Source organism: Anarhichas minor, unplaced genomic scaffold (genome assembly GCF_050575085.1).
Source record: "Anarhichas minor isolate MPS153535 unplaced genomic scaffold, ASM5057508v1 ptg000025l, whole genome shotgun sequence".
NCBI lineage: Eukaryota > Metazoa > Chordata > Actinopteri > Perciformes > Anarhichadidae > Anarhichas > Anarhichas minor.
Window position 1 is genome coordinate 4,028,005 of NW_027466471.1, and position 72,089 is coordinate 4,100,093.

The 72,089-nt window shown below is 40.5% G+C and overlaps 2 protein-coding genes across 5 annotated transcripts; both read left to right on the plus strand.

The window, feature by feature from the left end:
- Positions 1-32,422: 32,422 nt before the first annotated feature.
- zfr (zinc finger RNA binding protein) lies at positions 32,423-56,271 on the plus strand. Of its 4 annotated transcripts, none has more exons than XM_076098941.1 (20): positions 32,423-32,691; positions 33,433-33,516; positions 38,568-38,847; positions 41,278-41,416; positions 41,528-41,740; positions 42,286-42,563; positions 42,817-43,026; positions 43,643-43,937; positions 45,099-45,280; positions 45,369-45,488; positions 46,500-46,645; positions 46,957-47,122; positions 47,616-47,824; positions 48,026-48,176; positions 48,811-48,952; positions 50,964-51,061; positions 51,968-52,063; positions 53,013-53,124; positions 54,836-54,933; positions 55,181-56,271. In XM_076098941.1, exons 2-20 carry the CDS (start codon positions 33,464-33,466, stop codon positions 55,355-55,357), a joined length of 3,165 nt encoding a protein of 1,054 aa, XP_075955056.1. In that variant the 5' UTR covers positions 32,423-32,691; positions 33,433-33,463; the 3' UTR covers positions 55,358-56,271. The 4 variants fall into 4 exon arrangements, 3 of the variants coding, with proteins under 3 accessions (XP_075955056.1, XP_075955057.1, XP_075955055.1); XM_076098940.1 differs by lacking the exon at positions 32,423-32,691 and adding an exon at positions 32,725-33,258 and having other exon boundaries at positions 33,435-33,516; XR_012956089.1 differs by lacking the exons at positions 32,423-32,691; positions 50,964-51,061; positions 54,836-54,933; positions 55,181-56,271 and adding an exon at positions 32,724-33,258 and having other exon boundaries at positions 33,435-33,516; positions 53,013-53,055.
- Positions 56,272-58,379: 2,108 nt separating this feature from the next.
- Positions 58,380-63,408, plus strand: LOC142957264 (uncharacterized). The gene is made up of 2 exons (XM_076098943.1): positions 58,380-58,803; positions 61,912-63,408. The coding sequence occupies exons 1-2, from the start codon at positions 58,632-58,634 to the stop codon at positions 62,904-62,906; spliced, it is 1,167 nt and encodes a 388-aa protein (XP_075955058.1). The 5' UTR covers positions 58,380-58,631; the 3' UTR covers positions 62,907-63,408.
- The last annotated feature ends 8,681 nt before the right edge of the window (positions 63,409-72,089 follow it).

Here is a 72,089-nt window from a genome sequence, read left to right on the forward strand (position 1 = left end):
TAAAAAATGAAAATGCATCTCTAGGCAGTAAAGTGCTGAAAGCTGCAGATATTCATGGAAATGACATGAAACTGTGAAATCACCTGTCCTGAGCCACTTTTCTGAAGAAAATCTTTGAAACTATGTTTACTTTCACAAAATCAAACTGTTGGCCTCCTCTCTGCCTGAAACGTCGTTTAAGACCATAAAAAAATGAAAATGCATCTCTAGGCAGTAAAGTGCCGAAAGCTGCAGATATTCATGGCAATGACATGAAACTGTGAAATCACCTGTCCTGAGCCACTTTTCTGAAGAAAATCTTTGAAACTATGTTTACTTTCACAAAATCAACTTTTGGCCTCCTCTCTGCCTGAAACGTCGTTTAAGACCATAAAAAAATGAAAATGCATCTCTAGGCAGTAAAGTGCCGAAAGCTGCAGATATTCATGGAAATGACATGAAACTGTGAAATCTCCTGTCCTGAGCCACTTTTCTGAAGAAAATCTTTAAAACTATGTTTACTTTCACAAAATCAACTTTTGGCCTCCTCTCTGCCTGAAACGTAGTTTAAGACAATAAAATGCTGAGAATTTACCCTAAACCAGAAAAGGTGATTAAAAATTAGGTTCTAATGAAAACATCATGAAACTGTGAAATCAACTGTCCAGAGCCACTTCTTTGAAGGATATCTTTGAAACTATGTTTACTTTCACAAAATCAACTTTTTCGAAGAAAATCTTTGAATCTTACTTTCACAAAATCCACTTATTTGAAGAAAATCTTTGAAACTATGTTACCTTCACAAAATCCACTTTTGGCCTCTTCCAAGCCTGAAATATCTTTTGAGAGCATAAAAGGCTGAGAATGTACCTTAAACCAGTAAAGGTGTTTAAAAAGCAGGTTCTAATGAAAACATCATGAAACTGTGAAATCAGCTGTCCTGAGCCACTTTTCTGAAGAAAATCTTTAAAACTATGGTTACTTTCACAAAATCAACTTTTGGCCTCCTCTCTGCCTGAAACGTCTTTTAAGACCATAAAAAAATGAAAATGCATCTCTAGGCAGTAAAGTGCTGAAAGCTGCAGATATTCATGGAAATGACATGACACTGTGAAATCACCTGTCCTGAGCCACTTTTCTGAAGAAAATCTTTGAAACTATGTTTACTTTCACAAAATCAACTTTTTCGAAGAAAATCTTTGAGTCTTACTTTCACAAAATCCACTTTTTCGAAGAAATTCTTTCAAACTATGTTACTTTCACAAAATCCACTTTTGGCCTCTTCCAGCCTGAAACGTCTTTTAAGAGCATAAGAAGGTTGAGAATGTACCTTAAACCAGTAAAGGTGTGTAAGCATCAGATTCTCATGAAAACATCATGAAACTGTGAAATCAGATGTCCTGCGCCAACTGTTTTGAAGGATATCTTTGAAACTATGTTTACTTTCACAAAATCCACTTTTTCGAAGAAAATCTTTGAGTCTTACTTTCACAAAATCCACTTTTTCGAAGAAATTCTTTCAAACTATGTTACTTTCACAAAATCCACTTTTGGCCTCTTCCAGCCTGAAACGTCTTTTAAGAGCATAAGAAGGTTGAGAATGTACCTTAAACCAGTAAAGGTGTGTAAGCATCAGATTCTCATGAAAACATCATGAAACTGAAATCAGCTGTCCGGAGCCAGTATTTTGAAGAATATCTTTAAAACTATGTTTACTTTCACAAAATCCACTTTTGGCCTCCTCTCTGCCTGAAACGTCTTTTAAGAGCATAAAAAGCTGAGAATGTACCCTAAACCAGTAAAGGTGATTAAAAAGCAGGTTCTAATGAAAACATCATGAAACTGTGAAATCAGATATCCTGCGCCAACTGTTTTGAAGGATATCTTTGAAACTATGTTTACTTTCACAAAATCAACTTTTGGCCTCCTCTCTGCCTGAAACGTCGTTTAAGACCATAAAAAAATGAAAATGCATCTCTAGGCAGTAAAGTGCCGAAAGCTGCAGATATTCATGGAAATTACATGAAACTGTGAAATCACCTGTCCTGAGCCACTTTTCTGAAGAAAATCTTTGAAACTAGGTTTACTTTCACAAAATCAAACTGTTGGCCTCCTCTCTGCCTGAAACGTCGTTTAAGACCATAAAAAAATGAAAATGCATCTCTAGGCAGTAAAGTGCCGAAAGCTGCAGATATTCATGGCAATGACATGAAACTGTGAAATCACCTGTCCTGAGCCACTTTTCTGAAGAAAATCTTTGAAACTATGTTTACTTTCACAAAATCAACTTTTGGCCTCCTCTCTGCCTGAAACGTCGTTTAAGACCATAAAAAAATGAAAATGCATCTCTAGGCAGTAAAGTGCCGAAAGCTGCAGATATTCATGGAAATGACATGAAACTGTGAAATCTCCTGTCCTGAGCCACTTTTCTGAAGAAAATCTTTAAAACTATGTTTACTTTCACAAAATCAACTTTTGGCCTCCTCTCTGCCTGAAACGTAGTTTAAGACAATAAAATGCTGAGAATTTACCCTAAACCAGAAAAGGTGATTAAAAATTAGGTTCTAATGAAAACATCATGAAACTGTGAAATCAACTGTCCAGAGCCACTTCTTTGAAGGATATCTTTGAAACTATGTTTACTTTCACAAAATCAACTTTTTCGAAGAAAATCTTTGAATCTTACTTTCACAAAATCCACTTATTTGAAGAAAATCTTTGAAACTATGTTACCTTCACAAAATCCACTTTTGGCCTCTTCCAAGCCTGAAATATCTTTTGAGAGCATAAAAGGCTGAGAATGTACCTTAAACCAGTAAAGGTGTTTAAAAAGCAGGTTCTAATGAAAACATCATGAAACTGTGAAATCAGCTGTCCTGAGCCACTTTTCTGAAGAAAATCTTTAAAACTATGGTTACTTTCACAAAATCAACTTTTGGCCTCCTCTCTGCCTGAAACGTCTTTTAAGACCATAAAAAAATGAAAATGCATCTCTAGGCAGTAAAGTGCTGAAAGCTGCAGATATTCATGGAAATGACATGACACTGTGAAATCACCTGTCCTGAGCCACTTTTCTGAAGAAAATCTTTGAAACTATGTTTACTTTCACAAAATCAACTTTTTCGAAGAAAATCTTTGAGTCTTACTTTCACAAAATCCACTTTTTCGAAGAAATTCTTTCAAACTATGTTACTTTCACAAAATCCACTTTTGGCCTCTTCCAGCCTGAAACGTCTTTTAAGAGCATAAGAAGGTTGAGAATGTACCTTAAACCAGTAAAGGTGTGTAAGCATCAGATTCTCATGAAAACATCATGAAACTGTGAAATCAGATGTCCTGCGCCAACTGTTTTGAAGGATATCTTTGAAACTATGTTTACTTTCACAAAATCCACTTTTTCGAAGAAAATCTTTGAGTCTTACTTTCACAAAATCCACTTTTTCGAAGAAATTCTTTCAAACTATGTTACTTTCACAAAATCCACTTTTGGCCTCTTCCAGCCTGAAACGTCTTTTAAGAGCATAAGAAGGTTGAGAATGTACCTTAAACCAGTAAAGGTGTGTAAGCATCAGATTCTCATGAAAACATCATGAAACTGAAATCAGCTGTCCGGAGCCAGTATTTTGAAGAATATCTTTAAAACTATGTTTACTTTCACAAAATCCACTTTTGGCCTCCTCTCTGCCTGAAACGTCTTTTAAGAGCATAAAAAGCTGAGAATGTACCCTAAACCAGTAAAGGTGATTAAAAAGCAGGTTCTAATGAAAACATCATGAAACTGTGAAATCAGATATCCTGCGCCAACTGTTTTGAAGGATATCTTTGAAACTATGTTTACTTTCACAAAATCAACTTTTTCGAAGAAATTCTTTGAAACTATGTTTACTTTCACAAAATCAACTTTTGGCCTCCTCTCTGCCTGAAACGTCTTTTAAGACCATAAAAAATGAAAATGCATCTCTAGGCAGTAAAGTGCTGAAAGCTGCAGATATTCATGGGAATGACATCAAACTGTGAAATCACCTGTCCTGAGCCACTTTTCTGAAGAAAATCTTTAAAACTATGTTTACTTTCACAAAATCAACTTTTGGCCTCCTCTCTGCCTGAAACGTCTTTTAAGACCATAAAAAATGAAAATGCATCTCTAGGCAGTAAAGTGCTGAAAGCTGCAGATATTCATGGGAATGACATCAAACTGTGAAATCACCTGTCCTGAGCCACTTTTCTGAAGAAAATCTTTAAAACTATGTTTACTTTCACAAAATCAACTTTTGGCCTCCTCTCTGCCTGAAACGTCGTTTAAGACCATAAAAAAATGAAAATGCATCTCTAGGCAGTAAAGTGCCGAAAGCTGCAGATATTCATGGAAATGACATGAAACTGTGAAATCATATTATTCTGAAGAGCCACTTTTCTGAAAAAAATCTTTGAAACTATGTTTACTTTCACAAAATCAACTTTTTCGAAGAAATTCTTTGAAACTATGTTTACTTTCACAAAATCAACTTTTGGCCTCCTCTCTGCCTGAAACGTCTTTTAAGACCATAAAAAATGAAAATGCATCTCTAGGCAGTAAAGTGCCGAAAGCTGCAGATATTCATGGAAATGACATGAAACTGTGAAATCATATTATTCTGAAGAGCCACTTTTCTGAAAAAAATCTTTGAAACTATGTTTACTTTCACAAAATCAACTTTTTCGAAGAAATTCTTTGAAACTATGTTACTTTCACAAAATCGACTTTTTCGAAGAAAATCTTTGAATCTTACTTTCACAAAATGCACTTTTGGCCTCTTCCAGCCTGAAACGTCTTTTAAGAGTATACGAAGGCTGAGAATGTACCTTAAACCAGTAAAGGTGTTTAAAAAGCAGGTTCTAATGAAAACATCATGAAACTGTGAAATCAGATGTCCTGCGCCAACTGTTTTGAAGGATATCTTTGAAACTATGTTTACTTTCACAAAATCCACTTTTTCGAAGAAAATCTTTGAGTCTTACTTTCACAAAATCCACTTTTTCGAAGAAATTCTTTCAAACTATGTTACTTTCACAAAATCCACTTTTGGCCTCTTCCAGCCTGAAACGTCTTTTAAGAGCATAAGAAGGTTGAGAATGTATCTTAAACCAGTAAAGGTGTGTAAGCATCAGATTCTCATGAAAACATCATGAAACTGAAATCAGCTGTCCGGAGCCAGTATTTTGAAGAATATCTTTAAAACTATGTTTACTTTCACAAAATCCACTTTTGGCCTCCTCTCTGCCTGAAACGTCTTTTAAGAGCATAAAAAGCTGAGAATGTACCCTAAACCAGTAAAGGTGATTAAAAAGCAGGTTCTAATGAAAACATCATGAAACTGTGAAATCAGATATCCTGCGCCAACTGTTTTGAAGGATATCTTTGAAACTATGTTTACTTTCACCAAATCCACTTTTGGCCTCTTCCCAGCCTGAAATGTCTTTTAAGAGCATAAGAAGGCTGAGAATGTACCTTAAACCAGTAAAGGTGTGTAAGCATCAGATTCTCATGAAAACATCATGAAACTGAAATCAGCTGTCCGGAGCCAGTATTTTGAAGAATATCTTTAAAACTATGTTTACTTTCACCAAATCCACTTTTGGCCTCTTCCAAGCCTGAAAAATCTTTTGAGAGCATAAAAGGCTGAGAATGTACCTTAAACCAGTAAAGGTATTTAAAAAGCAGGTTCTAATGAAAACATCATGAAACTGTGAAATCAGATATCCTGCGCCAACTGTTTTGAAGGATATCTTTGAAACTATGTTTACTTTCACAAAATCCACTTTTTTTAAGAAAATCTTTGAAACTATGTTACTTTCACAAAATCCACTTTTGGCCTCCTCTCTGCCTGAAACGTCTTTTAAGAGCATAAAAAGCTGAGAATGTACCCTAAATCAGTAAAGGTGATTAAAAAGCAGGTTCTAATGAAAACATCATGAAACTGTGAAATCAGCTGTCCGGAGCCAGTATTTTGAAGAATATCTTCAAAACTATGTTTACTTTCACCAAATCCACTTTTGGCCTCTTCCAAGTCTGAAAAATCTTTTGAGAGCATACAAGGCTGAGAATGTACCTTAAACCAGTAAAGGTATTTAAAAAGCAGGTTCTAATGAAAACATCATGAAACTGTGAAATCAGATATCCTGCGCCAACTGTTTTGAAGGATATCTTTGAAACTATGTTTACTTTCACAAAATCCACTTTTTCGAAGAAATTCTTTGAAACTGTTACTTTCACAAAATCCACTTTTTTAAGAAAATCTTTGAAACTATGTTACTTTCACAAAATCCACTTTTGGCCTCCTCTCTGCCTGAAACGTCTTTTAAGAGCATAAAAAGCTGAGAATGTACCCTAAACCAGTAAAGGTGATTAAAAAGCAGGTTCTAATGAAAACATCATGAAACTGTGAAATCAGATATCCTGCGCCAACTGTTTTGAAGGATATCTTTGAAACTATGTTTACTTTCACAAAATCCACTTTTTCGAAGAAATTCTTTGAAACTATGTTACTTTCACAAAATCCACTTTTGGCCTCCTCTCTGCCTGAAACGTCTTTTAAGAGCATAAAAAGCTGAGAATGTACCCTAAACCAGTAAAGGTGATTAAAAAGAAGGTTCTAATGAAAACATCATGAAACTGTGAAATCAGCTGTCCGGAGCCAGTATTTTGAAGAATATCTTCAAAACTATGTTTACTTTCACCAAATCCACTTTTGGCCTCTTCCAAGTCTGAAAAATCTTTTGAGAGCATACAAGGCTGAGAATGTACCTTAAACCAGTAAAGGTATTTAAAAAGCAGGTTCTAATGAAAACATCATTAAACTGTGAAATCAACTGTCCTGAGCCACTTTTTTGAAGAAAATCTTTGAAACTGTTTACTTTCACAAAATCCACTTTTTTGAAGAAAATCTTTGAATCTTACTTTCACTAAATCCACTTTTTTGAAGAAAATCTTTGAAACTATGTTTACTTTCACAAAATGACCTTTTGGCCTCTTCCCAGCCCGAAACGTCTTTTAAGAGCATAAAAGGCTGAGAATGTACCTTAAACCATGGACACAGTCGCAGGAAGCATGCACCAGCGTTTCCTCAAGAATGGCACTTTGTATGCTGATCTGGCACTTCTGGACCCGAAAATTTCAGCCAGGTAACATCTTACGGATATAGTTTCCCAGAGGCAGCACTCCAAGAGTTGAGCAAGTGTTTGCTGCCATTTGATGACAGAGCAACAGTGGCCGAGTTACAAAGCGAGCTCAAAAGTCTGGCACGACAGTGGGACAGGCTGAAGGCATCAGTATTTGAGGAGTACGCAACCAAGACAACAGAACCCGGGCCGGAGGATGCTGAAGATGAGGCAGAGATGGTTTACAAAAAGTGCTCATCTTGCAAGGACTGTCCAATCTGTTGCTACCGAGTTCTGAAGCAGTACAACCTCCTGACAGATGCATACCACATCATAGGGCTTGCATACAGGTTCCTGATTACCCTCTCTGTCACACAGGTAGCATGCGAGCGAAGCTTTTCGACGCTGAAATATATCAAAAACAGGCTCAGGAGCTCACTCTCTCAACAGCACCTGGAGGCTTTTATGTTGATGGCTACTCAGACAGATGTTTTGCAGATGCTGGACAGTGAGAAAATCATAGGCGGTGTTGCAGAAAAGAGTGAGCTGCTGCAAAAACTACTCATGTAGTGAGGTAATAATAACACATGAGTATACTGATATTGTTTTTTATTACCATGTGACTATGATGCACCTGGGCCGGCAGAGTTAGTTTAGGTTCTGTTACTTAACTTATTGTTTTGTTATGCACCCAACACCCCTACACACACACAATCACACACCCAGCATGCAACACTACTGATACCACTGATGTTCTGTTCATTTCAATATAGTTCATACTAATTCTACCCTCTGATTCCAGTTTCTTTATTGTGTGGTTTTTCTCTGCTGACATTCATTTCTTAAGGCTCTGTAGTTATACGTATAACCATCTGATACTAGCCCAGAGTTAAGCATATTCATCTAGCAAACTATACCTACCTTGGAGTGTTACAATAGCCAGTATCATTTTATTCCATGTGTCCATCCAGGCAAATTGGTGGATCCAAATGTTGTAAAAAAAAACATATATGATGTAATTTCTTTGTAATCATCCAAAATAATGTTAAGTGTATGGGTATTTTTCCAAGTAGGCCGTTGAGTGGGCAACGGGCCGTGTATTGAGTGGGCAGCACGCCGTGTATTGAGTGGGCCGGTCTGACAGTAACTCCCGGGCCACTTTTTCACCCAGTCCGCCCCTGTCTGGAGCACTACATTTAGTAGCAACATGCGTCCTCACCACAACGGTAGCAGAAAAAGTCACCTGAGTCTCTTTGAGGTGAGGCTCTTTCCCGTCTGGGGTTAGTCGGAGAATCTTGATTTTGCTGTGCTTCTGATACTCTGGTAGGTCTGACTGACATAACTGAAACCTGTTTCTGCAGTTGTCTAATATCATTCTCTAATGCTTGAATGTATTTATTTTCCCCTGAAGAGTCTGCCTCAGTGACTGCAGGTTGTAGTGCGGGTGGTGAATAGGACTGTAATGTTGACATGGCTGTAAGTTCACCGACTTGTGATTTCAGTTCTTGTATCTCAGCTCTGAGATCTCTTATTTCCGCCCCTGCTGGTATCGTAACAGTCTTCACGTTGTTGTGTCTTGCATGCGGCAGTTCTGCTGAAGTGATGATGAAGGATGCTCCGAGGACACTGTTCTTGCTGGTATAATAAAGTTTATTACAAACAAGCAACACATGCCATTACGGACGTCTAGATCGTCCGGAGGTCTCAAGTCGAATCCGAAAGTCCCTGCTTCTAGGGCGCTCGCTTCATCTTTATATAGGGTACATGTCATGTTTACATCTGGGCGGAACATAAGAGAATGTATGGGGCCTCCTCATTCTACACATCCACCCTTCTGCCCCTGGTCTCCTGCACATCTGGTTTTCATCTAAGACAACTACACTTGGGGTCTTCGCTGTACTGTGTAAGACCTGAAAATATACCACATATTCCCCCCTTCGAGACTTACACAAAGTCTCGAAAAAATAACAGAAGAGACATACAAGTGTATAATCATGACAAAATTAACAACCTGTCCTTTTTTAACATTAAAGCAACGGTACGGAGTATATAAAAGTGAGAGTGAAAAACCTGTTAGGCAGCTAATTTTTCTTGAAATCCATTAAACAATGTAAACAGGAAAATTCTCTCACGGTCCCTCTGCCAAGGCAACCATAAGTAATACTCCAAAACACTGAAATGAGAAATTTAGCAATTTGTGTAAGGAAATGACTTAAGCAAATACATATGGAACACTCAGCAAATCAAAACAAAACAATGTCCAAAGTCAGGCTGGTCGACCCATCGCACCTTTCTATGGACCTTTTCCTGCCTACCCCACTGTCCCTAAACATCGAGAAAAAGAAAACATCCGAGGTCCCATTATATTTAGAAACCATCATTTCCCAAGCATTTAATATACAAAGACGAAAATTCATTTTTAATAATACTAATGTAACATTTCAGTGAAGACATAAGACTGTATAACGCTGCAGTTTCTCAGCAGCCGTGACTCAGGTGTAGTATCGAAGATGTCTTGAATCTGGATGTTGTATCGCCAGTCCACGTTCAGAGTCCTTCAGATTTTCATGTTTTCATGTTTGAAGTGTCTGAATCCATTCAGCCCATCGGAGTCCCTGACAATCCACCACCCTCACAGTGGTCTTCCCCCAATATGTTCTAGAATGAAAGAAAAGAAGGCCAGTATCTTTTGCATACAGAAAAGATACACATTAAAACATCAAACACCGAATAATGACACTTCTATAAGTAAAATGTGAGATTATAACTCATAATGTCCATTAATCATTTTGTTCATTTGTTTCCATACCCCCCCCTTCGAGACTAAATAACGTCTCGAAAGAGCAAAACAAAATCAACACTACAAACTACGCAAGCAATAACATAGGTAAATAATAGGATTATAATCATGAGATATTCAAAATGGATATTCCTCCACCACTTCGATCTTTATTGCGTCATCCTCATCCATGTCCGTGTCAGCTTCGTGTAATAATGGCATCAGAGTTTGATCGCCGGGTAGCACAACTCCAACCCATCTAATTATCATTGCCTTTGCAAAGGTCAACAACAGCGTACAAAAACAAAACATCACACACAACGACAGAACTAGCGCTACCACAATCTGAACTAACACTGCTCCTAGTGGCCCCAATTTATCCTGCAACCAAGCATTTGCAGACCATCCTGCGTCTTCTGACGGACCAAACGCATCTCTTATGAGCTTCAATGCCTCTATGACACTAGTCATATTATCAGAACTATCAGGAATCAACGTATAGCAAGCCTCCCCTGTTAAGTTCAAAGTCATACAAAGGCCCCCTTGTTTGGCCAAAATATAGTCAAGAGCCATGTCATGCTTTAGCAACGTCAGTCTGTGGCTTCTCTGAGTGTTTGACAAAAATTCGAAACCTCTTATGGTTTCGTTCGCAAAGCCCTGCAAGGTGTAGGTAATGTTGTCGATGTGATCTGCCAAGAATGTCACCCCATACCATGGAAATAATCCTATACCCCACTTTTCTCCTATACTTATTCTCCAATGGTAAGATTCCAAATTGTGAAACTGTGCCAACGCACGTTTCATTCTACTATGTGAAGCGACATCAGATTGGCCCCCGTCTGGCCCTACTCCCTTCTGGATAGTAAGAACCTCATATGGAAGTTTCAACAGTGCCATATAACAGCATCCTGTCCACCCATATGGTAGAAATATGTATGCCTTATCACCACAGACCCACCAAATATCCTTAAAATTCCCTATAGTCACATTCCCCGGCAATATCTGGTTATATACCCTTAAAATTGTCTTCTTTTTGTTTTTTGGTATCTGAAAAGATGCTTCATACGAGTCATTCCTATTCCCATGTTCCATTGTACCCAAGTCCATCATATATTTATCACAATCTGATAACCCCATAAACGTTCCCGGCCCATTATAAGTTGTATTTGAACAAAAACAGCTGTTAGCTCCCACTGATGTCACCTCCATTATATCAGGGACCGCTGTTCTGATATCTTCATGCTGATCAAGTAAATTTACATATGATAATTCCGTCAACCAAGAACAAGTAAATCTAGGTCTAAACAGATGCACTGACCAAGACATCAGTGTATCTCCTGCTGACTGCTGGTGATACAACAGCCATGATAATGCATAACTTTGACACACAGTGGTAAGTGGTTCTGGTATCGTCTCTAAAATTGAAGGCCATGAATTCGGCGATAGGACTTTCACCAGACATGGACCATCCGTTTTCACAACCGATCTTACAGAGTGGGTTATTTGCTGGAACCATAAGTTCCTACCTGCCCAAGGGTCTGCAATTTGTAACACCGAAGGATCAAATCCAAATGCCTTCCATTTAGTGTCTCTCTTTTGTACTGTATGGTATTGATCCATCATGTACTCTGGTGCCTGATCAGAGTCACCAAAGTTATTATCTACGTTTGAAATAGTCCTTTGAGCTGTCATGGATGACTCTCCATGCTTCTCTTCCATCCTTTGTTCTCTAACTTCAACCATGTCATTACTGTTGTTCACGCTAGGCTCTATTTTTGATATTAGCTTCTGGGTTGCATTAATCACATCCTTAAATGTCCTAGATGTCATATTATATGTCCGCGTTATGTTTACAAATGTCGTAGGTGCCACAGATGTCGTCACTGTTGTAGCATTCATCCCCTTTGTAGTCCTAGCTAGAGTAGTAGTCTGCGTGGTTGTATGAATATTCTTAGTTGTTTCTGGAACTAACGTAACAAGTTTCCTCTGTGTACTAATCACCCTTGGAGTGGTTACTGTAGTAACCTGTTTCTGAACCCCTTTAGTACTTCTTTAGTACTTCTTTAGTAGAAATTTCTTGACCTGTTGCACTCGCGAGCAAAATGGCCGTGTTGTCCACAAGTATAACATTCGTTTGATTGCTGTTGAAAGCTTGGATTCAACCTTCCTCCTCTTCCGAAGTTTCTTTGATCTCTTCCTCTCCAGGGTTGCGCTTGATCAAACGCTGGCTGTGGGTAAGAGACAAATGGACTCACCGGCGGTGGCTGGAACGATTGGAGCTGAACCTGGTTCGGCTGAGGCTGTGGTACTCGTTGATCTAGTGGAGCCTGATTCTGCATAACCAGAGCCTGCTTCTTCTCCATCTTCCTGTTATCCGTCAGTTGTATTTGATTAAGTTTCCTGAGGGTCTCTTGGTCCTGGTCTTTCTGATCATGTTCCTTTTTCCTATACAGCTCCACTTGGTGGGCTATATGATCCGTATAGACACCCTTTGTCATGCTTCCAAGACCAACCACCTCTGCCAACTTGCTTCTCACTGGCAGGGGCAACCCCTTCTGTATTCTGGCTTGCAAAATTGACCGCTCCATTTGATTCAAATCCGGGTCATTTCCTGTGACATTTCTCCACACTTGATGAACTCTCGACACATAGGCCCTCGGGTTTTCTTCTTGTCCCAGTGGTTCAATAAAAATATTGTCAGGATGTACATTTGTCGGAAATGTGTCTTTCAGCGCCCTGCACACTTGACCTCTATTTGCAGCAAACAGCTCTGAATCATTCACAGCAGTTCCCACATATCGATTAAGTCCAGCTTTCTGTAGAATCTCTCCCATAGCGTGAATTCCAACGAGGTTGGCCAAGAGTCTCTTGATATCTCCCATGGCTGGTTGCTCTCCCACCAGGATCTCTTCCAACTTCGAAATCCAAGGATGTGCTCCATCTTGAAGAGTAGGTAACTTTTCAAGTATGTTTGACATATCTGCACTCTGCCAAGGCTTATACTCTAAATTCTGTCCTCGGATGACCACGGGAGTCATCCTGCTGGGATTCAACTGTTTTCTAGAGTGCACTCTATCTTTCTTGGCAGATTGGTTGAAGTTTGCATTCTCTACCTCTTCCTTCCGAAGCCGCAATTCTTCCAGCTGGTACTCTAGTTCTCTTCGTTCTTCTGGCCTATCAGTTTTTTGTCGTTCACGGCGGCATCGGTCTATGCTTATTTCGACCTTTCTTAAAGTCTTCCGGGTTTCCTCTTCATGGCTCTCTTCATCCTCACTGTCATCAGAGCTAACATTTCCTTTCCTTTCCGCTCTGGCCAGCATCCGCCTGACTTCAGGGTCATATCCTCCCCTGCTCCTGTCCTGGTCGCTTTGGTCACTCTCGTATCCATAGCTCCGCCCTTGCTTCCCTTCTTCAAACTTTGTTTTCTTCTTACTTTTGGATCTTGGATGCATCGTTATAGTTGTCGCCGCTCGTCCTGTTTCTATTATTATGTCCTCCTCGTTTCTGATACGGTAGTCACCCTCCTGACTGATCACTGGGATCTGAGGATAGATTTTCTTGGACTTTGTCCCTACCTCATAAGGTGGCGGTCCCTTCACTGGGTTCATATGTGAGAACAATGAATTGGTGGCTTTCATCAGTTTTTCTGTTTGTTCTGTATTTTGTTTTATTTCTTCTGCATCTTTATCCCTCTTATCGTTTGCAGCTTTGATCAGTTTCTGTCCCTCATTTTCAAACAACTGGAGAATGCCAAGCTCCACTTGCCTCTTCTCCTTGCGTTTTCTCCCCTTTTTTCCCTTCTTTTGCTCTGCCTTGTATGTTGATACAAGTACCAGCATTATTTTAATTACATCTGGGTTAAGAGTCCCCTCCACTGGCCATGGTTGGTCAATTTCAGGCCAGCGTTTATGCCATTTTTCCGATATTTTTGCAATGTTTGCAATGCCTCTAATTAGAGGATTATTCTTCTGTACCACTTCAACAGGAGTGATTACCTTTGGATTTTTAGTGTTCTTTTTCCCCATTATAATGACTTCCTCTTATTTTCCGTTATTGTACTTTAAGAATTAATTGCTACAATTAAAACTACTCAAGGCTATTTAGATTACTTCCCCCTTTCAATTAACAAATTATCCAATTAACCAATTAACCAATCATCAATTAACCAATTAACCAATTAACCAATCATCCAATTAACCAATTGATCCATTAACCAATTAACAAATCATCAATTAACCAATTTGTTAATTGTCCAATTATCAAATTAATCAATTAATCAATCAACAAATCAATCAATTATCCAATCAATCAATCAATCAACAAATCAATCAATTATCCAATCAATCAATCAATCAACAAATCAATCAATTATCCAATTAATCAGCTCAAATCATCAGATAGTCACCATATTGATGTACACCACAGCACAGATCAGATCAAACCACGCACAATGACAAAAATGGACATCTGCAATTGTCAGCAGAGGTTAGACCAAACAATCATATGCCATTAATTAATTAAATGCATTAACTGGTCAATCAGTTGCCAAGTTTTCTATTTATTTATTTATTTATTTATTTCTCCTATTTGCCTAGAGCATGTATTCTTTCATGTGTATAGGCGCAGGTCAGTATCCTCTTAGGCTTATAAATGAAAGCAGGTTTATATGTGTACCATCAATATTACCTACGACTGCTAAAGAGTCTGTAGATAAATTTGTACCGGCCTTTAGTAGATTGAAACGTAAGCCTCCCCTTGGACGTCAGCCAGCCACACTCCGTGATGTGCCGGTCCACTTCCTTGCCTCCCCATGTCAATTCTCATTCACCGTAAATGACATAACAGACAAGAAACAGGCAATGATTTAGTCTCTTATGAACCCCTTCGGTCCCGTTAACAGCATACATGAATATTATTCCTAACTTGAACCCCTTACCTAAACATTGTAGCATTTAGTGAACTCCAACTGAACCCAAACAGTTCAAATGGCAAAGAAATTCTCTGTATCTCCCAAGAGCGTTTTATCATCACCTTTTCCTTTCCATTCCCACATTCCGACCTCCATCTGGAGGGAATTTTGAGACGAGTGAGGGGGGGGGTGTGTCAAATTCTACCCTTCTTAAACGAAGTTCATTGTGCATTTAACAGCTCATTTGTTATTTTACGTCCCTTTTAAGAAGAGCTCATGTTTTATTTACTGACTCGTTCACTTCATTAGTCTTCTCAAACGAAGCTCATTGTTTTATACAATACATCGTTCAATTCATTACGTCTTCTCAAACGAAGCTCATTGTTTTATAAAATACATCGTTCAATTCATTACGTCTTCTCACACGAAGCTCATTGTTTTATAAAATACATCGTTCAATTCATTACGTCTTCTCAAACGAAGCTCATTGTTTTATAAAATACATCGTTCAATTCATTACGTCTTCTCACACGAAGCTCATTGTTTTATAAAATACATCGGGCCACATATCTGTCCTTTCAAATTATTAAATGTCCCGTTCTCAAATCCCCACCTATGTACGTTTAATATGTTTTTTCATTCTTATCCCATCTATTCTCATCCTATGCATTTTTACAGTACACATCTGGAACACATCAGCAGCTAAGATTCACACACACACATTTTCAGCACTTCGACGCACACCCATTCTCTCTCTCTGCTCAATCCCAAAGTAAACACACACACTCATTCTCTTAGCCTTTTACGCACACCCATTCTCGCTCTCTGCTCAATCCCAAAGTAAACACACACACACACATTCTCTTAGTCTTCATTCACACAGCATGCTTTTTGCCGCTATATTTCCTTTTTCTTATAAAATTTATGCTACCTCTGAGGTGTAACTATTCGATGAGAGGCTGCATCAGACACCGTTCGTCAACAAATGTCAGAGTGGTAACAGTCAATCGAATTTGTGAATTTACACTCTCCAGTTATTAAACTGACCATAAGATGTCGTTTCAGGTTTTACGCGGCCCGTACTACATGCACCTACACTTGAGGGCTCTACCTATCTGATTTGCGGCTCAATCATATGATCATTTCCTTTATTTCCTTATCACTCTTTCCTTTAACCTTTTACATTTATTTATTCAAATTACCTGGATCCAGGTTTCTCCCCTTTTGTTTTTCTAACTTAATTCCGGACTATGTCAGAGCCATCGTTACGCTGTGACTAATATGCATGTGTCTTACCGTTAAGAAGTTGAGGGCCCCTCTTCATTAATCTTGCACGATACTATTTAGCCCACCTTATTCGTTACCATGAAGCTATTCTAAACTATTCCTTTTCCTTTTTCCTTTTTCATCTTCCCCCTTTTTTTTTTTCATTAAATTTAGCACGGAGCCTCACTTTAAACATCAAATCAACAGGACATGTCCATAACAAGAAGGTTCTTAATTTACGGTGTGTCCAAGCAACTCCACATAACAATTCCACATAACAGCCCCAATTAATGACCAGCATTCAATCGAGAGAGCTCACCGTATGTGAAGTCGTAGGAAGCTGCCAGATCACTGCCGCTCCTGTTCGAACGCCATCTATGTTGTGTCTTGCATGCGGCAGTTCTGCTGAAGTGATGATGAAGGATGCTCCGAGGACACTGTTCTTGCTGGTATAATAAAGTTTATTACAAACAAGCAACACATGCCATTACGGACGTCTAGATCGTCCGGAGGTCTCAAGTCGAATCCGAAAGTCCCTGCTTCTAGGGCGCTCGCTTCATCTTTATATAGGGTACATGTCATGTTTACATCTGGGCGGAACATAAGGGGGCCTCCTCATTCTACACATCCACCCTTCTGCCCCTGGTCTCCTGCACATCTGGTTTTCATCTAAGACAACTACACTTGGGGTCTTCACTGTACTGTGTAAGACCTGAAAATATACCACAACGTGCACTGATTTTGTTGGATTCAACTTGTGACGAGATGCTTCGTACTCCTCTTCAGTGCGGCTCTCATTTAACACTGCCTTCTGGTAACACAAAAAAACATAGGTGGTCGATCTCTCCGCTCCCTAAGCCTGAGGTTTAGGAGCATCATGTCGGATCTGGTGGCTCCTTTAATGAGTAAATGAGTCCAGACGTGCTTTATCTGCTTGGGCAGGTTGCAAGCCTCCCTTTTGGACTACTTTGTTCATAACTCTCTCCATCCTTCTCAGAAATGCTGAGTTTCTCATTCTGGTGCTGACATACAAACAAAATAGAGCAAATCACCTGTTTCAGGTGTGCCAAAAGTGTTCTCAATAACATCAATGTACTCTATAGGAGTTGTGTCTGGGTTGTTGAATCAAACAGCTTGCAGAATCTCTAATGCAGGACCCTTGACACTTTCCATTATTTTCAGTCTCTTGTCTCTGTCTGGCCGATCACACTCCTCTACCACTAGACGAGCCTGCTCTATCCAGTTATCCAGCTGCTCTTCTCCAGGGGGTGTGGGGGTGACTCCAGAGAAAGTTTGCAACCTCCTGTATGAGTTACTGTCACTAGTAGGTTTAAATGCTCTATGCATTATATCTCCCACTGCTCTAATAATAGCTTCAGGTGTGGATGCTTGGAGTGGAAAAGGAGAACCAAATGCTTGTTGCTGTTCCTGTGCAGCATCCCCTTGTTCATCAGTGGATACATTTTCCTCTTCCTGTCCAAAATCCTCCACGGTGAAATACTGCCTTCTGGTAACACGTCCAAAGGAATGGCTTTTGTGTTGACCTCCTCTCTGCATTCACATAGTACCGTGAGGCCGTGATACTGAGGATCAAACACCCTTCCTCTGACCTTAACGCGTCCAAGAGCTTTTATGGTCTGCAGGGTTTCTTCAATGAAATCAATCTCTGTGTTTTCTGGGACATCTTTCACCAATATGGCATGTAAAGGGTTAATACCTTCACCTTTGCACCAGTGCTGAAGTTGTGCCATAATGCCCTTTGTCTGGTAACTGCACGATACTGTTTGTCTGAGCTTATACTTATCGAGCTTCTGTAGTGTAACTAACCTGAGCTAAGGAAAATGTTATTTTATTATATACATTAGACTAATGACCGAAATAAAGTGCTGTTTTTCATTTTTTTTACTTAACCTATGAACTAAAAATATAGCAGCTTTAAATGATTATCTATTCATGTTCTGCTTATCTTACATAACTGTTGTTGTCTGTGGTCAAGAGCTAACATAAGCTATACAAATCCCAGCGGTGCCTCCATTTTATGTAGCACCCCAACACTCTATAGAGAGTAGACCTACACTGGAATGATGGGGTGTTTGGGTTCTGAACTCTTAAGGTAGGTACCACGAAGGTTTACCTGTTTTTGGTGAATTTACATTACCCTCCGAACAATAAAGAAACTGTTAAACTTAGCAATATTTAAATAACTGACCACAGACAACTGATTGGGATGAAAAGAAAAAAGAAAAGTTTACTGACAGCTTTTGAGAATGTTTAAATAATAGTTACCCTTTCGAGGGATAAGAAAACAAAACAACAATAACACCTAACAGCTAAACAGTTTTATTCTGTAACCTAAACATTTAAAACAAAACTGTCGATCCTCGCATTTCTCTAGAGTTCTTTATATATCCCCTCTCTTCTCTCTCATCTTCATTCTTCACGGTTCCCCTTTCTTCCCACTTCTTTTCTGTTCTTTTTCTTAACCCCGCCCTCTCCTTCACCTACAATAACATCATAAACTCTGAATTGAATTTTATTACTATTGCACGCTGGAAGTTAATCTGTCAGAATGTGACTTTTTCTGATGCCATAAACTATTGAACCCATCTGCGCTAACTGTGTTAACATCCACTCTGTGGATAATCAGGGAACACGTATAAACGCACCGCAGTGCACTGTAAATCTGCATATATACATGTAGCATATTAGTAACCAGCGCAAGCGTGGCTCACTGATTTTTGTTCCGTGTTATTTTATCCGTGTGTGTCTGTTTGAGCGGACTTCAACTTAAAATATTTAGATAACTTAAAACTGATGAACTGGCGGCAGTGAGAGAACAGGCAAAGCAGAGTTCCTCCTCAGACAAAGCAGAGTTCCTCCTCACAACAGTGTGAGTTTTACTAAACATCCAATTTTCACACACCAAGACGCGTCCCTAAAAACGTGTCACCTGCCAAACCCTTGCATTCCTTTCATACGCCGTGCGCACCTTAGATAAAATATTCTCAACTTTTCAGCACCAGGTGCGGAGTCCCACCTCTTGTCAATGACACAATTGACAGAGGCAGCCAAGCAAGATGCAGGCTTTACTACTTTACCACTGACTTCCTGTTTTTATGCCAGTAGATGTGGTTGGAACGGACATTGATATTAGCAATAGTTAATTACGGTGAACTATATAATTTTCCCCTCCTCATCATTCAACAACAGAGCAACAACAAGAGATCAATGTTTGCATTGAATCATTTTTCCCCATGTTATTTACATTTGCTCGCCTGGTAGCAAAACCTTATTTATATTCCAGTTCAGACATCAGTTTACTGGAAAGGGCAGACTTTAACCTAAGTGTACGTAAAAAAAAAAAAAAAGAAAACTTCCAAACTTTCAATTTCCATAAAATATACCAATTGTTAAGTATGAACTGTACTGTATACTAATGTGTATAGTACGCTGTTTTTGCAGTTAGCATTAAGGTTTTCATGGAGATGTAATACTTTTTTGTGTAATATTTGTGTATTAAGTAAATGCACAAAAGACTCAAAAGCTCTCAAAAAGAGATGTAATACCTTAAAAGTTCAGAGACAGTTAGAGTTACTTTTTAAGCTATTCCCTCAAATTCCTCCTGTATAGTACATGTTAACTGTGTCACAGCACTTAGTTTATTGGCCCCTTCTTACTGTGGCAATTCCCCTACAATCTTAATGTTTAGTAAGATCGGTGGATTTCAGGGGAATTAATTAGTTTGGCCGTGCATTTTATACCTGGGCCTTCTGTGCTGTCCTACTACAGTTGAACCGCTACAGTGCAGATACATGAATCCGTGCATGACGGGACGCTGCGTCATAAACGGACTAGTCAAATCAACATAATTAACACAATGACAACCACAAAGTCATAAGAACCAGTCACATAAATTCATATTTAAAGCATGACAAATCAATCCAGCAAACCTGCAGCGGATCCACGCATTCCACCACACAAGAGCACGAGCCTTAAAATATTATTCATAAAAACGTTACTGCAGATATTTTAAAAAGCCTTTCTTTGTTGACAAAGAGTTTAATCCCAGTACATCATTTCAGTTCCAGTAAGAAGACCTTCTCGATTCATGGACGCAAGTGACAGTCGAGAGTTTCAAAGATTTTCTTCATAAAAGTGGTTGGATTTCACAGTGTCATGATGTTTTCATTAAAACCTGATGCTTAAACACCTTTACTCGTTTAAGGTACATTCTCATTATTTTATGCTCTTAAAAGAAGTTTCAGACTGGGAAGAGGCCAAAAGTTGATTTTGTGAAAGTAAACATAGTTTCAAAGATTTTCTTCAAAAAAGTCCCTCAGGACAGTTGATTTCACAGTTTGATGTAATTTTCACTTTTTTGAAGAAAATCTTTGAAACTATGTTTACTTTCGCAAAATCAACTTTTGGCCTCCTGTCTGCCTGAAACGTCTTTTAAGAGCATAAAAAGTGAAAATGCATCTCTAGGCAATAAAAGTTCTGAAAGCTGCAGATATTCATGGTCTCTTCGCCCCGTGCTGCAGCGCTCGGAGCTCCCCGCCCACTTGCCGGCTGATGGGCGGGGAGCTCCCGGGCGCTGCGGTACGGAGCGAACGTCTGCACACACTGTGATGACGCAGAGCTGGTTGGATATTGGCAAAGATTAATTTAACCCTCCTGTCGTGTTCGGGTCAAATCTGACCGATTTACAACTTGAATCATTTTACGGATAGATCAGCTGTTCTCACATTCTCACTGCGGTGCCGAGCACCGCGGTCAGAGCTCGGTTTTCCTTTTCTCTCTCTCTCTCTCTCTCTCTCTCTCTCTCTCTCTCCCTACTAACCCGCACACACACACACACACAGTTAGATTCACTGATTTTGGTTGACCCTCTCAGATACGTAAGGTTACGTAATATATTGTCCCAACCCACGTTGTGCGTCGTCCCACGTGGTTACACCCGTAGCCACCTCTCAGCCATCTTGTCGTAGTCTCTAGACTCCGCCATTTTTGCTTGTAGGTCCACGCCCCGCTTGAGATTACCCCCCCCCCACTGTCTGAGTAGTTTCCCCCTTTTTCCACACATATACATACACACACACACACACACACACACACACACACATGTACATATATATATATACATATCCTTACCCCACTTTATTCATTTGACTTTAGGTATTAGACACATAATTGTATGATCGTGTTTGTTGATTTTGATATTATTTGATTTGATCATTTATTATTTTGATTTAATAAACTCTGTTATATTTTAAAGAGCAGTCTTCTGTGATTACTTGTGCACTCAAACTTAAACCTTCACTCTCACTTCAAAACGTGTAATAGTATTCAGACGTTAATATCGTGAGTGAACACGATATTAACTTAGTCTATAGTTTGGTTATTGGGCCCTGTCCGCAGGGTGGTGCCCCGTTCTTATTAGTAATTACTAATTAACTTATTGATGTTAATAACTCCATTGATGTTGATAGTTTAGTTTCATATTTGCTGATAACCAAACATGCTCCTTTACGTTCCCAACACTAAGCTTAAAGTGTTGGAAGATGTTGGCATTGGACGCATGTCGATAGTACATTCAACGCAAGGAATAAACAATGTAAGAGAAAACCTAGCATCAAGCGAAAGGCACAAGCATCGCAGCCATGTGGAAACTGGTCCAGTTCATCTTCCTAACCAACAGCCAAGCAATTATGGTCGTTCAGTGCAGCCACCCAGGAACGCTGAAATCAGTGGCAATGTTGTGGAGACATTGTGCAGTGTTATGCAGCAGCAAGCTAATATCTCAGATCTAATGATGAAGCAGCAAAAAGGATCGACTTTGCCGCCGTTGGACATTCCCACCTTTAAAGGAGACCTGCTTGATTACCATCTGTTCATAAGGGCCTTCGAGCATGGAGTAGAGGACCGCACTGATAATGCCAAGGATAGGCTCTACTATATGGAGCAGTTTACTAGTGGTCAGCCCCGAGAGCTAATTAGAAGCTGCCTCCACATGGATCCTGAGAGAGGGTAACAAAGCCAAGCAGCTTCTCAAGGAACAGTTCGGAAATGAGCACAAACTTGCTGTGGCCTACATTGATAAAGCCTTAAATTGGGCTCCCATCAAACCTGAGGACGGTGAGTCTTTAAACACCTCCTGACTTTTCCTTACTGGATGCTGCAATGCCATGATTTGCTACCGGAAGAAATGAACAATGCTGCCAACATGAAAGCTGTTGTCACAAAGCTACCTTACAAGTTGAGAGAAAGATGGAGGGGAATCGCATGTGACATCCAGGAACGGCAGGACAGGAAAGTCAACTTTAAAGACCTTGATGACTTTATCCGTAGACAAGCCAAAATCGCTACGCATCCAATATTTGGCAATATAAGGGATATATCAGTTAAATCAGCTACAAAGGTGCATGCAGAGGCAAAGACACAGGATTGGAGAAGCACGAAAACATTCACTACAAGCGCAATGCACATTGACCACAAGGTTAAAGACTTTGAACAAAGCATGCAAAAGGGTCCCTCAGACATTGTAGCAACAAACTCATGCATGTTTTGTAAAGGACAACACAGCATGTAAAAAGATGAGAGGGAAGCCACACAAAGAAAAAGTTGAATTTTTGCGTGGCAAAGGACTGTTTCAGCTGTTTAAGGCATGGACATATGAGCAGGAGCTGCAGAAAATCTTTGCTGTCAGGTGTGTTCTTTAACACATCCCACACTCCTGCATAAAAGACGAGATGATGCAACCGAACAGGAAAGCAAAGCTATTGACAATACAGAGAGAAGTGGTGGTCTTCCAGTCACTAGTGCAATGGTATGTGCTGGAAATAAAGTATGTGGAGTCACTGGGGTCGGCGAAGAAGAGTGCATACTCTCAATAGTTCCTGTCCAAGTCAAAATAACAAAAGGAAATAAAACAGTGGAAACGTATGCCTTCCTTGATCCAGGAAGTACGGACTGCTTCTGCACAGAAAAGTTAATGAACCAACTTAAAGTCAGTGGAAGGAGAACAAGCATCTTACTGAGAACGATGGGTGATGAAAGACCTGTTGACACTTATGAGGTGTCCGGCATAGAAGTCAGTGATCTGTCTGAGGACAACTTCTTTGAGCTCCCAAACGCCTTCAGAAGAAAAAACATTCAAACATTGTAAACAAAGAGAACATTCCACGTCAAGAGGATTTGGAAGGATGGTCTCACCTTAAAGATGTGTGCATTCCTGTAATCAATGCAGACGTGGGACTGCTCATCGGAGCTAATGCCCACAAGGCCATGGAGCCACGGCAGGTTGTGAACAGTGTCAACGACGGACCCTACGCCACAAGAACTAGGCTAGGATGGACTGTAAATGGACCATTAAGAGAAAGTACCGCTCACCAGCAGGGAAAACAATGCAAGGTTTCATCAAACCGCATCTAAGTAACAAGACTTGATGACTTGTGGCAGCAGCAATTTAAGGTGGATTTCCCTGAGAGGGAAAAAGATGAACAGGTCGAGATGTCCAGAGATGATCATTGCTTCATGGACATGGTCACCAGATCAGCAAAGCTTCTGGATGGGCATTACAGCCTGTGTTTACCACTAAAAAACCGGATGGTCAGCATGCCAAACAACCGTAAAGTTGCTGAACAGAGAGCACTTAACTTACGGAGGAAGTTCAACAGAAATCCGAGCTATCAACTAGAGCAGTGATTCTTAACCATGGGGCCGCGGCCCACGATTGGGCCGCGAGCGCCATGTAGAGGGCCGAAAAAAACTTTCAGTTTTGCACCTGTGGGCCGCGAGGGCCGCAGGACCGCATAGGTTATCAATTGAAGACACCAGAGATATTACTGTTATCCATGAGACGCTCAGTTACAATATAGCTTCCCACCACCTGGTGGCGGTAATGCGTCAGTCAGTTGTTTAACAAGCTCCAATAAGCAGAAGAAGACACTCAGCTAGCCGCTAACCCAGGGGTCGGCAACCTGCGGCTCTTCAGCCTCTCTGTTGCGGCTCATGATTTTCAGACCCCCTCCCTCTGTAAACTATCAATGGATAAATCCAAAAAATGAAAAGCCACGGCGGAAAATAGAGAGTTTAACTCTGCGTGGACGTCTTCATTTGCTTTCACTGCCAACGATGCTGGCTTACCTGTATGCTTCCAGAACAAGCACACAGCATTTGCTGAAAAGTGTCACGCTGGAGATGATTTCTCAGCTGCTGCAGCAAACTCTCCTCTTCATAAGAGTTTGATATTGTTATATCAGGTAAAATTGCAATAAAATGTCAAGAATTGTCTTCATTCTTGTTCTATATTTTCATAAATACAACAAACTATAGTTTTTGTATATATAATATAACTATATATAACACTTTATAAGCTGTGATATCAAATAGCTTTTGCGGTTCCAGACACATTTTATTTGGTTTTATTTGAAGCCTTCAAAAATAAAGTGACACTTAGCGACGAAACATCCAACGCTCGTGGGAAAGCCTGTTGGGCTTCTTGTTGTGTATGCAGGTTTACATACACATGATAAATAAATGTCTTTGTGATCATCACATTGTATCATCTCATTTATTTGACAAGGGTTTTGCTTGTTAAACTGTAAGTGGATTTAATATAGTTATTGAATACAAATCAAACCAAGAGTGAGATCAATTAGTTAAACTAATACAGTGTTAATATTTGAATGGGCCCCGGGACACTTTGTACTTGAAAAGTTGGGCCCCGAGGTCAAAAAGGTTAAGAACCCCTGAACTAGAGTACACTGCCTTCATGACTGACCTCATGGAAAAAGGTTACGCTGTGCAACTATCAGACAATGAGCTTCAATGCAATATGGATAAAGTCTGGTATATACCCCACCACGGTGTATACCATCCTGTGAAGCAGAAGTTAAGGGTGGTGTTCGACTGTGGTGCATCATACCAAGGCACGTCATTGAACGAACAACTTCTACAGGGACCAGACTTAACCAGCAGTCTTGTAGGTGTCATAATACGATTCAGACAAGAACCGGTGGCACTTATGGCAGATGTGGAGTCGATGTTCCACCAAGTCAAGGTGGCAGAAGACGATTCTGACCTTCTTAGGTTCCTGTGGTGGCCTGGGGGAGACCTCACGCAAGGTTTGGTGGAACACAAAATGGTGGTGCACATATTTGGCGCTACTTCTTCACCTAGCTGCGCCAGTTTTGCCTTGAGGAAGTGTGCTGAGGATCATAGGAAAGAGTTTGACCCAGAAGTGGCCAACACAGTGCTTCAGAATTTGTATGTGGATGATTGTCTCAAATCTGTGGCAACAGAAGAGAAGGCAGTTGTGCTGTGTCAGGATCTGAGAGCAATCTGTTCCAAGGGAGGTTTCCGTCTCACAAAATGGGTCAGCAACAGCCGTAAAGTCCTAAACTCAATTCCAGGTGGTGAGTTGGCCAAAGAGGTGAAGAACCTGGATCTCTAACGTTGGACCAGGGAATACTTGCCACAGCTCCAGGAACGGCAAAGATGGTCAAGAGCATCGAGAAACTTCACTCTGGGAGACATCGTTCTTTTAGTGGATGACTCTGCTCCAAGAAACTCTTGGGTCATGGGGAAGATCATTAAGGCACTTCCAGACCACAAAGGACTTGTCCGTCAGGTCTGCATAAAGACGAAGACTAGTGTTTTACACAGAACCATTACAAAGCTGTGTCTGCTTTTGGAAGACGAACAGTGCTAAAGACTGAGCCACAGTGAGGAGTCTGTTATCTGCCTCCGGCTCTTATATCGTTATTTTGTAAGAATGTTCCTTTACAGTACATGGCTCTCTTAATTTAAGTTAGGTAATTGTTTCAAATGTTAAATCTTGAGAACAATTAGGGGCCGGTGAGTAAGAGCCAAATTCAATGTGCTGTATTTACATGCTTAACTTTAATCACATCTGTTTCTACTTTGAATGTTACAAGGATGTCGTTATCATTTGTTATAGTAAGAAATACATTTAAGTGACAGACAACTGTCACTTTAAGGACACTTTGCGACAGTTAGTGACGGTTGTGAGTCCGGACGGAGTTTAAGAGCATAAAAAGCTGAGAATGTACCTTGAACCAGTAAAGGTGTGTAAGCATCAGATTCTAATGAAAAGATGAAATCATGAAACAGTGAAATCAACTGTCCTGAGCCACTTTTTTGAAGAATATCTTTGCAACTATGTTTATTTTCACAAAATCCACTTTCTTGAAGAAAATCTTTAAAACTGTTTATTTTCACAAAATCCACTTTCTTGAAGAAAATCTTTGAAACTGTTTATTTTCACAAAATCCACTTTTGGCCTCTTCCGGGCCTGAAACGTCTTTTAAGAGCATAAAAAGCTGAGAATGTACCTTTAAACCAGTAAAGGTTTGTAAGCATCAGGTTCTAATGAAAACATCATGAAACAGTGAAATCAACTGTCCTGAGCCACTTTTTTGAAGAATATCTTTGAAACTATGTTTACTTTCACAATATCCACTTTTGGCTTCTTCCAGGCCTGAAACGTCTTTTAAGAGCATAAAAAGCTGAGAATGTACCTTTAAACCAGTAAAGTTTTGTAAGCATCAGGTTCTAATGAAAAAGCTTCATGAACCAGCAAACAGAATACAGACAGTTAGCATACGTACTTTGCTGATTGACAAAGTTCTCCAGATGCCCGATGAGCAGGGGGTTACATTTAAGGATGTTTTCTCACTTGGTTGCTTTCAACTTCTTAAGTGATTAAACAACTTATTAAAGCTTTGTTTATACTCGCGCTTTGCGCCGTAGCATGAGCATTTACAGAGGCGTTTATACTCTGTGCGCTGCATTATTCTCCCAAACGCCAGAGGGCGTCCAAACAAAATGAAATGTGAGGAATCAAAAAGACGAGTGTAAGCTATGATACGCCCAAAGACGAGTATAAACTAAGCTTTAGTCTTTATGTCTGGAGGTCTTATTCATCGTGGACCAGGATTATTGACTTGGCTTTTCAGCTATAAATGCTTTAAAATTGTCAATTTGGCTGCTAAATATTTGAGAACAAAATCCCTGGTGGTTGAGGAGCGATGACCCGACCCCTGCGCTAAGTGATGTCACAGAAGGCCGACTCGTAAAATGCACCGACTTCACCGATTCTAAATCTTACTCTCAGTCCTGTCATATGTCACATGTATGAAGGCAAATCAATGTCAAAATCCAGGAGCACAAATTGTAGAGGTCCTAAAATATCTTTTGTCATGTCAAAATATGAGAGAGTGGAACGGCAGGAACTGCTTGTGCCATGTGCCATACATTTTATTTCAAAGTTTTCCCCCGGTGGAGGACTTGTTGGACCACGTGAACACAGCCCCGTTAATCCCGTTAACCACATTCCTGAAAAGGCCAACATTGTGATTTTTGAATATATCCAAAAACCAGTTGATATCCATGTCCTTCATAATGCTTATATAAGTAGGTGTGTTTCTCTCCTTCTGACCCAGAAAAGTGTTTTTCTTTTGGGCATCTCTACTCCAGCTTTACAAACTATTGGCTAGTTGGTCTGTGTTCAATGCACAGAGCTGGTCGTCAACAGGAAAGAGGTCGTAAAAACCCATATTGAGACTGATATTACGAATGTTGTATACATCCAAAGAATGCTCCTTAAAACCCGAATAATATCAGCATATCCCATGTTTTATCTGAAAATGATCCATTGGGAATAAGGCCTAATTCAGAATATACAAACGGAATATATGTACATGAGCCATATCAAATTGGGAATATTGTCATATTTGGAATAATAGTGGAAAATGACCCGACCCCCTGCTGCTAATCTGTGGCCGGAGACACTGGGGGGGAACCATAGACTGTATATCTATGGGGAAAACAGTTTGCTCACTTTTACTGTTTTTGGAAGGTATGTTTGGCTGGTGTGTTTGGCTAACAGCTAACACACCTTCCGTCTCTGCTGACGGAGAAAAAAGTTATTCTGTGTCTTTTTATCTGGCAGCAACATCACGTTTACTTCAATATTGTCAAAGAAAAATAGACATGAAGCCTAAATAAAAGCTTCAAGTCTCGGTTATGCCCGTAAAATGGAGCTGAGACGCACGCCTGCACAGAGCTGATGCACACATCTTTGTAGATTAAATTGCGAGTGTAAAACGTGTCTGATACAGTATATACATCAATTTTGGGTTGTATTCATTCAACCAAAAAATTACAGCAGTGGTCGTTGCACACACTCCTGAAAGAGATCTGCACCTTTCTAGTGTTTACTGCACACACTTCATACTTTTGCTTGTGTATAATTTATTGTATGACATTTTCTGTCAATGAAGTATTACTGCACAGGGGCACAGATCCTCTTTATTCAATATGTGATGTGAGAAAGTTCATATGACGCAACAGTCCTTGGTTTGTTTCCATGATGTGGAGCAGTGGTCTGATGGTTGTATTTCTTTTTACCTTCAGGCGGGTCAACGCTTCACGTGGAGGACTTTCCTCATCCCGGACCCCAACTGGCCCGACACCCCACGGATCATCCTCCGTAGGATCCCAGCTTCAATGCGCAAGCTGGCTCCTCCACTCGCTGTGACCCTGGATGTTCACATTGGGCATCTCCTCCCTCCTCCCCCTCTTCTTCTAGCTCCCCCTCTAGTTCTTCCCGTAGCATCCCCCCAAGCTCTCCCCAAAGGCGATGCAAGAGAAGGTTTTACTCAGCACATTTCAGCAACAAGGCCACTCAAAGTTTTCAAAAGCATTGAGACAAAAGAAACACATCACAAAATGACATTCAAATACAATTAAAAGCATTAAAGAGCCAACTGCAAAATTATGAGAACTTATTTTGTTGTTTTTCCAAAGCTTCTCTGAACCACCTGAGGGACCCGGTGAGCCTGTAAAGGTAAGTCCAAAGACCAGGAGGCTTAATCCGGAGTGGAGGAAACAGTTTGGAACCTGTTGCTGGTGGTGCAACAGAGACACTGAACCTCCAGGTAATGTTCAGCACCACGATCCAGGAAAGCACCTTTATTCATTTGAACTGAATTTAGCTGACTTTGAAATTACTTATTTATACTGAAATGAGTGTTGAGTTGTAGTAAGGTTTTTTTAAGTTGTATTAGGTTGTATTAAGTTTTATTAGATTGTAATAAATTGTATTAGATTTTAATAAGTTGTATTAGGTTGTCTTAGATTGTATTATATTTGTATTAAGTTTATTAAATTGTATTTGTACACTGAACAAATAGATGTATAAGACTTTCACTCTGAGAGCAGAATAAACCACCCAGCTCAGGATCAAGGTGCTGTATCTGTTCATAGCTATTGCCCCGTGTACAAGCGTCCTCTGGAGGCCTGCTGTCAGCTTTTCTACGGGCGTTCTGTACAGAGACCCGCCAGCTGCCTTTCGGGGGAAACATCTGGTCCAAAGAAGTCAGTCCACCTGGACTCCTTCATCCCTTGACTCAGGTTTGGTAGACTGCTTTTATTACCCGGAGCCTGATTCTTGCATGGCTCCGGTCAAAAAAAGCGTCTTTTCCTCACCACTTCTCTTCGACCTCCATGGAAGACGTCACGAGGTCAACGAGAGACGTGAAGCAGAATTCATAAGGATTTAGGAAATTATTAAAGGAATTTTAAACAGGAAACTAGGCCACCAGTCACCAAGGTTAATGTGATCAATATTAAGTTAATTGTTTGAGTTATGGAGAAGAGGTATATGTGTGTATTTCTCCATAATCATTTTCAGACGTGCAATATTTATTAATGTTCAAAATTCATGTTGTTCATAGAGAACTGGTTGATTGACAGTTTACTATATTTAATGTTATTTTCACTTGTTATTCTTTTTTTTCTTATTTATTCCATGTTCTGAGTAAATAAATACAAATACAATAAACAAAATGGTTGTCACTGTCTGTTCATATTTATTCACATGATTTAACTCATGCGCTGAAATCAAGACAGAAACAAATTCAAGACGAATTTATCAAATGTATAAAAAAATCAAAATGGTGATACTTTTCAGAATCAAAAAACACAGGACATGATGTTTGTCTGTCCTTTGTGCCAAGGTGGTGAGCACTTCCAGGAAATTAATCTTGTTTTGAGTGGTTGACGATACAAGTGGGGGTTTTCCAGCTTGTGTGGGGTGTATCTTGGTTTGGTTTAGGTTGTAGAATTTTGGGACAGTTGGGCCCAGAACACATCATCAGTAATGTTCCCTTGTGTCATTGAGTGTTTCGGCCTTTCAATACTATACACCCTCCCCAAGGGCGGCCAGCTGCAGGATGATCAGCCCTCAGCTTGTGTGCCGTGCCCAACTGTCTCAAACTTGACAACATTGAGAATGGTAGACGCTTGAATGGTTAACAGGTGGGGATTCTCAAGTGGGTTACGCTGACCTATTTGGAGCCCAGCATGGGTCATTCCGCTTGATCCAAATCCACTGGCTGCTTCTTTCAGCCGCCTCTGAGACTGCCTTGATGGTCTGCCGCAGAGCCTGACTGTGGCTTCCCAGCTCTTTCAGCAGTCTGATGGTCGAAGAAGCCACAAATCCTCTGCATCCCACTTCCACTGGACAGTTTTTTGTGTTCCAGCCACGCTGCTTTGCTTCTGCTGCAAGCTCTGCATAGCGTAGCTTCTTACATTCATAGGCCTCTTCAAACGCGTTCTCCCATGGGACTGTGAGCTCTATGATGTACACAGTCTTCAGTGAAGGGGACCAGAGTACCAGGTCTGGCCTGAGGTTGGTGGCAGCAATCTCTGGAGGAAAGATCAATTGCTGGCCGATGTCGACCAGCATCTTCCAGTCACGGGCCATGATTAATTGTCCCGTTTCTCGCTTGGTGGAAGGATGTTTGGGGGCTTTTTGTCCTTCTCAAGGGGAGTGGTATGTTTGCAATTTTTTTTGGGGCCCATTTGGGGCCGCGGATATCCATTGTTTCAGACAGTTCATAGATTGGTTCAATCAGAAAGAGTGTGATTTTGCTCTGTAGTTTTGCTTGCATTCAGTATATGATAGCACAAGAGACAGAATTTGAGGGTCATAGTGAAATTTGACAACACAAATATAGAATATCCGCATCACTCCCAAATCCTAATTCTTAAAGGGAATTCTCCATCCACATGATGGAGAATGAACCTGACAGTGTCAACTTTATATCGTTAAGTATGATGATGGCTATTGGATTGTAATTTGAAGGGGGAGAAAACATACAAACCAGAACGCACGCACATATGTAGCATGTTAGAGTTATAAATAACTTGTCCATGTGAGAAACAATAGTTTAATTTAATGACATCACCAAAATAAAAATATATATTTTTTTCTTCTTTTTTTTATTTTTTATGCCAAATTATTTGGGGGGGCTGAAGAACATTTGAGGGGGGCTTCAGCCACCCTAAAATAGGCCTAACGACGCCCCTGGTTGATATTATGTTGAACAGGCAAACTTTATTAAAATATATTAACATTTGTGTAACTTGGAACTGATTTAAACATAATAACAGTAACAAAACCTTAGTTTAAATACAAAACAGTATTCTGCACCAAATAAATAATAATAATAATAAATAAATGAATAAAAAACGTTCTGCTAAAATGCCAATATACAGTAACAGTATATTCTATATCCAAAATATATATAAAAAACTTTTCCCAGTTGTGCAGCCAAAAAAAGGCAAACAAAATAAAAAATAAATCTATTCTGCAGCACTTAATAGGCTACAACTAAAGTGCTTTCCTCCTTTATGCAATTATTAGTAGTGCTGGGCAACGATTACAATTTTTAATTGTGATTAATCGCATGGATTTTTTGCGATTAATCGCGATTAATCTCATTGTTATGGCAAAGTTCAATAATGAATTCAAAAGTAGTGTATTGCGCACTTTTATTTTAAAAGTACTGCTATATGAACAAAAGGGCAATAACATTTGGTTTGTAAACACTTTAAACAAATAAGGTTCTTTTTAACAGCAGTATTCCCTTTACACAGCAGCAGTTCTATCTCTTCACTATCTGTGCTCAGTGTGTGACTGTATGTGAAACGTTCCACTGCTGTGCAACAGGAATAAAATGTTTCAGCACGTTTCAGCAAAAATGTCTGTCTTCATGACAGTCAGAGCATGTGAATGCAGCTCTACTGTTCATCAATATAATGCTGTAACTCCACGGTGATGATGGTTATCCAGCGATCAAAGAATAAAGACACTTTACGCACAATTTAGGTGTATTTTCCCTTTAACTCACGAGATGCAGGCAGCATGTTTTATACTTAATGTGAATATAATTCATACTTTGTTGGCATCTTATTCTGAAAACCGGATGTTCGTCTGAAGAAACCGGATGTTGTCTCACGTTAATCTTTCCGCTAACTTTCACGGTCCTTCGCTCGCTCCCGATCTGTGCCGTTTGAATGTGTTTACCGTGAATTTCAGCATATAGGTGCACTAAAGTGTAAGTGTCTGCTGAGTTGACCACGGAGTGTCTGAGGCAATTAAAATTAACAAAATATTGGTGGGGACAATTGTGTCTTTCCCAAACTTTGGTCGTGACTAGTCCCTATGGACCCTATGCAAACCTACGCCCTTGGATCCTGGTGCACGGAAACACCACCGCTTTCAACCAAGGACCCACAACATCGACACAAAAGGAAAGTTCTTTGTAGTAACTTTAATCTTCACTATATCTTATGATTGTGTCTACTCTGTAGTCTCAAAAAAAAGTTTTATAAGAACCTTGTGGACAACGTTGTCATGATTTGGATTTGTATGTTCATAATTTTGTTGATTTAGTTATTTATGTATTCATTTATTTATTCAGTTTCCATTATTGTGCTATTTACGTATTTCATTTGCACACTTTCATGTTTATATCGTTTTTGTATATGTACTATTGTTTTTTTTTCTAGTATTTGTATTTAGGCTGTAATAAAGTTAGTGAACAGTAAACAAACAAACAAAAAGAAAGGCATCCGTGTGACTGTTACAACGCACCGGAAACTGTGCTGAAAATGTGCGCGCTCACGCGAACGATATGCAGATCCCAGCGGGCGGGCAGAACTCGCCATAACACCGCTTTCTTTAACTCCGCGCAGGCGCTATAACGGCATTTCCGGGTACGACACGTAATATAAATACGCTGGTCTCCTACTCGGCTGTCGATAGATTATACAAAACCAATGATTCCCATATGTCCAGTAGTGTCCTTCACCTATGGTAAGTATCTTTTAAAATGTGGATATTAGTGTACAAGCTAAACAAATTTGGGTAGCTCTAGAAATGTAGAAGCAATGTTAAGATAGCGATATTAATGAATAACGTTAGTCCTTGGGGCGCTCGAGCCTGCTGCTAACTGTTAGCTTAGCGTCACCCTGTATGTCTGTCCTCCGCAGTGCCCAGCCGGCTTGGTGAAGATGCCAAAATGGCTACCGGCAATTACTTTGGATTCACCCATGGCGCTGCCGCCCAGTACAGGTAAGGGGGACCTCAAACCACGGGCCATTCGTATGAAAAATGATGTTTCCTAGCTCAAAAGTTAGCCGAATTGGTATGTTGTGCAGTCACGTACAAGCGCTGTGGTTCCCATTGCTACCATTGTTCACGCTGGGGGAGGGGGTGGTTATCACTGCAGCAGTTGGATGCGAACGGGATTTCACACCGTACGTTGCACTGTGCAACGTAAGGCGCAAGGGGGCCCGCTACGACGCCCTTTGCGGAGAGAAAATACTACACAGCCGCAGTAATACATCCACGAGTTTATGTATCAGACGCCACAGCACAATATAGCGGTCTGCAGTATTGAGGAATGCACATTTCAGGTAACCTGCTGAAGTGTGGCAGTGATATGTCAAAGTAGTCCACTATCTGGAATGTGCACACTGGCACTTCTCTGGTCGGTGTGTTTACATGCATTACATTGGGGGGGGGGGTTTAGCAAAGTGAAGTTTTTTTGACAGAAGACTCCCGCAGTGTGCGTCTGTTGTTATGGTGTTATTGGAGCCTAAACAGATGGAGCCTGCTGTGTGTGTTCTGACTGAAAACTACCCTGCACTTTTATGAAGAATCAGGGGCCAATTTATACTACTGTACGAAAGAAGTGGTTCATATTGACATGTGTTTTGACAACGGCACATGGAAACCATACTGCTTTAAATTATGTTTTTATATTTAGTTTTTGCTCCCACGTCCTATTTTACACCACCGGAATTCCAGCTGAAAGAAGAATACATCTAAACAACACATTAACTTAACGGAATACACCCCTGTATTTATTGTCCGCTCTATATGAAGCAGTGATGTAATAGATCTGTTAATTTACCCATTCACACAGTCGGTGATTTCTTGCCTGCTGTTCTTCCCTCATTTGGCACTTTAAACTGTTACTTTCTGCCTGAATTATTTGTTTAACCTCTACTTATTTGTCCAATATTCTACTTGTCTCTTTATTTGTAAAATGCGCCGCTCTGCTGACAGCAGACTTGTCCATGCTTGTGATTTGTCACATGAGGCAAACAACGCCCCTTTTATGTTGATAACCAGCTTCTTGTGACCGCTTAGCGGGATCACGGTTGTTGGGGTTAGTTAAGCCAGATGACCTAACGATACCCTGGGTGTGTTGAACTTGCTTTGTGAAACAGGCCTCTTAAGGCGGGATGAAAAGCCATCGGTCGTATAAAGTTGCAAGAGCAATAATAATTTAAAGATGGCGATTACGGCACATGCTTTAAGACGGTCTCTCCTGGAAGACATTCATATTGTTGCTTTCTGTTAAGTGATAGTTTTGTAAAGAATGAAAAAGACATTCCTCGAGAGAAGCTCATACTCTTTGTTTTCTAACCTCCAAAGGCTTTGCTAATCTCTATGTATTCGTTTTTTATCCTTCAAAGAGTTACGGCCTGTGACATCAGCAGCCTATTTGGGGCAGCTGGGTAATCATTTAATACGTAACCTTGCAGACACCGCCTCCCACACACAAACTGGTAGTTTTAAAAGAAGAACGTGAGGTGGAAATGTGCACCACTCATGCAGGTTGTTTGCCAACTTAACTGATTCACCAACACTCTTGTTCCTCTTATCTTTATCAGCGTGAATGTTGTCTCATTATACTTTATAATACTAAGTACCGTATTTTCCGCACTATAAAGCGCACCGGATTATAAGGCGCACCTTCAATGAATGGCCTATTTTAGAACTGTTTTTATATATAGGGTGCACCGGATTATAAGGCGCATAGAATAGAATAGCGTCGTAAGCGTGTCTCTTGAAAGGTGCCATTTTGGGGTCTTTATACACACAAGTGGTGTTGGACTAGGAGTAAGCACAGTACCGGTGTTTACCGCGGTGCGGCTTTGTAGTTTACCAGTCGTACTGAAACATTTTGACAGACCGCCGTGTACAACCAGTATGGATCAACCAATTAACCAATTGATCCATATATAAGGCGCTCCGGATTACAAGGCGCACTGTCGTTATTTGAGAAAATTAAAGGCTTTTAAGTGCGCCTTATAGTGCGGAAAATACGGTATACTTATTAAATAGTTCCTTTTTTTCATAGTTAGATTTTACAACGGCACTGAATGGGAGAAATCTTCAAATTCTCTTAACTACTATGAAGATCTACCTCTGCATACTTTCAGCTGCAGACTTGATTTAGACAAATAACAAAAGTGCAATAGTTCATAGACTTGTGACCCGTTTAAATGATAATTAACATATAGTTTTTTGTCATATTCTAAGTTTATAACATTACATTGCTTGTATCACATGGCCTAAGATGTCCCCCACTGACCCCTTCTAATTTTTCAAAAATCACACAAGTCAGAAAAATATGCTGTGTGATATCTTTCAGCTTTTCCTCATCCAGCCCCCCCCCCCCCCCCCCTTTTTCTTTTGTGAAAATATGTTAAACAATACACTCAACCCGTCTCATATCAAAACAAAGTATTCCTTCCTTCCCCTTTTCCGGCACCTAATGTCAACATCTCACTCTGGCAGTATCAGAGTTTAGCTTTCACTTTTTTTTCAAGCTTCTTTAGCTAATGCAGTTCATCTAATTTGTTTTGCAATAGTCTGTTGCCTTCTACCTACTCTTCCCCCATCTTTCTCCGACACTCACACTCGCATTGAGCGAAGCAGCGCTGTGTCCTCGTCTCTGTAATTATCTCAGTCCTTAGTCCAAAAGCCAAAACGTCATTGAAAAAAAGATACAGATGTAATGTGTTTACGTCTCTACATGTTTTGATCCAATAAAATATTTATCTTCAATCCATATTTGTTGTTGTTAAGCCTTTCCAAAGATGTTAAAAACCGTTTACTCTCCTGCATGCACCAGTATTAACGGGACGGTCTAGCAGCAGTCTAACAGCACCTTAAATGTAATTTATTTAATCACAATAACACAATCAGACATATGCTAGCATGTTGCTTTTATTTGAAACGCTACAACAATGACAACACAATAGAGAAAGCAAGAGAAAAAGGGAGACTTAATATAGCGCAAAATTCACAACAGGCATTGATTGCATCATTGAATATTGTTCAGTTATCGGTGACATGTGAGGACCAATATTGTGTTGAACAATAGTCTCGTAGTGGGCTCTATAAATGGCCAAGTCCGTGCGTAATGTCCTCTGCTCTGGTGCTGTTGGTAAAACTCGCCGATGCAGCACATTCTGTGAAATTGCACTTCCTTGCCTTCTCACTGGCAGGTCTGATGAGTGGACAAGTATCTGTAAACAAACTGGTGTTTGAGGGTGTTTCTGGCTTATTATGCCAACTATGCATCCAGCACAGTGTCGGAAATACACGAGGGCAAAGGGCAAAACTGCCCCTAAGAAATATCATTTTGCCCCTGATATCACTAGGAGAGGGGCAAAAAATGCCCCCGAACTTTCTAAACAAATAAAAAAATGGAGCGCTTCTTAATCAGACCTGTGACTGCGAGACTGCGGTCAACTCAGCAGACACTTACATTTTAGTGCACCTATATCCTGAAATTCACGGTAAACTCATTAAAACGGCGCAGATCGGGAGCGAGCGAAGGACGTTGAAAGTTAACGGAAAGATTAACGTGAGACAACATCCGGTTTCTTCAGACAAACATCCGGTTTTCAGAATAAGATGCCAACAAAGTATACATATTGCATAATGGAAATTAGATTAAATGAATTATATTCACATTAAGTATAAAACATGCTACCTGCATCTCGTGAGTTAAAGGTAAAATACACCTAAATTGTGCGTAAAGTGTCTTTATTCTTTGATTTGAGGGTTGCTGGAAATGAATAATAGCTGACTGACAGTCAATTAAGATATTTTACTAAGTAAAAACTCTGAACTGAATTTGTACCTTCAAATGGCACATTTTTTAAGGTGCTATAAAAATGTTTTTCTCAAAAATTCCACACAAATGACTAATGCATAAGTTCAGAACAAAAATGGGTAATATCACAATATTTGAGGTGCTACAAAAATATCTTTCTCAATAATTCCATACAATGACTGATGTATATGTAATCAAGGCATCGTTGACTTAATAATTGTGAATAGTTGTTTAAAACATTTAATAATAACAATAAATAACTACAAAGAAATAAGAATAAAATTGAATAGGATTGTCTGATTTATGTTTGTTTTTTGTTTGAATCTGTAGACTACTGCCTAATCTTATTATTGCCATTTGATGACAATTGCTCATATATTGTAAGCCTAAATAAGTATATTTATTATTTTGAACAAAGGTTAAATGTTATTTCACAAGTTTCAAAAAGTGCCCCCAATTTTTTGAAAATGTCCCTGGATTTCAGTCAGTGGGGGCAAAAATTGCCCCCAAAAAAATATGTAAATTTCCTGCCCTGATCCAGCATATTTCTTTGTCTTTTTGCATATGCAGTTTTAGTCATGAATCTACAGTTTTATGCATCTTGCCAAAATCCTCTATCCCAACATAGGTCAATTCATATCTACAGATAACTATAAAAATGATAATAAAGCATGTTTTTTGGTAATTCAGGAAATAAAGAGTTTACTCGGTAAAGCCTATTTTTCTATACTTCACTGTGTGAATCGCAAAGTACAGGATTTTAAATTTTATTAAGAACAGATTTTTTGAGATAAAATTTAGTTAGAATCTGCTTATCAATTTAGAAAACGTGATTGTATATTACATTATGTTACATTTTTAATGACAATATGATTCCATTGAAAAATGATAAATTCATATTGAATGATCCCCCAGACCTATTATCAGCTTTGAGTAATTTGGCAATTGTTTGCACAGCAGCAGTCCCCCCTACAGTATTGAGACATTGCAAAGCCTCTCGTTGGTGCTCTTTATCACCAAATAAAAGCACAGGACACCCTGATCATGTATGACCCCTACCACCAGTGAGGAGGTCACGCTGTTAGCGTGTGAAATTCAACACTAAACTATCATTTTAAAACCACTGCTACAATGTGAGTGACACCAGCAAAGTTGCGACTGGCCGGCTAACCTGTGACAATTCTGCTTTGTGTTGCCCTACCAGCCAGCAGCCAGCCGGCGGAGTGGCATACACTCACCCCACCACGGTGGCCAGCTACACGGTGCATCAAGCACCTGTGGCGGCACACACCGTGGCGGCAGCCTACGCTCCCACTGCAGCCTCAGTTGCAGTAGCTAGGCCTGCGCCCGTCTCAGTAGCGGCCGCTACTGCTGCGGCTTATGGGGCATACCAGCCCACCCACACTGCGGCTGACTACGGCTACCCTCAGCGCCAGCCAGAGGTCCCTCCGCCACCACCACCGGTCACCTCACAGAACTACCAGGTACGCCATACGTTTCTCCCTTTCAAGGCTGCTACAGAGTACCAAGAATCAACTGCCAGCGTTTCTCAGATTGGAGTGAGACGAGGAGAAAATGTGATGTCGTGATCTTCGCAATAGAACATCTTTGATGTGTCGAGTCTGGCCAATCAGCGTTCGGATGTCTACACCGTCTTTCCCTCCGTTAAAGTTTAAGTTACGTTATGTTCCGTTACCGTTCAGACTTGCTGGGTTAAGTTAACGTCCACTGCATGCAAATCTTTATCGACTGTTAACATTCGTAATTATCGCGATGTAGGAGGAAAAAACGTAACGTGATGAAACATGCAGCCCCCCCGTGTTCCGGTTCAGTTCACGCGGTCACTCATTAACATTAAACCGGAAAACAGGCGCATCTGGTTGCAGGTTGTTGTTTTTTTAACTCAAAGTAGAATGAGGATGATTTCGTGGTCAGAATAACTTTCATGACCACGAAACATGAGGCCCAGATACTGATGAGATGATGAGGTCAAAGAGCTTCAGGAAGAGGAGGCTGTTTGTGTAGCGCAGCTTGACGCAGGGCTGAGCTGTGAGTGGAGCTGGGCCTGGATAAAGGTGGAGGTCTAAACAGACATGAGTACAGCTTTCTGCTGTCTCAGTATTTTAAATACATTGATAAGGCAGGGTATGCTGAATGCAGCCTCTGCTCCAAGAAGATGAACTACAGTAACAAGGGCTCACATGCCCTCTCATCACACTGCCAGACACTGTTCACTGTGATGACCACAGCCAGTGTACTAACAGTCCCAACAGCCCCACGTTGCTCCCAATAACCCTGAAGTAATGAGAGGGTTAAGGTGCCTGTACCTTCATTTCAGCAGGTTGCTAATGCAGAGGTGTGTATAGATCACAGCTATTATTTTACTCTTGATAAATTACATTAGCCAGAGTAGATTATAATTTTCATTTAAATAATTGAACTGGATTGAATGCATATTAATTGCAAATAGAAGATAGGCCACAATTCTAAGAGCTTTACAGTAGAAGTTAATATGAAGCCATACAGTAACAGGGTTCAATGAAAACTAATCACTTTATTTGTACAGGTGATGGTTCTCGCTACTCTTGCTATCTTTGTTTTTATTTGACTAAAACTTTTGAAAATGAGACCTCGGTCTCAATGGATTTTGTCTAAATAAAGGTTAATATTAATAATAGAGCTGAAATACTGATTAATAACTGAATAATTAATTAGTAATAAGTTTTGCTTAAAGTAAATGTCTTATCAATTCATCTTCTTCTCAGAGTACACCAGAATGCTACATTTTAAAGCTCATATTTAAATTAAAATAAAATTGTTGGCGTAAACCACCCCCCCCCCCCAACAGTGTTTCGGGCTTGTCACCTTTTTCACCTCTCATGAGTTTGCAGGTATGAGTAATATCAGTTAGTAATGTGTCTTGGAGCACAGATTTAGGCACGTACAAATGACAAGGTAGTACAAAATGTAAACTGTTTCACTTTGACCTCTTTACTTAAGATTTTATTAAAGTTTTTCTTTTTACAAAATGTACCAAAACACGGGCAACGAGGAAGATCTTGGGTAGATAAGCTTGTTTACAAGATATGTAGCTAAGACTGAACTATAGAGGGAACCATAAAGAGGTAAAACAATGCACATGATTCTTGATTAATTAATTAATTACATTTAATTAATGTCATTAATCATTTTATTTCCTGTTTTTACTGTCCATTTTTTTTTTGTGATCAACTTTTTGAGTTTGTCACATAAACATTGTTGTCCACAAGGTACCACAAACAGGGATTTATGCACATAAAACCAGCATTTGCCACAAACTATATACACATCACTATTGCCTTGCAAAGAAAAGGAAAAAATAATAAAAAAATAAATTCAAGCAAAAAGGCAGACAAAACTAAATAAAAACTTAAAACAAATAAAATACAAAAAAAAAAAAAAGATCAACCAAAGATAATGTGTATGTGTAGGTCTTCTTACTTTTTATCAAAGTGACCTATTATATTTGAATAAGAAAACGTGGGTTCGAAAGAGAACCGATGAGGATGTGACAAGCCTCCACAGTGGATTCCTGCACTTTATGAATTACAGCTAATGATCTTTCTATAAGAACAATATCCCTAAAAGGATTCAGCCATTCCCTTATTGATATACTGATATTTACTGTCCAATTTTCAATCAATTAATTGAGTGTTCTATAGCCTTTCACATAACCGCCAGATGACCTGCTGTCAATGCTCCTTGTTTTTCTCACTAAATGTAACTTCCCTGCAAACGAATATGTTTGGTAAAAAGTGTCCGGATGGTGTGGAAACCCCCCGTACTCAAAAGTTCACATGATAAGTCTTCGACATGTGGACAGGGTGAGCCAGGAATTGAACCTCCAACACTGACCCTCTGTTTTTCCTTCGCAGGACACCTACTCCTATGTTCGGTCCACAGCTCCTGCTGTGACTTATGACAGTAAGCAGTACTACCAACAGGCCACTGCTACAGCAGCAGTTGCTGCCGCACAGCCGCAACCCAGCGTGGCAGATTCCTACTACCAGACGGGTATGCTGAATGCACATTCCATTCACTTGTACCCCTGTGAAACAACAGATGCGCATATATCAACTTCTGCTTCTCGCCATTAGCATGTATGTCCTCTTTTGTGTTTTCCAGCCCCGAAACCAGGATATAGCCAGGGGGTAACGTCATACACCCAGAGCCAGCAGAGTCGACAGGTGACCGTGATAAAGCCAGCTGCTCCCAGTCAAGCCTCATCCACTTTCTCCATCTACCCAGTGACTTCCACTGTGCAGCCTGTGGCTGCTGCCGCAGTCCCGTCTTACTCACAAAGCCCAACCTACAGCACAAATGCTGTCACTTACTCTGGTAAGCTGCCATTGTTTTTAAAGTATAGTTAGTACGTTGAAATTAGTACGTTGAAATTGTTAGTACGATTCGCTATATACACAAGGCATCACCCGTAACAGTTTATAAAAGACTGAGCACAGTAGTACTTGAGCTAAATGCTAACATGCTCAAAGTGACAATTTTAACACGCTGATGTTAAGCAGGTGTCATATTTACCGCCATCATCGTCATGCTCTTAGATTGGCACCTTAGCATGCTTACATTTGCTTATTGGCACTAAATACAATGTATACACAGGATTTACACAATGTCCAGTCATGACATGTTTTTTTTTAAGTCATGGAAATTCGTTGCCCAAAATGTATATAACTATGTGAGCAGCATGTCCTTCGGGATAACCGCGTCGTTCGATCCTCGAAATGAAATATCTCAACTATGTAATGGATTGCTTTGAAATTTGGTACAGCCATTCATTTTCTCCACCGGATGAATTGTAAAACCGGTGATCCCCCGGACTCCTCATCTTTGTCCTAATACTTTGGTCTCGGTTTATTCTTTTCCAGGAACATCGTACTCTGGCTACGAGGCAGCAGTTTACTCTGCAGCCTCCAGCTACTACCACCAGCAGCAGCAGCAGCAGCAGCAGCAGCAGCAGCAGCAGCATCAGCAGCAGCAACAGAAGCAGGCGGTGGCAGCTGTAGCAGCGACTGCGGCATGGACGGGGAACACGTTCACCAAGAAACCACCTTTTCAGAGCAAGCAGCTTCGGCCCAAGCAGCCGCCTAAACCCCCTCAGATCCACTATTGCGACGTCTGTAAGATCAGCTGTGCCGGCCCGCAGGTGAGTTCACCATCATTGTGTGCATCCTATTTGATTTGAATGTGATATTGAAGTAATGGATGCTTTGAAGTTTGAGAGGAATTGTGCCATCAGCATGTCCATGTAGACGGACTTTAAAGAACTAACATACAAACCTCAATGTTTTTAGGTTTCTTGTCTTAAAATCACCAACATGTCATTAGTGTCCCAAACAAATACTTGACTACCAGTGCGACCAATGATTCCGTCTTTCTCCAAACATTGAATACATTAGACTTACAAGGAACACCTTGAAGGCCAGAAGCACAAGAAGAAGGAAGCGGCGCTGAAGGTTTCCCAGAGCACCAGCAGCAGCATCAGCGGTAGTGGTGGAGGGGCGTTGGCCCGCAATGCTCAGAACCAGCTCCGCTGTGAGCTTTGCGATGTTTCCTGCACTGGCGCCGATGCCTACGCTGCTCATATCCGCGGAGCCAAACACCAGAAGGTAAGGATGCGGGAGGGACATTGCATATCTAGCACAAATCAGTCGCAAGCTGAAGGTGGTATTGGCTCTTGTTAGAGGATGCAGCTCCATGGGGGAAAGGGGAGGGGGGTAGAGTGGAATGTGTAGACATGATACAAAAACTTTCTTTTTGTTTTTTCAATGAAGTGTATTGCAGACTGGATTCTCTAGGAACAGTGAAAACGAAGTGACTGTGTGTTCATATGAGAACTGGACCAACGCGGATTAAATGCGCATCGTTTGTGATGTTTACCACAACTTCAACCGTATCTGCTGCCTTGCGTTCAACACAGTTCCGGAGGTTTTTACTCGTGACGTGTAACAATTCAGATAGTATTGTGGGCCGGACATCAAGAGAGACTACAGACAGAGAAAGGCAGCTGCATCATTTTAGATTATTATTATTATTATTATTATTATTATTATAGATTAATATTCAGCATTATAACGGTTATCGGTCGACCCACAGTACAAAACATGAACTCATACATAAAATAAGTGTTTGGGAATCCTTAGTCTACTGTGTTGTCAGTATGTTAACTGGAAACCTCAGACCTTCTGAAAACGCTCTTTCTGTTCTGTGAACTCTCTTCTGCAGGTTGTGAAGCTTCACACCAAGCTCGGTAAGCCCATTCCCTCTACCGAGCCCAGCATGGTCACTCAGACGTCGTCCTCCACCACAGCTGCTCCCAGCAAGACCACCACAGCGACCCTGAGCAGCACCAGTGGCTCTCTGTGTGCGGCTGCCTCCTCCAGCACCGCATACCTGAAACCCGTTAACATGGTCAGCAGTGGTATGCCGGGTGTCAAGAACCCGTTGACCAACAGCCTCTCTGCTGCCAACTCAGCCTCAGCCGGGAAGAAAGTCAACGCCCCCAAGATCAATTTTGTTGGTGAGTAAACACACGTTGAGGATGCAGCGCTTAGCTTCTTACTGTCCCACTTGGTTCTTTAAAGAAACGCTTGAAATAATTTTATCCAGTCGTTTTGCAAAAGTGTAATCCTGCTTTGTTATTGTTCAGGATCATTCTTGCACCTTTTTATATAGATGTGGACATATTCTTCCATTTTGTCAGCAGATCCTTTTTTAAATATCACACAGAAACAGCCAGAACTACTCGGTACTTTGCTGTGCAGTACTCATTGCACAGTTACAAGTGTCATGGTTGCTCACTGTGCAGTGCAAGTATCTTCACCCTTATCAAAAAAATATTTTCTTTTTCTTTCTTTTCTTTTTTTACCTCAATCAATAGCACATAATGGGCATCACTTTGTTCTGCTCCTCCTGATGTTGTTCACTATATCATTATGTCATGCCACACAGACAAAATCCAGGGTCAGAGAGAATTTATTGCATTTATAAAAGATATCAGTAACGGTGATTTTAATTGAATTTTTAAATACTTATATGATCCTTTTTTATTTATACATCCATGAAAGGACACTTGGTTTGCAGCAAGAGTATACGTGCTATCAGCTATCTAATGTGACTATCTTGCTGCTTTTATTGTGTCACGATTAGATTGAGTGCGCTGCATCTTTTTGCTCTCCCCTTGCCAAAGGTTGTCTTAATGTGTCAGCAGCAGTAGTTAATCTAAGTATGCTTTGAAAATGAACAAAAATGCAAATTTAATGAATGTTTAAGAGGAAATGGGAGAAAACATAAAGTTTATAGATCATAATCTAGTTTGATGATTTGAATGTCGATGTGTTTTGCTGTTCTGTAAATTAAGCTGGAATGTGATCATTTAAACTATCTACTTACTCATCCTATAATGACATTTATTTAAAGCCCTTTAGTCTAGTTATTATTCTAATTGAGACATGTAATCAATTCTAAATATTGAGTTATGAGCCGTTTTTAAGATGACGACAACCAGCAAGCAAGATAACCTAGTAATATAGCAATCATATTAATGACCACAGAGAGAAATATTTCTCCTCACAGAACCAACTTTATCACGTTGTGTTTTTATGTGGATTTATGTACACCAAGGTTTAGCAGCAGCACTGTTAATGGTCGATGATTAAACAATGTAATTTCTCGAATGCAGGTGGAAACAAATTGCAGACCACAGTGAAGATGGACGATTCCAAAGTGGAGGCTTCTAAGCCGGCGACGCCCTCTTCGGGTACTAATGACGCCAAAAGCGACATTTCAGATTCTCTGTCCACGTCGGCCTTGGCTGTGCTGCAGAGCGACGTCCAGCCTGTTGGTCACGACTACGTCGAGGAGGTGAGTTGTGACGGACCAATGCATACACTGAAACTGAGCAGAAAGGCATTACAATCTTCAGCGCAATAACGTGGAACTCCTTTTCCAGGTCCGAAATGACGAAGGCAAAGTCATCCGCTTCCATTGCAAGCTGTGTGAATGTAGCTTCAACGATCCAAATGCAAAGGAAATGCATCTCAAAGGTCGAAGGCATCGCCTACAATACAAGGTCTGTAAGCTGACGGGTCTTACGCCGCTACACAGAATTGTAATACACGCTGGTACATTCATCAGGAGTCTGTGAGCAGGGAAATAAGTTCTGAGAGTAATGCACACTCAGTCCTGTATTACAAATCTCGGTCAAGGGATTCATCTTCATCTTCATCTTCATAAACATAGAGCGGCTGTCTCCTCCGTGGTGCATGTGAGAAAAGCTGATGATTATGCAGCCGGTCCAGTGGAGTATCTCCTCAGATAATAATTCAATGCAGGCACTTCCATGTTATTTATCTTATTCTCTTAAGTTCTCTTAATGCTTTGCTCGGAGGTACGAGTTCTTAAGTGTCTAGGGATGACTGAGATAAATGTTAAATTTTTTCAGACCATTTACTTGCATGCTTACCGATACGAGTACTTAATAATACCATTACTGTTCTAACAATAACTTTGTTGCTGACATTTTTAACATTCAACATTGTTTTCCTAGTACCAACCGAGCATAATTCTTTGCAGTAGGGATGTTAATAATTAACTGTTAAACAGAAAAATAAAAAACAGAGCAAGCGACTTGTCACATGAAAGAGAATACTGCTGGTCCACTTTAAAGGTCAGCTCACCTTAAGTGTGCCGGAGCAGCCGTATTTGTTGCTGACTTCGGGCCTAACCCCCTTTACTTTAATCAGCTGGCTGACGCAGGACACGGGAAAGTAGTTTGGGTCTCCTCACGGGCCTCAAGGAGTCGAAGCCTTCACTTACCGATAAATAAACTGTACACACTGCAGTGCTACAGTCACGGCTGTAACATTACTGCTGACTTCAGGCAGGCACTTCGCTGACAACCTCACAGCTGAACTCATTAAATCGGTGCATCCTCAGTTTAAACAATCGCTTTTCTTCATTTTTATGAATGATTATAGTTGTGAGATCTGGCAGCAATTTTAAAGTATTTCTGAATTGAATTTTGTTATTTCTATATTACGACCACAAAATGTTTTTTTCATATGTTTTTGTTGTTTTGCAGAAAAAGGTGAACCCAGATCTGCAGGTGGAGGTCAAGCCCAGCATCCGAGCCAGAAAGATTCAGGAAGAGAAGATGAGAAAGCAGATGCAGAAGGAGGAGTACTGGAGGAGAAGAGAGGAGGAGGAGCGCTGGAGGATGGAGATGCGGTACGCTTGTAGAAGTTTCTTATTCATGGTTGTTGAGGAAAGATACAGTAGGCAATGATGTACCCGCATCATCTTTGGCTGTTGAAAAGTAGCTGCCTCAGAAGCGGGTATCTGTATGAACACCCAATAAGGGAACATCTTTTGTAAGAAGACTGGCGTTCATCCCTCCAGTAGAGGTCCACAGACTCGGAGAATCTATGCCAAGTAGCATCAAGCTGTTCTCTGTGTTCATAGTGGAACAGCAACTTACTGAGACACTTTTAATGCGTCAACCATCTGTACAGTGACGAGCTGTGGTTCTCTATTTTCAGGCGTTATGAAGAAGACATGTACTGGAGACGTATGGAGGAGGAGCAGCACCACTGGGACGACAGACGGCATATGCCAGATGGAGGGTATCCACAGGGGCCTCCTGGTCCTCCTGGTCTACTTGGAGTTCGGCCTGGCATGCCTGGCCTGCAGCCTCAGGGTCTCGTGGTAAGGCTTTATCATGTTATTATATTATATTATTATTGGGTCTATGCAGTGTGGCTCAATATACTGCCAGGAACCATAATATGGTATTTTTTTAAATAGATGCCAATAAAGTAGAAAACATAGAAGTCAACTAAAAACTGAGATTGAATATTAGAAAGACACATCAGTAAGTAACAAAATGACTAATCAATGAAAATACAATCTTTTATTTCCTAAATGACAAACAAATTATGACATTTTACATTTTTGATGGTTACAGACTTCAGAGCAGTTCAATGATTTTTGGGTGTTACAAAAAAATAGTAAACTTGTAGACCAGCTGTATAATCAAACAAGGGATCTGTATCTGCCAATGTGGATCATCAGCAAAATAAGTGATCAGGGATCTCTAAAAGTTATATTTGCTCCCTTTTTTGTTTCGTTCTGATCTGTGATCCGATCCAAACCGTGGTTTATGATCCGTTGCACCACTACTGTGAACCTTTTCTGTCAGCCTCCACGCCGGCCCGATTCTTCGGACGACCGCTATGTCATGACCAAGCATGCAGCCATCTACCCCTCAGAAGACGAGCTCCAGTCCATCCAGAAAATCGTGTCGATCACAGAGCGCGCCCTCAAACTGGTCTCAGACATCATTACAGACCAGGACAAGGACAAGGACGAGGACAAGGACAAGGAGGAGAAAGAACCCTCTAAAGACAGGTGTGACGTCTGGGCCGCTTATACGTTTCAGAAGGTCTTCTGAATGCAATACTGTTTGGTTGATCGGTTAGCTCATTTCACTTGATCTGTGTCTGATCAAGTTGTAGTATACATTGTTTATTTGGACAACGTTCTGTATATGGATGTATTTCACTCCTCAGAACGTTGATATGTTGATTGTTGCTTTGTGTGAACGTCCAGACCCCTGAAGGGAGTGATGAGGGTTGGAGTCCTGGCCAAAGGCTTGCTGCTTCGCGGGGACAAGAATGTCAACCTGGTCCTGCTCTGCTCCGAGAAGCCCACCAACAGCCTCCTCGCCCGCATTGTGGAGCACCTCCCCAAACAACTAACAGTACTATCTTTACAAATATCGCAACTCTTGTCGAATTCTTTCAGTGGCCACTTTAATGGGCACCGGCCTCGTGTATTCTGAGAAGATGACAATTAAACAATAGTCAATTCTTTCCAATTTCTATTCAACTTTGTAGTGATGCAATTTTAAAAGGAATGCAGATTAAATATATTTGTTCCAATATGATAACTGTGTTACAATTCCATAATGGAGCGTATACAGGCAGAGCGTAGCATAGCATCAGGAGATGGTATGGTGAATGGTGGCTTGTTAGAGGACCGAATCAAGCTGAATGGTTAATACACAGTCACTGGCTGCTCATTTAAATGCAAATTTGTTTACACAACTAAAAATAAGAAAAATAGATTACGTAGTAAAACCTGCATCCTTACCACACTACTTGGTCGCTGAAACCACGCATCTTGGCCATTTTGTTAGTTTTATTCACAACGCAAGCGTCCTTTTATGTTCAGAAGAAACACCCGTCCTCATTCACTAACAACTGTGCCTCTGAAAGTGGCCACTGCGGAGATTAGATGACATGAAGTTAGGCACGCTCCTCTCTGTGACTTTGAGATATGACAGTCGACTGAAATAACGTCGTCCCATTGTGTGTCTGCGCCGTTTCTTCCAGGTGGCGACGCCGGAAAAGTACGAGGTCAGTGGATCCACCCAGGAAGCGGCGATCATCCTGACATCCTGCACTGAGCCGAAGATGCGAGTGACGATCACACTGACTTCGCCCGTCATCAGGGAGGAAAGCGGCCAGGATGGAGGTTGGGAACCCCCCCCCCCCCCCCCCGCCAATCACAGCCCTCCCCATTGCACCTCCTCTCTTGTCTCTCTGCTATCTCTCTCTATGAAATCAGTCTCGGTATGTTTGTCGACGCCCTGAAGAGCGCTGTCCTGCTGGCACTCCACAAAGCATTCCAATCCGATCACCCTGGCACTCTTGCTCTTCGTGTATGATTCATTTGGATTTTAGAAATCAGAAATGAACGACAGGGCAACCAAGGAAGCGCAAGCGCGTCACATTTGCTATCGTTAGATGTGGTCTCGTTCCTTCAGGGTCCGTTGTGCTCAGTTTCTGGCCTGCACAAATTTCATTTTTAACTCCACCTTTCTTTCAACAACTAAACCATTGAGTAGAATTTTCTTTTTCTTTTTTGAGATAATCTTTTTTTACTGGCCACGGTGGGGGCCCATGTTATTTCTCTCAATTACAGCCCTCACTAATGATGTGGGGCAGATCATTTTTAGTGTAAAATGAAAAGAAGAGGCAAGTGCCAGCAGTATTGCTCTTAGGCTTTTTTTGCTCTTACCTCTCAAATGCTCTCTTTATCCTTTTTAAACTAAGCATGACCAGTGTTTGCATTGTGTTAAGTCTAGTTAATCCCAGGTGAGATTCTCTTTTGTTTCCTGTGTTCCAGGGGATTCTGTTTCCATTTTACCGTTCGCCATAACCAATGGGAGACGTGCATTACAGTATCGTTTCTCCAAATTTCCTTTTGAGATGAGACAAAAGACAATTCCTGCAGAAGCTGACTAGACAACAGCAGGCCCTTATGTTCCTCAAGTTTAATTTGGAATTGATTATTTGACTTCATGCAACCCTTTTTTATCTCAAATCCAGATTTGGCAGAGGAAATTGGATGTTACATTCCCACAGGAAACAAATCTTCCTTTTGTGTACCGGTGAACAACCGTTCGCCATGCTGAGGTCCCCTGTTCTGAAGTGCTCCCCTGAGTTGATTGACACCTTCCTTCACACACATAGGACTCAAAAAATGACAAGCCTCTGACAAGCTTTTGTCCTTTTGATTTCAATGGAAAGATCAGAAAAAAAATTATTTAAAGAAGGAGCATTTTCTCTTTTAGAATGAATTGACCATGGAAAGATGAAGATGAACCAAATGATTCTTTGGGGAGTATCGTTAAAAGTTCAGGTACAGAAGGTTACGACAGAGGAATCTTTGGATGGACCTGAGTTCAGCCTCTTGGTATACAATGATTGTTGGGGTCTTATTCCTACCTACTGATGTTAGGTATGCATGCAGTGAAATCCTAACCCCTTTTGTTTGCTGGTAGTTCTCATGTTTGTTTTTTTCTCTTCTTCAGCACCCATTGCTTCCTCCTCTTTGTATCCATAGTAATATTTACAAGTCCAGCACAAAGACTCCTTAATTTCCTTGGAACAAAAACAAATATTTCGAGTCTATTGTCTGAGGTTTATTAGTCGGGCCCAACCGCTTCCGGAAGGATTTTTGACCAAGGTTTTCTCACATCCCAAAAACTTTGCCACACATACTATTGCCATGCCACTTTTAAAAAAATCAGGATTAGCCATTTGCCCTCTTTATTTCTGCGCCAAGTTCATACTAATAGCCATAGAATCCCTTCTCTGTCCCAGTGCTTACCAAGGTAATGGTAAGCTTTAAGATCACCTGATAGAATAGTATTGGCTTCAAAACATTTGTGAGCCTCATTTAGCTAGATTGGTGCTTTCCAACCACATCTATTTGTCAGTGTTGAGCGAGTAAATCCTTACCCCTATGAGGACTTAACATGCCGTACACAGTCAAAGTGGATATAGATGAACAATGTGTTGGTTAGTCAGCTTTTCAATGTCTTAAATCGGAACATAGGCAACCAATTGTAATGGTTGTCATGGAGAGAGACATTGGTATGTGTGGCAATGTGTTTGTTCTTTGCCAGCCTCGCTGACCTGGTCAAACACCCATTCCTCATCACCACGAAATTCTTTTGACACTTCAAATCCATTTTTAGATGTAACCTCGGGTATGGTGAAAGACCCAGCGGACGTCTTGGACAGGCAAAAATGCCTTGACGCTCTGGCTGCTCTGCGCCACGCTAAGTGGTTCCAGGTTCGGAACATCATTTTACTTTCTTATTGTAGCCTTATGAGATGCATTATTTACTTGTTTAGTCATTTATTTGTGTTTCACACATTTGGGTTTTTTGATTTCATAGCAATGAGGAAAACTATTACTATTTGAAGTAAGAAAAAAACATATTCAAGGATGCCACATATTACAACACAGATCTGGTTAATGTCCACATGTATCGATTGTGAAGCTTAAGTTCATTTGAAACTCGCATGAAAAAAAAAAAAAAAAAACATACTCTAGCAAATACCTGGCATCCTTGTATTCTCTTCCCAATTTTCTAAGTACTGCATTATAGTTCCATGTGATTCCATAAGGCTGCACAATAACTTGCACAAAGTTGTGCCATCAAGATGTGCTTTCATGTTACACGTTTGTATTGTTTTTATTCTCTCTTTATATATATTTATATATATTTAGTAGAATAGGGATTGAGAGACAAAGGAACATCTGAGTAGTTTCCTGTGATTTTGCTCGCCGAGCAAAAGCACAGGCAAAGTAAAGCAGATCTCCTCTGCTCTCTCAGTCCCTATACTCTGCTCACAGGTGGACTCTTGTACTTTTTTTTTTTTTTTTTTAAGTACCTGTTTGTGAGATACCTGGACAAACCCAGGGGTCAGGGTTTAGAAGATGACAAGTTCTCATTTCTTGTGCATCTTGCAAACTTTGAACTCTCTTTTACTAACTGTGAGGTACAAGACTACTGGGAATGGCAGCTGATTGCAAGCTCTTTAATGGCTCATACATACACTCCTCAAAACCATACTCCAGCTTCCATTTATGCACAGTAGTGTTTGGACCTCTGTGAGAGAACTCATTCACTTGTTTGGTCCATCTCTTGTCCCTCCTTGTCACTTGTAAAAACTAACTTTATTGCATCAAAAGGCTAGAGCCAACGGCCTTCAGTCCTGCGTGATCATCATCCGGATCCTGCGAGACCTCTGCCAGCGAGTCCCCACGTGGTCGCCCTTCCCGGGATGGGTAAGTGTATTTAGAACGCGCCTCTAAGGCTGCATTCATGGCTGAATTGGGCGTTGGGGTCGTTTAACGCAGGGCGGTGTGGGAGTGTTGACTCGGTGACCCGCACAGCGATCAGCTTCTTTTGTTCCGTCATGGCTGTGTTGTACAGTTCTGGATCACAGCAGCGTGACGTCGGGTTTGTTTCCCACCACTGCAGGTCAAACGCACCACCCACATTCAAACGAATTGGGAGGACTGGCGTTTTCTCTGCGGCGCCTCATTCGGTGTGAATGCAGCCGTGGTGCTGTGTGACTGACTAGAGTTCATGAGAGTAAATGTTTCATCTTTGGTCACCAAAGCTCAATCTAGAGGCACGGTTTTAAAAGAAACAAAAACAACCAAAGACGGCCCGCTGAGAAGACAGTATCGGGAATGTAGACAACCTGAACTTAAACAGACCTCATATGTTAAAGGTGCTGAAAGAACTTTCATTTGTAGATCAGCTCCCAAGTTTGGTTATTGATGGGAAAAGGCATTTCAAATGGCTTTGAGCTTTGAGTTGGGTAGATATCAATGCAGCAGCACAGTACTAGAGGAGGAGTTACCGTGATGGGGAAGTCTGGAGTACGACGCTTGCTTCACCTTTTCAAATGCTGCACTAATGTTGATCTGTTTGGGAGAAACTAAACTGAGTACAGAGCACAACTGTGTGCTTTTTGAGCTTTCCCAGAAAATCTTCTTCTGGGAAGGCCTTTCTGTAAATAAAAAAATATGACTTATCAGAACTGAAAGTAGTTTTTAGCAGAACGATTTGCATGCCTGTGTCCCCATGTCTTATTTTACTGCCCCTTTACACAAAATACCCACAAGTTATTGTTGATTTGCTTTGAAAACTGACTAATGCAAGCAGAGCTTGTGTGTGTGTGTGTGTGTGTGCCAGGCATCTAAGCCATATCCTCTCTGTGTTCAGGCCATGGAGCTGCTGGTAGAGAAGGCCATCAGCAGTGCCTCGGCCCCCCTCAGCCCAGGTGATGCTCTGAGACGTATCTTTGAATGTATCTCCTCTGGGATTTTACTCCCTGGTAAGATGTTGTTTCTTTACTTGACATTGATTATTGTTACACTTATGGCACTCTTTTACCAAACAAATATTGACAAAAGATTGGGTCAGCTGAGAAGAGGGAACGTCCTTCACAATCACACTGTATTAACATGCACTGGTGTAATCTGACTGTTCCTGTCTTTTGGCGTTCACCTGATTTATTTATTTATTTATTTTTTTTAGATTCTGAAAACGTTTTCTCCAAGAAACAGACAGAAATAACAAAAAAATAACTCTGTGACGTACCCTGTCGGGTGAATGTTACCTTACAGACAGAAGGAGTTAGCTTATCTTAGCACAAAGACTGGACACAAGGGGACAAGACTTACTTGGCCTTGTCCAAAAGTAACAACATCCACACGGATGTTGTTACTTTTGGACAAGGCCAAGTAAGTCTTGTCCCTCTAAAGCTCATGAATGAACTAGATATATCTGGCTTGATTTATCCGTTGTTACAGAGAGTTATGTGTTGGACTATAAAGTCTCTGCTGCCCCTAGTAGTTGGCTTTAGAAAGCCATGTTTCCTGCTGGTTTGAACTGAAGTATGCACGGGGCTGTCACAGGCCCTGCATGCTCAGTGCTCGCTCGTTCAAGTTGACTGGCCAGCCAGCGTTTCTCAGATTGGAGTGAAACGAGGAGAAAAGGTGATGTCGTGATCTTCGCAATAAAACATCTTTGATGTGTCAAGTCTAGGCCAATCAGCGTTAAGATGTCTACAGCGTCTTCATTTCCCTCCGTTAAAGTCTAAATTACGTTATGTTCCATTACTGTTCAGACTTGCCGGGTTAAGGATAACTCCCACTGCATGCTGAACTTTGACGACTGTTAACGTTCGCCAGTATCGCGATTTAGGAGGGGAAAAAACGTAACGTGATGAAACATGCGGGGCCCCCCCCCCCCACCGTGTGTTCCACTTCAGTTCACGCGGTCACTCGTTAACGTTAACCCGGAACACCGGCGCATCTGCTTGCAGGTTGTTGGTTTTTTTACTCAAAGTAGAATGAGGATGATTTCATGGTCAGAATAACTTTCATGACCACAAAACATGAGGCCCAGATACTGATGAGATGATCAGGTCAAAGAGCTTCAGGAAGAGTAGGCTGTTTGTGTAGCGCAGCTTGATGCAGGGCTGAGATGTGAGTGGAGCTGGGCCTGGATAAAGGTGGAGGTCTAAACAGACGTGAAGGGAGAGCAGGACAGCTTCCCGCTGTCACAGTATTTTAAATACATTGATAAGGCAGGCTATGCTAAATGCAGCCTCTGCTCCAAGGAGATAAACTACAGCAACAAGGGCTCACATGCCCTCTCATCACACTGCCAGACACTTCACTGTAATGACCACAGCCAGTCTAATTCCAGTCCCAACAGTCTCATGTGCAGTTGTTCCCAAGGGCCCTGAAGTAATGAGAGAGGGTTAAGGTGCCTGTACCTTAATTTCAGCGGGTTGCTAATGCAGAGGTGTGTATAGATTACAGCTATTATTTTACTCTTGATAAACTACCTCAGCCAAAGTAGATTATCATTTTCATTTAAATAATTTAACTGGATTGAATGCATATTAATTGCAAATAGAAGATAGGCCACAATTCTAACAGCTTTACAGTAACAGTATAAGTACAGTTTGCAGGAATGATGACCGTTCATGAGAGGATACAAAAAAGTTTATTTTAATTTTTAATTTCTTTTCACAGGTGGGCCAGGATTGGTAGATCCTTGTGAAAAGCGGCCTGTGGATACCCTCACTTCTATGGGGGAGCAACAGAGAGAGGACATCACCTCCAGTGCCCAAGTACAAGCTCTTCTAAGAGTTCTACATAAACTATCAAGCTCATCTTAGAAAGTTCTGAATAAGAGAAATAACTGTTAGGTCATGTGATGATGAATGATTCCACATGTCCGTTTCAGACAACAGCGGAGGCTTTTTAAGGTTCACATAAAATGAGTTTAGGGAATTTGTGAATCCTCTTTCATAGATCTGATGAGGTTTCCTGCGACTCATTGCTTTTTAAATAAATGTCCCCTCTGTATTTCCACAGTTTGCTCTGAGGCTCCTGGCGTTCCGTCAGATCCACAAGGTTCTGGGCATGGACCCCCTGCCGCAGGTCAACCCCCGCTTCAACGTCCGCAACAGCCGCAAGCGTCGCCGCGACAACAGCGAGGGGACGGACAGCTTCGAGGGCGAAGGCAAGAAGGACAAGAAGGACTACGACTAGAAGGACTTCTAAAGCTTCTGTTATCGTTTACTCTCACACAAAGATGTACTAACACGTTGTATGCGCCGTCTCCTGTGTGCTGGCTAAAGTCCAGTGTGGCTGTTTTTTTTCCTTTATAAGCTACAGATGTGTCGGTGTAACTGCAGCCTCACTCTGCTCTGTAATACACAAACTAAAATGTCAGGTTGTGTACTGTTTTAGTTGTAGATTTCTTAAAGTTTGGCTTCTCTAAATAACAGCGTTTTTTTAGCCCGATGGGCTTCTGGAGCAGAAGTGTCTGATGAGGAGCATCGCACCAGCAGTGCTGAATATGCGCCTTCATTCATCTGTATAGTCACGTTCGGAGGTGGACTGTGTTGTTGTTATTAATGTAAAGCGTACATTTGGCAAACTACATTTTTTTTGTTCTTTTTCAATATGAATAACTGCTTAATGCAAGTGATGTGTGATGCTGTGGTCTCGTTGCGTCTCAATGCTCGGCTACACGTAACCATAAAAAAGACCTGCGGCACAGAGATTCAGAAGAACTTTAACTGTTGATAGATCTTTGTTAGTAGTGACGTTGTCCGCCCTAATGTGGTTTTATGTCCTTTCAGTTTCATCTATATATATATACATATATATATATATATATATATGGAAGTATTTGTATAATCTTTAAATGGATAAAAAAAAAACAGCTTTGGTTTGTGAACATGTTGACTTTGTGCACCGTTTTTGCTTTTAAAATATTTTTCCTTGTTAATAAGAAACTTTAATGGCTTGCTTGCCTTTTAACTTGGTTAGGTGCTAAATTAAGTTCAATACTGGAAATGAGAATAAGAATCCTGACTGGGAGTGGGAGGGCGGTGTGCAGGTCCTGCTTGTGAATGCTTTACCATCCCAGTAGCAGAATAAACACATTTCCAGATTGAGAGCGTGTATTTTGGTTTTCTCTCGTGGTGTACAGAATCGGGCTAGGATTAGCAACACGTCTGTTTTAACAAATTAGTGCTTTTCTTTTCTGTGTTGTAGCTGAACGCTTTGGGTTGTTCTGTTTAACGGCACCGGCCAGTAACAAGAAAATGGAAGATTCTCTCCGAGTAATTAAATGTAGTGACGGCCAGTTCAGGGAGGAAGCGGTGCACCATCTACCATCTGATTGTTGTGTAAACAGCACGTATAGACTGATTTAAATGTTTTAGACTATATGTGTTAACACAACTTTTGCCGTTGCAAATTTGAAACGGTTGTATAACTCTTTACAGACAATAAACAATTGTCATTCAAATATTGTAGTACAGTATGCAATACAAATGTCACAGCATAAAGATGTCATAAAATAGTCACAGCACAGTATGTCTTAAACAATATCAGTAGTAGTGTGCCGTAAAGATGTACAAATACAATCAATATAGTATGCCATAAAATAGTTAACAATGACCATAGTATGTCATAAACAAAGTGATCTAATGTATAAAAAAACAAAATACTATAGTTGATAGTTTAATGACAAAATGTATTGTATACTATGTCATAAACATAAAGTATGGTATGCCATACGAGTAATAAACATGTCATAAATATAGTATAGAATGTCATAAAAGAGTTAGCGTTATGTCATTACAAAAAATCATAGTATAGTGTGCTGTAAGAGTCATGAAACGCGTCATAGAGATATACTAAACTATGCCTTAGTAATGTAATATAGTGTATTATGCAATTAGTCATAACATGTCATGAATACATCGAAGTTAAGTGTCAAAGTAATGTCAGAAAAGATGTTTATAATATAAATATGTCACAGGTCATAGTGTATATATAAAAATGTCAAAGATCTTATTGTATTGTATGTTATGAAAAAGTCCTGATTATCATTAAACGTGAAATTATAGTATACCATACAAACATGAAAATGTCATTCTATAATAAGCCATAAGAGTCATAAAAAATATAGTATAGTATACCATAAGAGACAAAAAACATGTCGTAGAAATATGATATAATATGATATAAAAATAGCATCGTATAATATGCCTATGAAACTCATCTTGAATGGTTTGTCATAAAACGTTTTTCTTTTTTTTTTTTTTATGTGGCAAATATGACCCTTATGACCCCTCTGAGTACATTCATGCAGTAGAAGAAGACGTGGAAGAAACTCTGTCATCCCAAGTTTAGATCGGAACACTGCACTCTTCTGAGGAGAAGAGAAGGACTACGTGAGAATGTGAATCAACTTCACAGTCATCTATGTGAAGATGACGACTACTTCTACAACTACTACATCAAATACAACTACTACATCAAATATCAAATACAACTACTACATCAAATACAACTACTACCAAAGGTGTTTTCAAAGGTTTGATGACTGAGTGCAAATGAAGGAAGATAAAATCTGCACATGTGGTTTCCTATCTTTATGTTGATTTCTTTTGGCTCGATGAAAAACTTGAGTTGTGCTTCAGGAGAAAGAAGCTTTTTTTGTAGCAGATTGTATTTGCCAGGCCTGAGAGGAGGCAGAACATTTTGTTTAAGGTCGAGCGGTGAAGCAACCTGTCATTTTGTAATTGAATGAAACTTAATGAGATGTGTGTCCACTGCAGTTGTATTTTTGGTGACTTTTAAACCCATGAGGGTCGAGCACGTTGTGTGCATGACACGAAAATATAGATTACTATTTATCTACTCGTATTTAGAGATGAATACACCCTGAGTGTCCTTCTAATTCTGTACCTGAATTACACTGGCACACAACCATTATGTGTACAATCAAATGTCTTATGAAATAGATGTAAAAAGGCACTCGATAACTAGTCTAATATATAATATGGGTAATATGTAATAATATATAATATGGATAATATAATATACAATATGGAAAAAAGGGGTTAGTAAGGCAGAAAGAAGAAAAACCTTTGCAGCAAAAACAACACATTTATTTCCACTGTTTTTATGGCCTTTTTGTCAGTACAGCATTTAATAGTTTTTATATACAGTTCAAACTCGTAGTAAAAAAAACACAAAAATAAGTCAGTGGTTTGTAAACGTACACTTATGTATATAGAATTTAACAAGAATAATCAATCAATTTAATTAAATACGTTTAAATGAAAAAAATGACCCCACTTCCGCCAGCAGCAATCGTTCCGCTAAAACCGGAGTAACATCATAATGAGTCCGGCGGAAGTAAGAATAGAAACGACAATATAGCGGACTGCTTGTTATAAACTGGCTCAGCCGGTGTGTTTTTTAAGCTCATACAAATCAAATTAGCATTAACTCGCGCAACATGTCGTCCGTCTTCTGTTTCCGAGACTTCGTGAACGAGCGACTAACCGCTGCTGCTGCGGAAATACTGGGCGTGTTTGAGAAAACCGTGGTGGTGTACGAGGAGGAGATCTACCGGCAGCGCAAACTGCTGGACGTGGTTCTGAAGCCGGTGATCAAACTACACAAGAAAAGTGAGAACAAACGAACCTTAACCGGTCCCTTCGATAAGTCATCACATCACGGATCCGCTTCTACTCTCCTTATTACTACGGCTGCAACATTAAACCGCTGCCTACACATTCATGCATCATTCATGATTATATATAATCTAATGTGACGCATAGTGTAAGTGCAGTTTGCCAATAATAGGCCTACTTTGTAACATTTTAAATCCAGGATATGTAACGCAGTATTTTTTTTACATTGTGGTAATGCTACGTTTACATATAAATAATAATAATCTTTATCAATACATGGCACATTTCATATGAACTATGTAGCTCAAAGGTCTGTACATAAAAAAAATAAAACAGAAAACCTTCCTTTGACAGATAAAATAAATGAAAGTGGTATAAGAAAGCATGCACTTTGCACTTATATTTGAAGTGTAATTAAACAATTTCAACAGATGAATAAAAAACTGGCAAACGTTTTACATTTAAAAAGATAATAAATAAATAAAATTGTTTCAATATAAAAGTGTTTAAATACATAAAAATCACGTATAAGACAGATGTGGGACTCTAGTACGCACATTTCGCTTGGTGAAATAGATTTTTTGAAGTGATGCTTGAAAATGTCAACAGTTTTTTTTTGGTGTTCGGCTGTTCACAGTTTGGGAGCATAAGTGAAAAGATGCATCTCTAATTTTCTTTTTCGAGTGGTTTTGAGGAACTAGAAAGCAGCAGTGGAGGATCTGAGGGTTCGTGGAGGACATAGAGCAACAGAGAGTCTGTGGTGTAGGCCGGCCATAAGCCTTTAGAGCAGGGGTATTCAATTACAATTACAAATGGTCCAGATTGAGAAAATCTTCTCGGGCAAAGGTCCGGAACATTACAATAATATCTAACTTGCGCTATTTAGTGCCATATATATATATATTCAAGAAGCCTAGTAGTAGTAACAACGTCACTGTGTAGTCAACAACTGTCAAATCAAATAAAGAAAGTACACATTAATTATATTTTAACAATTATTATTCTCAGTTTTCAAATTTAACTTTATAAATAATACATATAAATACATGTTCTTCTCATTTCAAATAAAATAAGGGCTGGATTAAAGAATAACTGACATAACAGAAAGCTTTTGAAAAATGTGCATCTTAAAATAAAGTAATTCATTTTAGAAAAAGATATTTCACTGAATTGCCCTGCAGCTTTAAATTCAGTTCATTCAGGTGTGAAGTGATGTCAATAAAAAAAGCCACAATATTATATTTTTCTCATCCTCTAACAAGATAAATTAGTTTGCATGGACTTTATCTGTGGTTATTAAACCACTTGTTTCAGCTTTATTCTCTCTGTTAACATCATTGGACAGTGAACTAATGTGTTAGGATTCTGATCATATTGGGCTCTTAGGTTTATTTTCTGTGTCTTCATTTCAGATGTGAGTGGGTACGTTTGCTCAAAAGAGTTGTGCTTTGTCTCGTAGTGGCGCTTCACATTACCGCTTTGAAAAATCGTCACGGTCTCTGAACATGTGAGACATACTGGTTTTAAACTGTCCGTGGGAAGAATTCACCGATAAGAGTCTGTTCATTCTTGGTTAAAGACTCTGGTCTCTCTGACCACTTTTCTCTCTTTGGAGAACGTCACGTGAATGGACTTCTCTGACTCACGTAATTATTCTCCTGCTCTTTGTTGTTTCCTCGTCTCTCCCCCGTTTGTGTACATCTCACTCAAATCGGGGAACTTGTCAGAATACCCATATTTGATTGGCTGAGCTGCATCACGTGATGTGATTTGCACCGCTGAACATGTGACGTAAAGGCTGGAAAAGCTGCGCCGGTTAAAATTGAAGCGCTCCGTCAAAATTTAATAATTCTCAATTATCCATCAGTTTTAGGTCCTGGGCCCGGATACAACGGCGTCTGGGACTGGATCTGGACCGCGGTCCGCCCATTAGTGACCCCTGCTTTAGAGCTTTGTACACAAGTAAAAAGACTTTAAAATCAATTGTGTGTTCTCTCCTTTTTGTTCTCGTTAGCAGTCTAGCTAGAGTCCGGCTTCTGGAGGGTTCGTAGTGTTACATGGGTCCTTCTTTAAAACCTTCTGGTGACGAGCGGCCCCCATTTGGGTGCTGAGCGAGACCGTTTAGCGTGGTACCGTGGTTCCGAATGGACTTTTTATCAAGAACTATCAAAAATGCTCCAGACATATTAAATACCGAATTAACAAAAAAGTCTGGGCAAAATCATCATACCAGCCATTTTACACAATTATACACAGTTATACACAAACTAATTCAATAAACTAGAAGATTTATCACAAAATCACGGATTTTTCTCCAAAAAATCTGCGAACTGTGCACCCAATTTTCATCTTCCATCACAAAGCCGGCAGCGATCATGGCGGATGGATACATGATTCCACACTAGGGCTCCATACCGAGTCGACTCACGGTCTCCAAATTCACCTCCGTCAAACCATTCAAAAGTTACATGAACAAAGCCAACAAACAACACACTGCTCCCCAGAAAATAAATTGAAAGTCAGCATACCTTTTGGTGATTTTCGTGCCGAAAAACGCAGGCAATCCATTGAAATCCGAGGCAACGAAAATAGACCCTCTTTCCGCTCTCTCTCTACATTGAAATGAACGTGCTGGGACCTTCAATGAGGAAATGGCCAGCATTTTTCTGCTGGACCAATGGATTTTACGCATAGGGGTTGTGCCAAGCATATCGAGATTTTTAGTGGCTAAAAGGCTGTCAATCTTCGAAATAACCCGCGTAGTGCTTGCGTTACTCTCTTCCGTGTTCAACAAGGTGTCACATGATGAAATCCGCCAATCACAGGCCTTACAAAGGCTTACATTTGAGCTGTGTGCCATCTTCATTCACTATTAACCAGTAACATATACACAATAGTCACACGTCTGAACAAGTCTCTCACAAGTTTTATCTGTATTATACCATCAACATTATTAAAATAGACCTTGTAGTTTCAGATTTACAGTCTTTTAAGTATGGGTATGCAATTTTCGAGCAGAGGCCTAAAAATAGGGCTCGGGGGCTGTCGTCACCAAAAGGTTTTAAACCTAACCACTAACGCCTCTCCTGTCCTCCCTCTCAGAGATCACACAGTCATCCATCTGTAACGACGAGGTTCTCGCCGACCGGCAGCTTTGTAATCAGGAGAGGAGCTCCGGTCTGGACCGACAGGACCCTGATCCTCCTCGGATTAAGGAGGAACAGGAAGAACTGCGCACCAGTCAGGGGGCACAGGAGGCCGATGGGTTGAAGTCGATGCCTTCTTGCGCGGGAAGGGATCGGACTCTGCTTTCGGATCCACCAACCCACATCTCAGTCACGGCGATCAAACCCCAATCCGACAGAGAGGGTTCGGGAGTGTTGGACCCAAACGGTGTCCACGGCCTCCCTCGCAACTCTCGCCGAGCCAAAGGGCAAGACCAGAACGCCGATCGGAAACCGGAGGATAAACGCTTCAAATGCCTGTTTTGCACTGAGCAGTTTTGCGATTTATTGAAGCTAAAAGTTCACGCGAGGACCCATGCGGGCGAAAAGCGCTACAAGTGCGAGACTTGCGGCAAAGGGTTCGCCCGAAAGGCCCTGCTGAGGAAGCACACGAAGACCCACGCGGGGGGGAAGCCCTTCGGGTGCCTGGTGTGCGGGAAGGAGTTCAACTGTCGCTCGAACCGCGCCACTCACGTGAAGACTCACGTGAAGACTCACATGGGCGAGAAGCCCCACGCCTGCGTCACCTGCGGGAAGGGGTTCAGCCGCGGGGCGGACCTGAGGAGGCACAACCGCACTCACACGGGGGAGAAGCCGTACAGCTGCGTCCACTGCGGGAAGGGGTTCTCCTACGACTCGTCGCTGAAGAACCACGTCCGGGTGCACACGGGGGAGAAACCTTACAAATGCGCTTTGTGCGGGAAAGGGTTCGCCGTCGGCACAACGCTGAAGATACACACCCGGGTCCACACGGGGGAGAAGCCATATAAGTGCAGTGTGTGCGGGAGGAACTTCGCTCACGGCACGGGGCTGAGGTTGCACGGGAGGATCCACGCACGGGAGAAGCTGCAGAGCTCAAAACTCAAGATTTAGTAAGATCAGACTGTTTGGATTCAGCTGTGTGTTCAGCATGCAGCAACTCCCTACCATGGCGGAAATAGTTCTAATTGTTTGAAAGAAACAAGGAAAAAGATCCAAACATACCCTGGTCCCAGTTTCTCTAAAGGATTTGCTGCTATTATGAATTGAATACGTTGGATTTTGAACTGTTGGTCAAACGATTTTGATGTCCCAGAGCTGTTGAAGGACAAAATAGACTAATTGTTCCTCAATGTGTTTCTCTAACATGTCTCACTGAATGTGCCGGTCCGACTAAACAGAGGGCTTGGAATTTCAACTTCTACAAACAAGGCTGTTTATAGTCTGTATGGTTTGAGAGATCCAGAGTTAGATCATTCTTTTGGTTTTTTTTGGGAAGTTATTTGTGCTTTTATCTTGTTGAATAATGTATTTATTTACAGTGCAAAACTCAATGAAACAAAAACTTGTTCAGCATGAGCCACAGAAAATGAAATGCATAAGTATACGGCCATATATATATTATAGTATATATATCATAATTTATGATATATATATATATATATATATATATATATATATATATATATATATATATATATATATATATATATATATATATATATAAAGTATATAAATAACCAAGTTTGGCATGTATAATCATGATCCACAGAGTTGGACTCTCATTATTAGTGACATCGTTGTATGTAGAGCAGGGGTCTCAAACTCAAGGCCCGCGGGCCAAATCTGGCCCACCACGTCATTTTATGTGGCCCGCGAATCCGCCAGCAAAAAAAAAAAAAGTTTAAAAACAATTTAATAAAAAAATAAATAATTAAAAGTTAGACTTGATAATAAAAATATCCCCGTAGTCGAAATTATGAGATAGAAAGTCAGAATTATGATAGAAAGTCAGAATTATGAGATACTTAAACACAGTCATAGAAGCGGCTCTTTGGCTGGTTAATGTACATGTGACATGGAAATGTATTGTGAGTACATTGAAGACTAAACGTGGCTTTACAACACATGAAATACTTCACGTGGGATTGTGCAAACGCACCCTTGAAAGGATTTTAAGCTTTGAACAAAGTTATTGTAATAACTTCTTTGATATTTGTCTTTGCTATTTTCTTTAAAAGTTTGATTTTTGATAAGAGTAATGTGGGTTTCTGAACCCTAAATTAAAAGGATTTAAGTTATAATAACAGAAATGTGCTTAAATATATTTTTACATTTATATAACTGCATGTACAATATTTTTACACTTGAATAAACAATAATCAAATGCAGACAGTTATTTACCAATATGTTAGGAGTAGTTACATTTACACAGTCTTACATTTACAACCGGCCCTTTGTGGGCGACCGTGATGCTGATGTGGCCCAGAGTGAAAATGAGTTTGAGACCCCTGATGTAGAGGGATGAGCAGTCAGTTTCACCTCGACCAATATGATTGTCCATGAGTCATTATCTTAATAAAATTGCAACTCATGAATGCCTTTGCTCATCTCTGACTCTCATTGGGAGTCCATTTATTTATTTGTCTTTTTAAGGAACCAAAGTGTTTGCTTATTCTTTGATTATCACAAAAGACAATGACTGGTTTTATTTCTTACTTAGAAAAAAAACCCTACTTATTGTGCATAATAAAATACATTATACAGAATGTGTATGTGTGTTTTTGCGTTTTAGGAAAGCTATGAATTTTCTTATGTAGAGTCGTGGAAATGACGCTTTTAATCTGAAAATGTGACCGGAAGCCACACGGTTGTTGTTCCTGCCAGCGAAAAAAACAACACGAAAGTCGATTTATCTTTCTTTCACACACACTGACACTGGAGATGGCTGCGGTTGAGAATTTGAGAAATGTAATCAACGAGCGACTGACTGAGGTTATCGACGAAATATTAGCAGTTTTTACACAAACTTTATCGGCTTACGAGGAGGAGATTCATCGCCGGCGCAGACTGTTGGATGTCGTCCTGAGGCCTGAGATAAATCTACTCCGGACAGGTGAGTACCATCAATAATGTGGTCGGTGCACACTTTAGACTAGTGTGAGTAATACTTTATTTTTTCTTTACTTGACATTCTGACAAATACACAGACATTGCAATACCGTCTCACGTTTCTGTCCAGCCTGTTCCGGCTTGTCGCTGGTGTACTTCTTCTTCTTCTTTAAATTTGATTGGCGGGTCGCAACCAACTTGCATAGGTGCATACCGCCACCTACTGTACCGGAGTGTGCAGTTTCAGGGTAACCTTTTCTTCACTGTTGTGATGATACAAAAAAATAATAATAATAATTATATATATATATATATATATCAAACTAGATAAATAAACCTAAACAACACCTACTACCAACTAAATCCTACGGTCTAATCCCGTTTCTTTAAGAAATCGTAACAGTGCCCTGCAGCACTCTCGCCATTCTCCGTCCACTGCCAGAACTCCCTCCAAACTCCACTTCCGTCCCAACTGACATATTTTTTACTTCAAGATGTACCTGTCTGAGTTGTATCTTTGACATTTCAGGATAACATGCTCCACGTCTTCAGTAACATTACAAATAGTGCACTTATCTGAGTCCATTTTTGCCATTAAATACAGAGTTGCGTTAAGTCCTGTATGTCCGAATCTTAACCTTGATATTATGACTTGATTCTCTTATTATATTATTCTCTTCTATACTTCCCTTTGTATGTCTTCACATTTATGGATTTCTGAATGTTATAATAATGTCTTCCTTTGTTGTCGTCGTCCCACTTCTTCTGCCATAACTCCCGTCCTCCCTCTCTTATTAATGCTTTAGCTTCCCCCTTTCCAAAAGGAATATTCAATATCTCCTCTTTTTTTAGTTTTAGTGCTCTCTTTGCAATCATATCTGCTCTCTCATTGCCCTCCACACCTACATGAGCAGGAACCCAGCAAAATTGAACATCTATTCCCAGTCTTTCAAGTCATAACCCAGCTTTCTCCTCATTTGTAATTGCCCGATATTCTCCGTCTATCAAAACTGGGATTTTAATTGATTTTCTTTTCCCACTCATCTTTTTGATCATCGCCCAAACATCACGTAACTCTATTTCTCTTCCAATAGCTGAACAGAATTGCCTCCATGCATTCCTCTTTGATGACTTAATAACTTTCCGTACTACCGCTCTCTTTCTTTGATAATCGATCAGATTATCTTGAGTCAAAAGACTTCTTAACTTTCTGAAGGCACGATTTCTTTCTTTAATGGCATTTTTACATTCATCATTCCACCATGGAACCATTTTCTTTTTCCCATTCACCTTACTCTTAGGAATGCATATTGATGCAGCACCAATAATCATAGAGGTCACTACTCTCGAACAGCTGTCCACATTACTCTCAATAGCTATTTCTTCACATGACTTCCTACAACATTCTTTAAATTTTCCCCAGTTAGCTTTAGGAAAACACCATCTTTCTATTATATTGCCCTTCTGAGTAAAGAAACTACAATTTAATGAGCACCATATAGGATAGTGATCACTCCCTATTCATTCATTGTATTCCATTCACACAAATTACTCATATTTCCTGAGACTAATGTAAGATCTAAGCAGGATACTGAATTTCGAGTAACATCTACCCTGGTACCGCTTCCATCATTAAGACAAATTAATGATCTTTCCTCTATAAATTCTTCAACTACCCCTCCGTTGGCATCAGTGACCTCACTTCCCCATAATGTATTGTGAGCATTAAAATCTCCACACCAAATTTCTCTTTTTCCAATATTTCCTGATATCTCGTGAAACATTTCCATAGATAGCTTTTTACAAGGATTATAGAAGTTCACTAACTTAATATCTCCTCTTGGACTACATACTTATATCATAATACAATCATACTGTTCTGGAACATTAATCTTTCTATATGCTAAGGTATCCTTAATAAATGTTACACACCCTCCACCTTGTTTTCCAATTCTATCACATCTGACAGAGCTGTATCCTGAAATGACGAAGTCCAATTGAGGTTTTAACCAAGTTTCTTGAATGCAAATAACATCTGGTGTAACTGTCAGATCAGCTACAACCTTCTTGAATTCTTGCCCATTTGCAATTAGACTTCTGGCATTCCATTGTAGGATATGCAACACCATTATGAGGTTAATCACCCTGAACCTGTCCATCATAGTTGGGAGGGTTCAACATCTTGTGAATCAGATCAGCCTTAACTTCTTTAATCCCCAGTATCTCTATGGCTGCCTCTACGATTGTCTTTATTCTGTCACTTTTTCTCTTTTGTTGAATTGCCAAATTCATAGTTTTGCAGATGAAGGCCACGAAACAGATTTTATCTACAATTAGCGTGTCCTCATTTATCTCTTTTATGCATGGATTTAACTCTGTTTGACTCTGATCTAGAACAGGGGGAAGGTCCACAGGAGGTTGTCTAATCCCAGATTCTCTTATATCATTCCTGTGGCTTTCCCTGGGTGTAACTTTATCCTTTTCCTTCACTTTTTTAGCTGCTTCCGCATAAGACACTTGATTAAGTATTTTATATTTCTGCACTTCCTTTGCTTGTATTTGAACTGGGCATCCTCCAAAAGCAGCGCTGTGTTCACCGCCGCAATTACAGCATTTCATTTTTACATCTTGACCACATTTTCCGTATTTATGCTCGCCTCCACATCTTGCACATCTCTGCTTCCCCTTACATTGCCCTGCGGTGTGTCCCATTCTTTGACACTTGAAGCATCTTAAAGGAGCTGGAATAAACTCTTTTACATCATAGCTCATATATCCTATTCTTATTTTCTTAGACAAGATATTTTCAAACTCAAGCAGCACTGATAGGCTATCAGTTTTCATTCCATTTCGACTTATTTGGAGTCTGGAAGCTTTCACTACCTTTCCTCCTTTCACTTCCTTAATTATCTCATCTATGGACACTGACAATGGCACATCCTGTATAACACCTCTCAGCTTTGAAACGCTCCCAGGAATATGACAGCTGATCCTTTCTCCATTCAAAGTTTCAGCTCCGAGGATCTTCTCTCGTTGCCTTTGATCTGTAGCAAAGATCAAAAGACGCCTGTTGCTTAAAAACTTGGCAAACTTAATCTTTCCCATTTCCTTCTCTATTGCCTTTGTCAGTTTTAACAGGTGTGGCGACTGTGGCTAAGTGGCTAAGTGGATAGCAGGGCCGTCCTTCAATCAGAGGATCGGTGGTTCGATCCCCGGCTCAGGCTCCACTAGTCGCATGTCGATGTATCCTTGAGCAAGACACTTAACCCCAAAAGTGCTCCCGTAGTTGTGCCTACGGTGTAGAAATGTGATAGACTCTGAATTGTAAGTCGCTTTGGATAAAAGCGTCTGCTAAATGACTGTAATGTAATGTAATGATAATGGGCCCCTTCATTCTTAAACGCAATCACAACTTTCCATTCAGTTGTATCATCCTCCTTCCCCACACTTGATCTAGTAGCCTTCACTTTTTTACTCTCCTCGCCAAAATCACTTCCGGAGCGGCCTGGACTGCCGCTCCCCTTTCTCCTCTTTCTGTTAGCTTCTTGCCATGGCATATTATCACTCTCACCATCTGAACTATCACCCATGATATCTGCATTCACGGTACAGTTGTTGTTCAACCACACAATTCTGTTCTCTTCTCGTACTCCACCTCTTTTCCAACAAACTTTCTTTCTCTGGTCTCGTCGCACACTGATGACGTCCTCATCAGCCCCGGGTGTCACTCCTTCCCTGTCCGCTGGTGTACTTCTTCTTCGTTGGGCTTTTTACGGTAGCTGACATCCGTTATGTTGCATTACTGCCACCTTCTGGAGCTGGACCATAACTGTGCCATCTACATACTTGATTCTTTTTTTATTATAAAACCAGTGTCTCTCAAGAAGTCAGCCATATTTTTCCTTTACTTCCATACTTCCCATATTTCATTACCCAGAGTGCCAATATGTGATGGGACCCACTGCGTACATATGTATGTATGTGTAAAGGTTCTGCACTCCAACTTTAGTTTGACATTGCCATACCAATATTGTGATATTAATTTGAACCCCTTCCCTTCCACCACACTGATAACAGTGCTTCCTTCGTTTTGTTCCTTTCAGAGCTCCCACTGCTAAATGTCTGCAACGAGGAAGAGGAGGTTCTCGCTGACCAGCAGCTCTGTAACCAGGAGAGGAGCCCCAGTCTGGACCGAGAGGACCCAGGGGCCTCCACAGGTTAAAGAGGAACCGGAGGAACTCTGCGCCGGTCAGGAGGGAAAGCAGCTTGTACTGAAGCAGGAGACAGATTTCTTAAAGTCACATCCGGCTCACGAGAGACCTGACCGAAGGGAAGACCGGACTCTGCAGTTGGATCCCGATCTAATGGCAGCAGAGAAACGGCCTCCGGACGGCACTCCACCGAAAAGTACAACGTCTGAATCTGAACAAAGCGGCGACCATCAGTTCGTTTTTCACACCTCTTGCGGAAAAAAACCGACTCCGAAACACAAGGGGGCCGAACCAAGCGACAAACTGTTCGAGTGCGACATGTGCGGTCGAGACTTTTACCTGTACATGCACCTTAAAGTTCACAAGGCAAGCCTTTCAGTTGCGCGGCGTTCAGGAAGGGATTCGGCTTCAAGTGGAACCTCAAGCGACACATTGCCACCTATTCGGGCGAGAAGCTGCACGCCTGCGACTGCTGTCTGAGGACCTTCCGGCGTGTCCAACACCTGCGGGTCCACATCAGGAGCCACACGGGAGAAAGGCCCTACAGCTGTGTTTACTGCGAGAAGGTGCTGTCGACGAGCTCGGCCTTGACGAAACACGTCCGGCAGCACACGGGCGAGACGGCATCGGGGAGACACCAAGAGGGACGTACTTCGAACGGAGACAGTTCACGAGCTGCTCGATCCCAAAGACGCAAATGATCGTTTAACCGGAGAATTTATTTGCAAATGTTTTACTTTATTTACCCGGAATTCTCGCTCCACGTGACTGTAGATCATCACGTGTTCTCATCTTCAAAAATGGCTAATGAAAAAGGTAACAATAAAGATATATATGTATATATATATATGTATGTATGTATGTATATATATGTATATATATATATTAGTGCTGGGCAACGATTAATATTTTGAATCGCGATTAATCGCATGATTTGTTTGCGATTCGCATTGTTATGCGCAAAGTTCAATAATTAATTAAAAAGTAGTGTATTGCTCACTTTTATTTTAACAGTACTGCTATATGAACAAAAGGGCAATAACATTTGGTTTGCAAACACTTTAAACAAATAAGGTTATTTTTAACAGCAGTATTCCCTTTACACAGTAGCAGTTATAATACAGTTATAATGATTCTGATAATAGATATTTAGCCGGTGTTCATAACTTTATTTTCATGTGTGTAATAGATGCAATTTGAAATATACACTTTGAAAACTGCAAACCTATCTACTTCTTTTTTTTTTTTTTGCTAAATTCTCAGTAGCGATAACTAAATTATATGCTTATTATACATATTACAAACAAAAACACTTTAAAAACTCGACAATATGTATTTTAATATTGTCACTGTTGTAAATTGTTTGATTGCATGATTTACTTTTATTGTGAAGAGCATGAAAACGGAAGTGCTTTTAGTTTGAAGAGACAGGAAGTAGAATGGTACGTGTTCGCTAACAATGTTGATGAAACGTAGAAAACCACATGTCGGGTGCAAGAGCGCATTCTGTTCACTGTGCACTATGCAGTTCAGACAGTAAAGTATTCTGTTCAAACAAGACGTGCCTTGGTCCTCACTAGAAGCTCCACTTCACAACAGTCACGCCTCGTTACAGGATCAAACGTGTGTGTGTGTGTGTGTGTGTGTGTGTGTGTGTGTGTGTGTGTGTGTGTGTGTGTGTGTGTGTGTGTGTGTGTGTGTGTGTGTGTGTGTGTGTGTGTGTGTGTGTGTGTGTGTGTGTGTGTGAGACCCGGGGGGAAGAAGGAAGTGACGCACAATCACAGCTGTTCACTGCTTGCTGCCTGGTTCTTGTGTTAAAAATGTCGCTTAATAATAAAAATAAACAAAACTGCGTTAACGCGCGATAATATAATTGTCGCCGTTAATTAATTAATGCGTTAACGCGTTAACTTGCCCAGCACTAATATATATATATATAATATAAAGACGAAATGTGTCATATGTCATGTTGAAACATTTAATGCTAGGGTTAGTAATCTTCTTCGAAAACATGTTTTGTTATGTTTGTTGAAATTGACATCCCGACGGCAATCAATAAATCAAATGCGAATTCCCAGTTTGAAATTTTAATTGGAATGCCGCCTGAAGTCGAAGTTCTGACTCGGAAAGTCGGCCTAACCCCACCGACCTCAAAATCCAAGATGGCTGCTCCGTGCATCAACAGTTAAAAAAACTGTAATAATTGCTGTTTATTAGCACTTCTGTCGTACTTGTGTCCCATTAAATCAGTCATAGGTAAAGTACTGTCCAACTTCTATCTGTGGACATGTTGCTACATTGTTAGTATGCCCAAAATACTGGCTTAATGCGTTGTTATAAACTGGTATTGCTAACAACGGCTAACCTGACTGGAGAAAAACTTGGCTGTGACATCATTCCAAGCTAAGATTATTCAAGATAAACTTGAACGACGCATAACAATAGCCATGTTTGTCGTTTACGTTCATAATGATCATTTTGGGGGAGTGGCTTTGGAGGGAGGCCTGATCGCTAAACCCTGAGCTAATTTTGAGCTAATGCTGTTATTTACTTTCATTGGAAAAGAGTTAGCAACACAGGGCAGGACTTTTCTGTTTAAAATCTAGCATATTCTTGCTAGTTTCCTAAGATTAGCAACCCTAGCTTTATGTATAGATGGACAGAAGTTATTGCTATTATATAATAAAGTCTGGAGAGACGGAAGAATCCCAAGCAGTATTTATTCCATTAAGCAAACCTGCTGTAGGCCGAACTAACGGATGAGCTCAGTAGCAGATTTCGTCCCTATTCCACCTCACTGTTCTCGCTATTGGGTCGACTCTGATTGAAGTCCAACGTGAGGACTTTCAATACTGAAAGTTATCGTATAACTGCAAGATGCACCATGACAATTGCGAAGTGGGGGGTTGTATTATCTATGCAGGGATTCCCAAAGTGTGGTGCCTCTAGGGGGTGCGCGAGAGGAAAAATGTAA

Excerpts from the sequence above, each read along its gene's own strand:
- LOC142957264 (XM_076098943.1), top strand. The coding sequence starts at position 58,632 with ATGTCGTCCGTCTTCTGTTTCCGAGACTTCGTGAACGAGCGACTAACC. Across the intron at positions 58,804-61,911 it reads GATCAAACTACACAAGAAAA|AGATCACACAGTCATCCATC; the intron begins GTGAGAACAAAC and ends CCTCCCTCTCAG.
- zfr (XM_076098940.1), top strand. The coding sequence starts at position 33,222 with ATGATTCCCATATGTCCAGTAGTGTCCTTCACCTATG. Across the intron at positions 43,938-45,098 it reads CCCCAAGATCAATTTTGTTG|GTGGAAACAAATTGCAGACC; the intron begins GTGAGTAAACAC and ends TCTCGAATGCAG. Across the intron at positions 45,281-45,368 it reads GTCACGACTACGTCGAGGAG|GTCCGAAATGACGAAGGCAA; the intron begins GTGAGTTGTGAC and ends CTCCTTTTCCAG.